Genomic DNA, 52,334 nt, shown 5'->3' with positions numbered 1-52,334 from the left:
CGATGCTTTCGGTGCATTTGTTTTGATGGTCGTAACATGAGCAATTTGTTGACCAGAGCTGGCTGACTCTGTTGATATCATAAAGTCGTAGGTTGATGACATCCTGTTGAAGTTCATTGCAGTTTTTTTAAATAATTTGAGTTCAGTGTTCCATCATTGGATTCCGAAATTCCGAACATGTGATATACAAGACGAAGTAATTTTTTTTCGCGTTCGTTCCTCTTTATTTCTTGGCACGCAAGACTTGCGTGTGCATCGATAAGGTTTCAATCATTAGCAAGGGTTGACTCTGGAGTTGCATCAATCCTTTCTGTCCACATGTTTATCGTGCGGAGTTTGAATGGAAGAAAGAGACCGGACTGGTGTTGCTCCTAATCTTTCTGCGTATGGTACCGTTCACCTTGTAGCTCAAGTCGAGGTTTTGTAGACTGTCGCAATGGGGCTACTCGTGTTTTGCGCACAAGGAAATTTACGGATTTGGAACGAGAATATTCCGCTATTCTTAACTCTGATGAATGCTCGTGCGGACAAAGAAGCATCATAATAGATCACAGCTTGTTCTCCTTGCAACCTATGGTGAAAAGCGTCGTCCATTTTTCACTGAATGTAGTTGACGTATATCATCAAGGTGGAAATTTTTCCCTATCCTGCTTGACCACAGGTTGGTCCCATCGATAAACTGACCGCCAGATTTTTAAGTTTGATTTCAGCTGTAATGAGGATTGGTGAAATCAGTCCGAGTGAATTGTAGAAACGAGAAGCCATTACAGAAACACGGAAAAGGAAAAGTAATTCATACCATGTCACCTAAGAGATCTGGTTCCGCTAGCAGTTTTTCATTCAGCTAGCGCTTCTAAACCGTACCTGAGCGTTGCTCATGCCTCTGATTTCATTCGGTTTTCGAATTCACAAGCCCGTATTGTGACATATACCATTTTCTATTGACTTCTTCATTATTTATTAACTTTCTGTGATAAAATTTTTGTAGATCTCTTTGTATGCCTTCATTGCGATTGCTGAACATTCTCGGATTTTTTAATACTAAAATTTTCGCAGACGTGTCCAAGCTAACAATTCGTTATTTGATAAAAATGAGTCTTCAGTTCATAGAAGTCCCATTTCATATCCTCTTTCTCGCTGGCTTGCTTGATTTTCACTGATTGAGACTTCTTTTTTCTCCTCAAACTTTTCAATTAGTCTTCTGATTGTGACAGAATGCAGATAAAACACAGCTAAAATAGTCTCCAACCCAGTCGATTTTTTGGCAGTTTCTTGGATTTTCTTTGCTGCGATTCCTACAAACTCCAGCTGTAATGGGTCAGAAGAAAAAACTATTTTTATTTCTGGTCCATTACCTTCCAAATTGTGTCCGAAATTTGAAGTAATTTGGCCCACTCTCGGTTTGGAACTTCCAAACTTGAAACCTTATGGATCGAGCTCTGTCCTAAATGACTCAACAAATCGGGTTATTCGAAGATTCGAACGCAACGATTTAGTTAATTTAATGCGTTCGAGCATTCTGACGACCGATGAAATCGACTTGCGAAGCAGGATCTAACATAGAAAAGAGGTTCTCCGCAGAAAAATTAACACAGTTCTGATGCTCACCGATTGCAATTAGAATTCTGTCGCCTAGACAACACAGATATTCATCGACCAGATTAAGGCTGGCGGATTTAAGTTTCTTTTTTTTCTGAAGCGACCACTCAGCACTTCCACGCCAACTCGGGATAGTTGAACCCGCAAGTGATCAAGCACTAAAATTGATTGTCCATTCCTGCCGTCGCAAACTGCGATTCCATGTTATCGGTCTTTAATCTTACCTCTCAACATTGACTGGGCCGTTTGCGCAAAATAGTACAGCAGCACTGTTTTGCCTGATCCTTTGGGTGCGTAAACCAACAGACAAAACCATTTCTGCAAATCGCTCTCCAAATACTCGTTACCCTTTTCGCTGAAAATCGAAAATGTGTTGCTTTGATCAACCGTCCAAAGTATCGAAAACTTTTTGCCGACTTAATACAACTCGAACTTTTTCCTCTGAATATGGTACCATTTGAACTCTATTGGAAATACCAGGTTTTTTGTTTTTATGAACTGAAACTCATCATTTACCATTTTTCTGTGCAAATCTGGAAAAGAGCGTTCAATCGAGGTCAAAATAATGAGATGATTTAGAAAACTGTCTAACTTTCTTCTCTTGTTTTTAGCCAAAGAATGAATTTTGTTTAAGACTTCTTGCAAATAAACATCGAAGTCTTGAGAAGGGTTCCAGATGTACTGTTTGTCGTCGGGGAAACTTCTCGAGAAACTCTTTTCCAAACAGATGAAAATTCGGCTCCGGTGTCATTTAGGTCTTGTTTTAGACATCATACAACGTCATTTAGAGGAAAAAATACGTCTGTTTTTTCGAAGTCACGAAGCGCTGTGAGGAATACTTTATGTTTCTTCATTTCTTTACAAAGTCTTCAGCCATAAGTCTTCAGCAATAGATGCGCATCATGTTTGAAGCAAGTCGTATCGGGTACTTGGGGTTGATGCACTGATTACTTATCTCAAAACGGAACTAAATGTAAAATCATTTAATTGTAAAATGGTAAGAAAATTAAGCTTCAACTAGCTATTTAGAAACAATCCTTTTAGAAACAATCCTGCTAACAAAATTATTTAATTTTCAAGATTGCTTATAATCGGAGGTTAGCAACAGGAGAACAACTCCTTTTGTAACATTCATAAAGTTTTGTTTTATTTAAAGTGGGTGTTTTTGTTTTTAAGTGTCTCAATCTGTTTTTAAGTAGTTTGTGACGTATTAGTCTTTTGGGAAGTATATGGACCAGTAGAACACGTTGAACAGCATGAACATGGCTGGGAATGCGACTCTGCAGAGTTCGTCAATGTGGCTGACACTGTTGAATTGTGTGGTTATGTGGTCCAGCTTGTATGTCTTGTACTGCACTGAGCCACATAGACACACCACGAATCGGATGAAGAATGAGTTCATGTCCTCGAACGGAGGCTCGTCCTCGTCCCTACTCATTTCTGCAGTACCACTGTTCCATCCCATTCCTTGCATCTGTGAAAAATAATATCAACCGAACTTTGTGACGACCATTTCCTGCGGTTGTTTTCTTAGTGTTCGTAGGATTGAAAAAAGTGTGGTTGAAATTGTTTCTTTTGAGCTCCCTTCCCTCCATTCAATTTGCAAAACGTTCCCCAAAGGATTTCCATTTGGTACTATTGTACGACAATTTTAACCGACAAACAGTAAAAATGTTCTCCTTAGCGCAAAAACTGCTTTCCTTTGAAGCAAAAACTGCTTGCTCTTTTGCAAGACAAAAACTCCCACGCATGATAAAAATTGTTATCTAAAATTAAATGTACAAAGTGTGACATTATAGTTTACCTGATTCCCGCCTCTCCCCTCCCCTTCTATTCCGTTCTGTCCCCCATACCCTGTGCCCCCCTGGCCTGGTCCCGACTCATGCTCCTGGTCGTAGTCTGCGTCCCGACAGTGCTCGGCCTCCACCGGGAAGTCGTGCTGTGAGTGGGGCGTGTACATAGTGCAGTTCCACCTGTCGCACTGATTGCTACTCAGTCGGGGCTTCTTTGCAGCCGGCGGAGATCCAACCTGAAGCAGAAAATGTCATCTTTAGTATTTTTATCCCATTAAATAATCCCCGAGGTCAACTGCTCTATTAGTCATACTTTGTCACTGAGAACTTGTGTGGAGCGTTCTACACAAGGCAAAAACAGCCGAAGATTGGATTTTTTTTTTCAGATTGGATCTCAGCCGTGTAATATTGCAAAGTAGTGAGGTAAAATATAGGACATCATACTAAAAACTTCGAGACTAAACACCACGTATTGCAACTTGAACAACGATTAAAAACAACTTCACAGGTCTTGTGGTTCTTTTGGTACTTATGGTACTGTTGGTGTTATGGTACCTTTTGTGCGGGCGGTGCTTTTCCGGCCTCACTTCTCTTCGTGAAGTAGTTGACAGCAGCGTACTCCACCAGAGCGAAGAAGACGAAGAAGTAGCACATGAGGACGAACCAGTCCATCGCAGAGGGGTAGGACACTTTGGGAATCTGCTGTCGACTGCTGATTGCAAAGGTCGTCATCGTCAGCACAGTTGTGATACCTGTAAAAAATAAACTGGCCGAAACTCTTCGTACACTCAGCTCCCATTCTTGGGTTAACCATACACTTAAAACAGTTTTTTAAACAATTTTTAAACAATTGTAATTAAACATTCAAGAACATCTTTTCTTGAATGTCCTTGAATGTTTATTTACATCCTTGAGTGTTTAAATGATTTCGTCCTAGGGGGATTTAGTCCTATAGGGGATTTAGTCCTGGAGGATTATATCCGGTGGGATGTTATCCTGGGGGATTTAGTCAGCGAGCGGCTTATTTGTAGTGTAGGTGCTTTTTTTTAATGGAAAACGTCCATCAACCTGCATGACTTTCTGAAAGTTCCTCTATTACAATGAAGTCGAAAATCTTTTTCTTCCGTCTTACCAAAACTGCACAAAAACCTAGAAAAACGTGCTAGTTTACTACAAAAGTTACTACTGATGGTCAGCTTAGATGTTGGTTGCCTGCTCATGGTTTTCAATTTTACGGCGATGATAATATTACAAAATTTCTATTTGATTTAATAGAATTTAAGTTTTTTTTTACCGAGTGAGATTCTGGCTGGTGCTGCTTCTCTGTTGATCCAGAATGCGACCCAGGACAACACCACAATCATCATACAGGGTAGGTATGTCTGCATTATGAAGTAGCCCACATTGCGTCGGAAGTTGAACTTGATGGTCAGCGTTGAGTAATTTCCTGCAAAAAATGATTCTTCTTCACAAAAATCGAGATACTCCACATGTTCCTAAAGCTACAAACTAAATATTTGTCCAACCTTCAAAAAAATTATACGGTTAGATTTTTTGTTTATTTGTTTTTTTTTTCACAAAAAATTATTAGTAAACTAGATAAAACTAGATCAATCTCCGTAAACTAGATAAAACGGCTCGGAAAATAATATTTAACTCGTATTCTCGGCAATACGGACATTCATCGTCAATAATTTATAAATAAGCCAAAAACTCCCATAACTCATGTTCATAATTTTAACAATTCACAGTTTTCAATAAACAAATTGGTGCAAGCTAGCCACAAGAACCGGTCGGTAATGTCCTTGAGACAAATTGCTCTTTTTGGCGGTCAGCCTTAATGAAGGCTGAACCGAATTAGAACCAAAAAACAGTAAAAAACGGTCAAATGGGGCTATAGCCCCTCGGGTCTACATGTTTTAAGGTCTGCATATGGGGGGACTCGAACCCGGTTGACCGGCGTGAGAGACTTGCCTCTAGGCCGCTCGGCCAACTGTGCTTGTTTTATATGCATTTATACTCTTGTTTTATATGCATCTATACTCTTGTTTTATATGCATCTATACTTCACATTTGCTTTGCAACATCCTCCCCCCTGAAGAAGGAAGAACCGGAGCGAGCTTAACGGTCGGCCGCGTGACTTCACGGGTTGCGGTCCTGACAAGGGCGGATCGGGCGCAACCGTCCTGTCCGTAGTTTAGCTTGACGATTCGGGCGAGAGGGTAGTACCCACGCGGACTATCGGGCTCAATCACCCACACGAGATCGTCTGTTTTAAGAGTGAAGTCAGAATGAGTGTGCCACTTGACACGCTTATTCAACGAGGGAACATATTCTCGAAGCCAACGAGACCAAATCGCGTTAGCATATGACTGCGCTCGCACGTACCTTTTCTTTTGATCGAAGTGCTCCCCGGGTAAAAGCGAAGGAAAGCTTGTGGCATGTTGTCCAAGCAAAAAATGGTTTGGCGTTAACGCTTCTAACTCACGTGAATCGGTACTAACGGGAGTGATTGGCCTCGAATTCAAAGCCTGCTCAACTAAGCAGAGTGTTGTTCCTAGCACCTCTTCAGTGACTCGCCTACTGCCTAGGATATCGTACAGCACGCGCTTCAGGCTTCGGATGAGGCGTTCCCAGGAGCCGCCATGATGGGGTGCGCCTGGTGGGTTAAATTTCCAAGTAACACCTTTGTGTGCAAAAATGGTCGGAGCCATACCATTCCAGCTCTTGATGCAGGCAAGCAATTCCTTTTCCGCACCAACAAAGTTCGTGCCGTTATCCGACCAGATTGTGCTTGGCGTACCACGGTGCGCAATGAATCGTTCAATGCCCATGACACAAGAACTGGTGTCCAGAGATGGTACAATCTCAAGGTGTACAGCCCTGGTGGTGAGGCAAGTAAAAAGAAATCCCCATCTTTTTTCAGTACTTCTGCGAACCGGAACGTAAAGCGGTCCAAAGTAATCCACACCCGTATGATTGAAGGGTGGTTGCTTATATTCGAGACGTTCGACAGGTAAATCGGACATAATAGGCTGGATGGTACTTGCTTTGCGTTTACGGCATGTTACACATTGATTCTCGATAGACCGAAGTAGTCGACGCAACCCAAGTATTGCATATTTCATATTTAATACGGAGCGCATGTAATCTAAACCTTGATGAAAATGCTTGTGGTGGAGGCTGCGGGCCAACAAACAAACTAGGGTATGTCGGGCGTCGAGTATTATTGGGTGCTTAGTATCAAACTCGGTATTCACTAAGCGCACAATCCGTCCGGTGGAACGAATGATTCCAGCGGGACCGATAAACGGCGAGTATGTGGCAATTTTACTACTATTCTTAATAGGTTTGCCAGCCGCGAGTGTTTTTAACTCAACGGGGAAGGATTCCATCTGAGCAAGATGAATCAGTTTGCTTTCTGCAATATCAAGTTCAGTGGGGTCGGTGATTCGTAAGTCCTTACCACAAAAATGCTTATGTGAAGGCAACATCCTCAACATAAAAGCGACTACTCGTTTATATCTTGTAAAGGAACTGAACCTTTCCCAATTGAACCCGTGTTCGGGATGTTTGATGGATGTGACATCGGTGACGAAGGAAGATGATGTCTCCAAGCAATTATCAACATCACAAGAAGGACCCTTCAAACGAAATTTATTGATTACACGTTTGTCGGGTATAAACGGCCAATCAGTAATCCTGAGAATGCTCGGACCAATAACCCAGCTGCTATCCTTGAGGGCTTCCGAAAAAATCCCCCGCGTACCGGTATCAGCTGGATTATCGACGCTCAGAATATGGTGCCACTCATCAATAGTGGTCGATTCGAGGATTTCGCCGACACGATTAGCGTTGAATACAGGTAATTTTTCAGTGGAGTTTAGCCACTCCAATCTGTTGTACTATCTGTCCACATGTAGACATGATTAATAGAGACGGTAAGGGCGGTCTGTATATCATCTTTTAGTCGTGTGGCGAGCAGAGCAGCTTGAAGCTCTAGCTTCGGTATAGATAGCCTTTTCATGGGCGCAACACGAGCTTTACCAAAGATGAAGGATATTTGAGTTTTATGCGAGCTCACGAGTCGCGCACGCAAAAATCCAACAACACAGAAAACGTCCTGCGAGCTATCACCGAACATGTGGAGCTCAATTTGATCAATAGGCTCTGTGAAGTAACAACGGGGAATAGTCAATTGCCCTAAGAGAGAGAGACCGGAGTGCCACTCGAGAAACTTATCTCTTATGTCTTCTGGCAATTCGTCGTCCCAACTTTGACCACTGATTTTCCAAATATCTTTCAGTAAAAGACGGGCCCTAACTGTGTATGGAGCTACTAACCCAACAGGGTCAAACACAGAAGAGACGAAACTCAAGACGGTTCGTTGAGTTATTGCTTTATCGAGAGGGCGATCCACGCCTCTGCTAACAACCAATGTGTCTTTCACATGGTCCCACTTAAGACCTAAGACGTGTGATGATTGTTCGGCACCGTTACATATTTCCTTGATGGGTGACGACGAGGTGTCGGATTCCTCGGGGTTCATTGCTGAAGTGATTTCATCAGCATTACTGACAAATTTAGTCAAATTAAATCCTCCCAATTCTTGTAATGAAACCAAATCGCGGTTAATTTTAATTGCATGGATTACGTTCTCGAATGAATCCAAGTAATCGACCATGTAAAATTTTTCATTTACGACTGAGGCGGCCTCTGGGTATGTGGACATAATATCAGTTGCTGTTTTTCGCAACGCGAAATTGGCGCACGTAGGTGAATCCCGTGCGCCGAATATATGGCGAGTGTACTGATGAACTACCACATCGGAAGTGGTATCCTCCCGCCACAAAAAACGGAGCGAAATTTGATCGCGGGCAAGGACTCCTACCTGGAGGAATATACCTTCTATATCCGCGGAGACGGCGTACTTGTGTTGACGGAATCGCAAAAGTACAAAAATTAAATTTTGGAGTAGGTCCGGACCCACCAATAAGGACTTATTTAAGGATATGCCGTGAAACTTAGAAGCCCCATTAAGGACTCGGCGCACCTTACCCGGCTTATTCGGATGTACGACGGTATGGTGCGGAAGGTACCACTCGCGATCGGAACGCTTACGTGGATCATGCGGTCCGACGGTAACGACATATCCTTTCCTAATGTCCTCTCTAAGTGTTTCTGCGTATCTTTCGCGCAGCTCAGGGTCTTTACTTAACCTTCTCTCCAATGTTTTAAATTGGGCGAGTGACGAGTAATAATTGTTTGGTAGACTGACATTATTATCAATCCAAAGCATAGGCACAATGTATCTTTCGCCATTGTGAACGGTTTCAGAATTTAGGATGGATAAAGCTTGTTTATCCGCGGCGGAACGGGCATCGACTTGCTTGAAAGCACCATAGGATTCCAACTCGTACCAGGATTTTATCTGGTCGGTCAGAGAAGAATCTTTAACAACACACTTGAAACACGAAGAAGTAGAATTAACGGACGGCGGCAACGGACCACTTATGACCCAACCTATCGGTAGGCGAACGGAACACGGTGAGTTTTTATCATCTCCCAAGATGAACTCAATGGGTCTAACGGCGTGGTAGTAGTCTTGTCCGATAATAACTTCAACGTCCTCATAAGTATATTGAGTGGGCTTAATAGGTGCTAATTGTGGATATTTATTCTGCAAATCAGCAATATTGATTAATTCGGAACCAATCCGAATATTGTCTTCAACATATGCACAGAGAGAAAATACGAATTCACTATTATTCGGCTCGGAGGAAACTGTAAACTTGACCCTCTGAGTCTCAACAATGGTGGTTGAATTGAAACCACTAATTGACAAGTTAACGGGCTCCCCTACTAAGCCGACACGGTTTACGAGTGACGAAGACACCCAGGAGTGAGTCGATGCACTATCACAAAGAACCAACGTCAGGAGACTGGTTACATCCGAGGATACACCAAGTTTTGCAATTGGCAACAACCCTTTAGAAGATTCAATGTCATGTACATCACTAACAGCGGCATGGGTGGAAGTGTTTGTATTCTCCTTAGATTTGTTTGTTCCAGCCTTATTCGAGACCTTTGAATTTTCCTTCCGAGGAAATATTCTTTCGGCTCCATGGAGCAAGACATTATGTGTGCTATCACACTCTGGCTTCGGGCACTTTTTCGCTCTAGAACATTGCCGGAAACTATGATTGCCATTGAGGCAAGCGAAGCAAAGTTTCTGTTCAGCTACGTATTTTGCTCGCTGAGTAGCATTCTTTTCCTTAAAAACAACACAATTCCACAATGCATGACTACCCTTACACAAAACGCACGGCGGAAACTTAGACTTATCCTGAGCCTTAGCTGGCTATTGGCTGCAAAAATTTTGGTTGTTTTTGGTTTAACTGGTTCCTCGTTTTTTGCCTTAGAGTTGAGTAAACGTAATCTTTCATGCCCCTCGGCCTTTTCTTTCATCCAGTTGTTAAAGTCTAAGAGTGTTGGTCGCTGCCAATTATGTCTAACAGTAAGCATTGACCAAGCATACTGAGGTCAGGCGGAAGTTTACTAACAGCTTGGTTTAACAGGTTAACACTCTTTAGATCATCGCTGAAAGACAATGATTTGAAAACTGCTACGAGGCCAGATATGGCAGAGGAGAAACTAATGACATTTTCCGAATTGTGCATCTTAAGTGGAGGAAAAGTATTCAGCTTATCAAGATGCGCACCAACAATGGCATGTGGTTGCCCAAACTTCCGTTGCAAGGTGGCCAGTGTATCCTTGTACAATTTCTGAATTTCAATCAAGAACCACCAAAACACTTCATCAATTATAATTCTGGCTGTAACTGTACGGCTGTAACTGTACCAGTTTTTTTAGAAAAAAATTTTTCCTCAAAAGAAGTGGTGGATGAGTTGGAAGCAGTTTGTTAATTTATAGTTCAGAGAGTTTGTTCGGGTAGAAATACTTGCCGGATGCATAAGAGATGTTGCGTGAGCTGTACTCGTGGTATCTGAACTGGAACTGAGACAGTCTCAAGTCATCTGCCTCGATAGTGATGGCCTTGTCACTCTGCTCCCGCCATCTGTACACTATCTGGCTGTTGTCATAACCAACTAAAAAAAACAAAGTTTTTGAAAGTCACATTAGTAGTCCAAGTATAATCGTCTATATTCGCCGTCCAATTTCTTGTTTTTTTTTTAAATTGACAGAATTGAAAGTAAAAATAGCGAGCAGAAAAAATGTCCTCTGAGAATCCATTTTTGACCAGAAAGGTCCTCGATGATATTACTTTTCAAAGATAGTTCGTGCAGAAATGGATTATAGTTGCAGAATTTTTGTGAACTCTTATAACTTACACTGTTTTCTGCGGATCAAAAAATTGTACTAGACTGTACTCACAGCTTCCAAATTCAACGATGCACTCTTGTTCGTCCATAGGGAAGTTGGAAAAGTCCATGGGACACCTGGCACTGATGGTCAGCCTGGAACAAAAAAGTAAAAGTTTCTATCAGTGATCATCTTTGACAAAATATATATTTGTACTTTCTTTATAGATATAGATGGTAGTTATTTTAAAAAAGGCTTCAAAACAAAACAAGACTGCTCGTATCAGGGCGAAGCCCTGAATGTTCCGACTGCCTTTGAACGTTTAAGGAGCAGTAATAACCTATAAAAATAAAATGTAATAAAATAAAATGAAAATTTTTTTTTCTAAAATTTGAATTTTTTTTTAAACAAAAATCATCCCCCCACACGCCATATAAAAGACAAAAGGATAGATTTCGCTCCTTGTAACAAATCAATTATGGCAAATAAGCTTCTTCCAACCAATTTGGAACGATTTCTAAGACGGATTAAATCTCCGCTTACGCGTTAATAGCGCGAAATATATCGCGCTTTAATTGTCCCAAATTGGCAATCTTTAAACCCCCATAACTTAACGAAAAATGATCACAGGTGAAATATCTTTTCAAATTTAAGCTCAGGACAACAATAAAATTCCATCAAAAATGGCTAGTTAAAAAGTCGAAATTTGTCTGAAGAAAAAAAAACCCACCCCGAGCACAAACATTCCGTTATTCAAGGAAAAATTTTGTGCGAAGGAAAATTAAACTTGACTTATCCAAAAATTAAAATCAATTGTCCACGAGGCGAAGGACCAAAAACGATCTGCCTCATCTGCCGGCAGCGAGCACGGGTGATGTTGTTCTTCAAGCCACGAATATTCATAAGGCGAGCCCATTAGTCATTCTATTTTGAATTGACACAAATTTATTGGTATTGGTTCAAGTAATACATAAACTATAAATTAACTATTGTTCCGACTTTCGATACGAAAGTAACGGAATATTTGTGCTCGGGGTGGGTTTTTTTTTCTTCAGACAAATTTCGACTTTTTAACTAGCCATTTTTAACTAACCATTTTTGACTTGTGATCATTTTTCGTAATGTTATGAGGCTTTAAAGATTGCCATTTTGGCCATTTTGATCAATTTGGGACAATTAACGCGCAATATAATTCGCGCTATTAACGCGTAAGCGAGATTTAATCCGTCCTTTAAATCGTTCCAAATTGGTTGAACGAAGCTTATTTGCCCTAATTGATTTGTTACAAGGCAGGAAATTTATCTTTTTGTACTTTATTTGGCGTGTGGGGGGATGATTTTCATAAAAATTTCAAATTTTAGAAAAAAAATTTCATTTTAATTTACTTCATTTAATTTTTTTTATGTATTACTGCTGCTCAATAAACCTTAAAAGGCAGTCGGAACATTCAGGGCTTCGTCCTGATACGAGCAGTCTTGTTTAAATTTTACAAGGCCCGAGGTCAAAAAACTATCAAAAAACATTCCAAAACATATTATGAAACAATGTTATAAATGTTGCAGTTGTCAACCTAAAGGGCAACCATACAAGACTGCTCGTATATCAGAGCAAAGACATGAATGTTCCAACTGTCCCTTAATTCATATCGAACAGTTTTTGGGAAAAGGAAATATTGAAAACCTGTAAAATTTGGACAAAATCAAAGTATACAATTTTGAGTCGTACGAAATTAATACGACCAATTAGATAGCCTCAATTCAATTTGGAGCGATTTTGTTGTGCGGGGTAATTCGCCACGCATTAATAATTCGCTTTACGCACTCAGCAAAATGAATAAATTCTTCAAAGCGCGCATAATTTAGTCCAGAACATGGCCAATTTGCTAATTTTCAAACATCCAGAACTTTTACAAAAAATGATTGGACGTAGAATATCTTTTTACATTCGAACGCAGGATTTCAATATCTTCAATGGGGTATAAGTTTGTTTTGTCGAACACTATCATTTTGATCGGCGAAAATCAATTGAATAAAAAAACCACACCGAGCATAAATATTCCGTTTTCTTTAAAAGTCGGAACAAAAACGAAGTCGAAGTTTTTAATCAAAAATGGATTCAAAATTGTCAAACTTTTTACCGTCGGATAAATGTATAGTACTGTCAAGTAAATATACGCTCTAAATTTGAACCTTCTCACTGTTCTTTTGATTTTTTGTCCCTGTGAAAGTGATCAAAAGGCAATATTCAGCCAATTTTGACTACCTCATAGAAAATTCGTACAGATTCAAATGTGGAATCTATAGGAGGCCCTACTAATTGTGTTTTTTTAAAATGTTTTTTGACTAAAATGGACGAAATTGATAAAAAAAATGACCTTCTTAATTTCATTTTTCAGTTGTTTGCATTATAATTACTCTTCTTCTGCATGTTTCATCTTATTTAATTGTCTTTTCTAGAAAACAATTAAATTCAAATTTTGACAACGTATTGCGATAAATTTATTTAAAAAGAGCTTATTTTATTAAATCTGTTTGGTTGGCTTGATCTGAGCTTTTTGCATAGCAATTGCTCAACTGATTTTGCTTAAAGACCTATCAGTCAAAAACAAAACCTTCCCTATCATATTAATATATTTAAAGTAGCCGTTTTTGCTTTTCATCTCAATGAGCACCTGGTGACTCTTACTGTTTGTCTAAGATTGCTCTCCCGAAATAGATATCTGCACTTATTGTTCTGACTTTCGTGCAAAATATCAAAAAATTTATACTTTGAGTGGTTTTTTACCCAGACCACTTTCGATCTTGATTAATTGTTTTTGACAGAGTCTTATACGACTTGGAAGATATCAATGCTTTGAGCTCATTTTTAAGTCGATTTGTTAATTCCAAAAATTTACTGTAAAGTTATGGGGGTTTGAAGGGCGAGAATATTTTGAGATCATTGGTGTGTGACTCTTTTATCTTAATGAAGCGTCCTACTAATTAGAAAAAACGTTACAAAGTACAGAAAAAGTTGCAGAAAACAACGTTTTATAATACGTTATAGACGCTAGGTATATCCCCGGGTTGACCTTCATACAAAAAAGAAACTTTTTTTATTTACTTTCACACAAAAAGTTAATCATCATTAATTTACATTCATAGTTCTTTGTAAAAACGGTTGTCCTACGATCCCCATTTAAGCAAATTGTATGAAAAGCAATTTTTCCACTAATTGTCTAACCGTTTTCAGACATCCATCCAAAAAAATTGTTCTGGTAAGTTTAAAAGAGCTTACATCGAGTTTTAATTGAATGCGAACAAATTGGACATCAATCGAATGAGAACAAACAACACTCTAAGTTTTTACTAAAAACTTATCATACAATTTCTAATCAAAAAATTTTCTTTGTATGCAAAAGCACAATTGTTCACAGAACTGAAAAAAGATCACACTGAAAACTAGCTGTGATGGCAGAATGTGTTCTTTGCAGGTTTTAAAAAAAAATAACTTAGATCTGTGGCAAAAACTGGTCACGACTTTCAATTTCTGAAATTTTTGAATGGAAAACCTGGAAGCCGTGAACAAAAAATTTCATTTTTTGGACGTTTTTTTTGCGAAATTCAATGTCTATCTTTCTTGACATCTATCAATACGTAGCTTAATCTGCAATTTTAGGGCCGTTTAATTTGTAGGCTTTTTTCATTTGATATTACTTTTGCTTTTTGTATTTCAGGGCGAAACACCAATACAAACGAAACATAAAAAAGTCATATGAAAAAAAATGCTTGTCTCACAATTGCATAGTCTGAAAAAAAGCTTGAATTTCGTACAGCTTTTTCAATATATGGAATTGACCCTCACTTTGTTGCCTGTAGGTCACTGGAAACCAGATAGCAGGCTTCCGAGATGTTCCAAATTGTAAATGGATTCCACCAACAAAATATCTGTGGATTCCGCAAACAAATACCTGTAATGTAAGTTTTGTCGGCACTCTAGTTGCGTCGCGGATTACACAAGAAGCGAACATATTTAGCTGTTCTCGGTTTTTGAAGCTTAATTCTCTGAAATTTATGACTTTAGATTATTTTTTATTGATACTCTGTCAACTTTAAGCTAGCAAGGTTAAACATTCGGGACCTAGTGAGTTGCTACCCCACTATCTTTTTATTGCAATCCTATGCTCATACTAGCTGAGCTACCTGGTCTACAATGAGAGTCATATACTGATTTCTCTAAACTAGAAAACTGAGATGTCTTACAACCTCTTATGGCTCCTAAGTGATCATAATTCAGTTTGATTAGAGTATAAGCAGAGCTTAGCGGATTCCCCAAACTGTAAGTGGATTCTGCATATGCAAGTGGATTCCGTAAAATTGTAGTGTATAATATAAAAGTGTTATTTAATTCCAGTAAATTAAATCAAAGTCTGGTCAGAGACTGGTATCAAAGTTTCCAGTAAATTTTCCAGCAAAACCCCGGTCGAATTTGTTTCGGTTAAAAAACAGACCCGTAAAATTCCAAAATTAAATTGTGGTTTTCCACCTTATCTAGTCAAGGTCTAAATCAAAATGACAATTAGTGAATCTTCTGCTGATTAAGTGAGAACAAAAAGCTTGCTGATGAGTCCAAACACAAACAAGGATAGCCGATTGCTGTGTAAGTAGCAATGAAAATTCTTTTTAAAATATTTTAAATTTTTTTCACCGTGGTGTGGTGGAAAGATTTGAACAAAAGACTAAATTTTGAGCATTTTTTCCCAATTAAAAATTGGCATATTGAAAATTAGTTTATTCCAAAACTGACAAAAAAATCAGAATGAAAATGAATTTTTTTTCAGCTGTTTATGCAAAAACTTTCTGGAATATTTGAAGAACTTTGTTCTCAACATGGCGGTAAAAACTCTTTGGCTAATTTACTACTTGTGGTTTTTTGTTTATAATCAGCCTGCATGGTCGCTCGCTTCACTCGCTCGAAATTAGACCAGAAATCAATTAATTCATACCAATTTTTCTCAACACTGAGAAAATTTTTTGGAAATTTTCAATTTCGTTCCAATCATGACGAAAAGAATTTTGATATGATATATCACTCAACACAGCCAGATGATTAATTATGGTACCCAAATTTGCGTGGAAAACAAAAAAAAATACAACCGAATGCAAAGTTCTTCCCCAAACTCAATGGTCGGAGGGAAAAGTTGACCCAAATATTGACATTAAAACAGTGAATACTCACATACTGATAGTAACAAAAATAACCGGTTGCTTTGGAAGTAGCCCAAATTTTTCCAAGTTTTCGGACCCTATTTTAAAAATGACAAAAAAATTTTTTCTTTTAAATTGCAGTGACGTTTGTTTGTCGTGATGAGAGAACCTGATAGAAAGCCTAAGTTTTTCATAGTAAAAATATTTAGTTAATTGACAACATTTTGTTTCACAATATTCAAGATAAAATTTTATAAAATCAAAAAAATTAAACAAGAAAAATCAAAAAAATTCAAAAAAAAACACATTTTCAAATTTTTTTCGCAGAAATTTTTTTTTTCGTTCTTTTTTTTTTTTCATTTATTTCCAAGAAGACGTCAAAAATTAGTAATTAACTTCAATTCAGTAAAACTAAAAGTTTGCTTGTTTTAAGAATTTAAAACAATTACTATAAACCTACTTGCTTGCTTTAATCGCTCTAAATAGGACAAAAAGAATCGAACCGGTTTTTCTCGACACATTGAAAATTTTTGTAAATTTTCAAAGTCTGTCGAATCAGGTCTGAAAGGGCTTTAATATTTTAAATCACTCGACCAGTTCCGATCCTTGTATGTGGCACCTGATATTGCGTGGAAAACAAAAAAAATGGTTATCCGGTTGCTGTGCAAGTAGCACAGAATGACCATGCACATAAAAAAACCTTAAATTTGGTTCACTTTTTTTCTCAATTTATTGTTGGTTTGTATGAATAGGGAGACTAATGGATCTCACAAAAACAAAAAAAAGGAATAATCAACAATTACAGTAAAAGGGGCTACTGGTGCAACGGTTTAAGTCGAAAAATGAAAGTAATAACAACAAAAGATTCTAAAAATATTTAAAATTTTTTTTTCAATTTTGTTTGCAGACTTTTTCTTCAAGTTCAAGTTTTCGATTTTTTTACTAGAGTTAAACTAAAGTTTTATGGCTAATCCTTCTATAATAAGCCTACTCGCCCGAAATTAGACCTTCAAAAACTCAAAAACTTCAAACCGGTTTCACGATTGAAAAAGCTTAACTTTTTTGTGGAAAATAAAAAAAAGAAAAAAAAGAAAAAGAAAAAAAAAGAAAAAGAAAAAAAAGAAGGTCTTTTCAACTCAACTTAGAGCAAAGAACTGATTTTATTCCATTGCACGGCTACCGGCAATTATGCCATTAAATAGACTTAATTTTTTTATGCCTCATTAAAGCTGCTAACAACCGTCTAACCTAAAAAAAATCAGAAATTCGCGACAAAATTTTTTTGAAAAAGTGAAAAAAGAGTTTATTCTATAACGCCCCTATGGCTGATTATTCTTGTTTGATAATAATAATCTATCCTTATGTGTGAACAGAACAATATGACGGCAATATATATTTTGATCATTAAAGACTGAACCTTGAAACTTAATCTAAATAGGCCATCAATTTTCTGCGTATAACATAAATTCCAGTTTTTATAGTTATCTTAAACAGTAGAGTATTTTTAAGCCGTCCAGGATACTAAGTTGTGACCAGTACTTAGTTGTGGTCAGATCAAATTCCAGTACTTTAAATTAGAAGTGCGGGATACTTAGTTGTGACCTGGTGCTGAAGTTGATCTCTCCCTTGCGGTTGAGTCTGAACAACTGGTTGGGTCTGGTGATGTCGTGTATGTAACTGTTCTGCCCATTGCCCCTGAAGAACGTATCCGGTTTCCACACCCGACTCAGCATGATACTGTTCAGCATCAGCGTCTCTATGGTCTCATTGCTCCCCACTCCACCATCCCCTAGCCCCCCACCACTGTCCCCCTGGTCCCCCACCAGTTGAGTCAGTCTGTCCTCGAAAGCCAGTCGCTTGTCACGCCAGAAGTGCCGGAAGAAACACTGGAACGTGAACTCCTGAAGCATACCAGGTTTAATTTAATCTTTCAACGTCTTCTATGCAGGTAGTGCGACTTATCAAATATTGATCAGCCGAAAGAGAAGTTACAAAACCATTTATAAAGTGTCCCTATTTCAACATCTGGTACAATAATAGCACAGAGTTATGAAATGAGATGAAGTTGCTGGAAAGACTAAAGAAGGTCATGTATGTGAGAAAAAACTTTTTAGTCAAGCTACGTTCGATTAAAATAAGTATTGACCAAAAGGTGAGCGTATTAGATCGGCTGTGAGTGAAATTAAATGAGTGTGAGCTCAAAAGTGGCCATTTGTTGATCATTATAATAGTGATTTGTGAGTCAATCTCAGAGGCAACTGGTCTGTTTTCTGCAACAACTGGAACGGGTAACTGCAATTTCGATGCAAAAAAGAAGCGTTTGGTGGAGTTGGACGTACGGGAATGACAGGGTAGCTGGAGGAGTCTCCCTTTCTGCCCCCTCCTCCCCCACTCACTTGGACGCCTGCCTCGGGGTCCACGGCTATGCGTCTGCCCCCGTCCTCCCCCTCCCCGCCGCCCGACTGGGCTTGCTAAAACCACACTCTCCATTTCACCCTAACCGCCACTCTGTTCTCAAATCTAAGCTTCGAACCCGCTGCCGGCGCCAATCTGTATGAAAACGTCTTTGATTTCCGCAAAAGAAGTTCGCAGCTGAAAAAAGTCGGTCTCAATTTATCTGTTATATAGCGACGGTAACGAAAAGCGTTAAATAGTCAATAAAATATCGGCTTTCAAATTTCGAACGAGTATCGCATTTTGATTTTTGATTTCATCTAACTAAGAGTATCATCTTTTTCAACTTTTGTTTACGGTGCACTGCTTTACATGGTTTTATACTAGAAAAATGTGGAAGATCTCGGAACATCCAAGTAACCAACTCATACAGATTGGCGTGGGATTAAACTGAATAAACGGATGAGTGAACTATGCTTCGCGGTAGCAGAAATAGTTAGTACAGGGTGAAATGATTATGACATTGTGAAGTAAGTGTGAAACAAGAATAACGGTCAAAACAGAAGGTTCCGACAACAACCTAGCAACCTAGTAGTAAGAAAGAGCAGATGCATTAGCCGCAACCTAAAACATCATGACACCTATCATTGTGGATATATGAGCCAATCGACGGAACTTCAAAGGTGAATTTCATTGCCCACTCAAACATTTTTTTTTGGTTTAAATGAGCTAAGTTTTCATGGTCAAAATTAAAAGCGTATATATAAGAAAACCCTAGATTTTTTTCGATGACAACTCCAATTGAAAGACCGCCGGATTGCTCTTAATTAAGACCAACAGCGTTTGACATGCAACTTAGAAGCCGGCTCGAAGTGAAACTTTATTTGAAACTAGAAGTGAAACTAGATAAAATTTTACAGAAATCCATGACGGCAAATTTGATTTATACACTCAGCCGATGAAAATTTCGTGATGTTCCCCATCAAAAAACAACTGTGGTCCAGCTATTGAGATTTTTTTTAACTTCCAAGTGAATCAGAAATATTTGGATCAAGTTTACATTCTCACCAAAAATGGTTTAGGGAAGATGGACGTGTGTCAGTCAACCATAGCATAGATTGAGCAGATTTTATTCGCGGAATCCAAATTAAATAGTTGGATGAGTGATTTCGGCATGGTCTGTTTGGTAGAGCGAATGATATAAACTTGATCCATGACTAAAACATTCCTTGCTATCGCTGATTTTAATTTACCGAGGGATGAAACTTTAGGACAGTCTTGTCTCCAAGCAAAACTAAATAATTCTCCTAAATCAGTGAGTTTATTCTTCTAGCTACAGCTGGGTTGTGAGGCTCGAGAACTTGAGAGGAAAATTAGAGACGAACTCATGGATTTGTAAGACAATCGTTACTTTGGACGGTATGAAATAGAACTCACATTAGAATGGCTACTCTTCCTTTTCCTAAATTTGGGCCTCTGCAATAGCAAAAAATAAACAAGGATAGCTGGTTACTGTGCAAGTAGCTCAGAATGTTTCGATAGTCTTATATCCATCGTCTTATAAAATACAACAACGTTTTTTCAAATTATTGTCATTTTTTTCCCGCGTGGTGCGATAAAAGTAGGTGAACAAAACGCTGAAGATTAGTTAAAATTGAGAGTCATAGTAAAATAGGCAAATTGAAAAACCAATTTTGTCGAAAAATTACTTGAAAAACGAAAAAAAAATCAACACACTTTTTTTTCAAATTAGAGTTTTTGCTGCGTGGTGTGTTGAAAGGATCTGAATTAGAACAATAATTTCGGTAAGTTCGCCAGTCATAGTAATATAAGCAAATTGGACAAAATTTTTGTGGAAAAGTGTCCAGAAATAGTTTCCAAAATGGCGCTAAAAACTCCAAAAGTAATTTTATTTGCTTAAAAATAAGCATTTAGGGCTCATAATAAGCATAATAAAGCTGTTATAAGCCTGCTTGCTCGTTTTATTCACTCAAAAATGAAATAAGACTCAAACGTTTTAAACCAGTTTTTCTCGATACTGCAAAAATTATTTGAAAGTTTTGAAATTTTGTTCAAATGGCGACTGAAAAGGCTTCAGTTTGGTATATCACTCGACCCATTCCGATAATTTTTAGTTGCGCGGAAAACAAAAATAAAAGAGAAACAACTGAATACAAAGTCCTTCAACATTTTTCAAATGGTCGGAACAGTATTTTCAAAATTTGTCGACAACGAAATAAACAAACATTTACTCATTAGGATAACAAAAAAAGTTCAGGGTCAAAACTTTTATTTTAAAAAACGGTGTCCGGAGCATCGGGTTGATGTACACAAACAAGTAGGGACAGTGCTCGATTTTGACAACACTTACCTTAAATGAAGTACAAAGTTCTCGGGTTCTAGATGTAAGAAAAAAAAGTTTTTTTTTGTTTCTTCCAGTTCTGTGTTAACTATTTTACTCTCATGTCGAAATTTTTGTAAATTATCCCAATTTGAGTAATTTTATGCACATGTTTATTCTAGCCGTTTTACGGAATTGAACTGAAAGGAAACGTAGAAGGCACCTGACGCCAGTTTTTGGCATTATGCAAATAAAACTAATTATTTTAAATCCTCTTGCAAACAAACAAACACGAATGCAATACGATAATTGCATAAAATTCAAAACTCGGCTTCAACACGACTTCTTTGATAAACTTTCATTTTGAACCTATTTTTTTTATCTTATCAGTTAACCCCTGGAAGTGAAACTAGCTGACACTTAAAAACTATTCTTTGATACTTTCAAGTTTTCAATCCCTTTTTTATGACAAAAAACTTGGTACCAAAAGTGACTCCCTCCGCTAATGCCGCTTGCAGTAACAGAAAGAAAATCGGGAGACTTTTATTCTGTAAAGAGAGTAAACATGCTTGATACTAAATCTAAATCCGCTATAGCTCAGTCTCAAAAATGAAACTGCTGCTCTTTATTTATTTGCATTTGACACCAATGATAAAATTAGCATCAAATTTGATATGAACCAGTTTCAAGTTAACTTCCAGAGTTAGTATCAAATTTGAAATGAACCAGTTTCAATTCAACTTCCAGAGTTTAACTTCCAAAAGCATTGAATGAATTTTCTAGTGGATTCAAAACTATTTCTTCTGAAAAAAGTTTAAATTTTTTCCCAAGCAGGAAATTGGTAGAAAAATCGCTATGTAATTTAAATAAAAGTTCGTTTCAAAAAATTTCATAGACCCAAATAAAAAACTTTGATGAATTTTTTTGCCTTTTAATTAACAGGTTTTTCAAAGCTGTTGTTTTTTCAGAGAGAAATGCTGTTGCAAGATGTTGACGACAGCCACATTTGCATGACATTATTTAAAAAAACTCCCGCGGAATGGCATTTTTTATGGCTGTTCTGATTTTTGTCTCATAAAAAGCGTGAGTCATTGAAATCCGACAGATTGTAACTGTTAAACCTCCGAATTTTGATGTGCGTTGTTTCAGCAAAACCATTTTTAGCTGCAACTACAGGTTAACTACTTGATAGTTTAAGGGTAAAATTTTGAAATATTCATGCGCTATATTGCACAATGATAAGACCGTTTGTATCAAGACATCAAACCGAGTGTTTCAACTATAATTTAACTTCGATGCAAAAGTTTAAAGTTCTTTCCGTTTTTAAAATTTCGCATGTGTAGATAAACAAGTTAAAAATTTTGCGTTCGGTAACGCTCTATTCAATTTTAAATACAGTAAGACTACTCGTATCAGGGCATAGCAGGGCAAATCAGGACTGCCTTTTAACGTCAAGGGATTTTTTTGGCTAGCAGAATTAATTTTAAAAACAACGATTTGATTTACACTGTACTTCTAGAGTGTATACCCACACACGCTGAGGAAGTACAAAAAAGATACTTTGTGTCTTCTTACATATTACCTTGAGCAAAATCCTTGCCTCAATAAATATAGAATGATTTAATCTGCCGCGTACGCTTCAATAGCACGAATTCATCGCGCATGAACTTTATCCCAATTTAAATTTATATAGTCAATTTAGTGCCATATTGAATCCCGATATTTTTTCGGAAAAAGCTCACATTTAAAAGAAGTTTTCCGACTTTCGAAGAATTATTTACTGACAGATTATTTGTGCTCGGGATGTTTTTTTTCAGACAAAATTCCACTGTAGCCATTTTTGACAGAAATGATTAGTATCAACCAAAAAGTATTGTTGTTTTGAGCTCAAATTCAAAAAAATATATTTCACTTGTGATAAGTTTGTGTGAAGTTATGAGGGCTTAAATATTACCATTTTGCCCAGTTTGGGTTAATCAACGCGCGATATATTTGTGCACGCGTGAGCGGAGATTTAATCCGTCTTAAAAATTGTTCCAAATTGAATTGACGCGTGCTATTTGATCTATGTATTACCTTGCTATACGCTAAATGTTTTATTTTGTACTTTACATGGCGTGAGGGGGATAATTTTTGAAAAAAAATCTGAAAAGAAAATTTGATTTTTTGAAAGTTTCATCGGTTTTGTAGGTTTTGTAAAGGGAACACTACTCCATAGATCTTACAGGGCAGTCAAATCATTCAGGGCTTCGCTCTCGCTCCCTGTTACGAGCAGTTTTGTTGTTTTTTTAAATTCGGGTCTTGAGATCAATACTCCTTTGATTATTTTAAAACTGCGTCCAAAATGGGTTGTAAAAAATCGAAATTTATCTGGAGAAGAAAATCATCCAGAGGACAAGTGTTTAAGCTTGGGGAGGGGGAGTTGGAAAAGCAGCCAAAAACTTCTTTATTCATTTTGTCAATCATCTGTCCGTATTCTGGTATCAATCATTCTTGCTTCAAAACAACTTTCGGTAAGAGTCATTCATATGCTAACTTTTTAAGAACGGTCCGTCAAACATTTACGTGAAAAAACAGTTCCGAAAAGGGCGTGGTGAAGGGTTCGAATCCTTATACAGAAAATGTCGATCCCTATTCCCCGTAAGTCCGCATCTTGGTTTTTTTCGATTTTGAATTTCTTCACCTTAGTAACTTGCTGCAATTATTGATACGATCTGAAAAATTTTGTTAAATCAAAAATAGGTTAGTAAATGCTTCTACACAAAAAAAAAGATTATGAAAAATTATTTGTATATGTAAATATGTTTGTATTTAGATGTTTCATACGTTTTTAATGCAGCGCTTAATTACTCAAAAATGGTGGCTACATTTTGTTGATTATCAAAACTGATTAAATTTCTCAAAATTTTCAGAAACAAAATCTGTTTTGACTAAATTTTGCTTTTTGCATTCAGTAAAAAAATCGGTTCTTGCGCGAGTTCTGATTATAAACTCAAAGACAACGTTGCTGAGCCAAAAGAGTACAAAATAAGAATAGATATTTTGGTCCAGTTAGGAAAGATTTATGTGATAAAGTGTCAGCGCAACGCATAGACAAGACGATGCCGCCTTAACTGGCGCAGTGAGTGCTTTAAACCCAGACGCAATTGGAAGGAGGCTCTCAATTGGTGCTTAGATTTTGAGCAGTGACCTAGAACTGCATCTTACCCACATATCTCCCTGTAAAATCATCACAGTAATTTATGACCAGAAGACAAAAAAACGCTTACAATTGACGAGCAATGGAACACACAATCTTTAAAGACTTTAGCGCGCTGGCATGCATTAACATCACAGGAACATATCATTTCAGATCTCTAAAATAACGTGCTCAAAATTTCCCGGTAATTTTAGAGGGACGTTTACAATCTAACTATTGTTTGTAAGACTTCAAAGTATATAAAAATTGCTATGTTATTTTACAGACTCTTTTAGTTTCACGTCACTTAGAATCACGTCACTGTTTATATAACAATGAGAATTCGAGAATTGAGAATTGAAATTAGATTGCACCAAAGACGAAACAACTGGCGTGGTCCAAAGATTTCAGCAGAGTATGGGGTTCTACTTCCAGAAAACGTCCCAACATCTGGCCAATTTTCATTTAACTAGGCCAAAAAAATGTCTCGAGTTTTTTAAGCAATTAACCAATCAAAGTTTGCTGCAGCTCAATCAAACTTCTTCAGCGTTTTTTTCGGATCTATTAAAAAAGACCCTTTAAAAGGATTTGTAGATTCGCACGCACTCTAAATGCCAATTTTCCATTCTCTATATCTTGCGAAAAGATCTCGCATCTAAAATATTTCTGCAGGTTTGAGCGCAGGTCATCTATATCCTATAGATGATACAAAAGTAAAGTTTCCATTGAAAAATTAAAAAAACACACCGAGCAGAAATATTTTGTCACTTTCTTCAAAAGTCGGAATAAAAAAACGGGACTGAAAATGTTCTGAGAAAGAGCATTCCTCACCCTAAACCCGCTACTTGTTTCAAAATTCCGAGGTAAACAAATAAACAAGCCCTGTAACCATTTACGTTACCTATTTTGATTTACTTGGCGCCATTGAACTAGCGCCACCTATAATAAAAAAAAACAAAATAGTGCAATCCAGGCAATTTTTGAAACTTCAAAAAGGCGATTTTTGACAGACGATTTTTGAATCTGTAAACTTTAAAAACTTTTAAGTTTGGAAATTTTAAAAAAGATTTTTGAAACAGGCGATATTTGAAAGGCTTAACTCAATTAGAAAAAAGACTGCTGGTATCATGGCGAAATCCTGATTGCTTCGAGTGTAATTTAATGTCAATGAAATGTATATTTTTATATTTTGAGAAACATTGGTAAAATTTAGTTCAGTTTTCAAAACCCTCATACAATATAACTAACATAACTAACTTTGAGGAGGGAGCGCGCCGAAAAAACGCATTTTTTGTCAATATTTTTTCAAAAAGTGCCCAAAAACGCCACTTTCGGCCTGTTTTTTTTCTACTTTGCCTGCGGAGCAGACAATTTTTGATAAAATAGGGTCTTCATAGTGTTTTCGGAGAGTTCGGAAAATCAAATTGGTCGACCTAAAAAGATCCGCAAACTTTAAAAAAAATTTTGAGGAACCGCCCCCTGATGCGCACGAATATGCATGTCTTAGGTCTTCCCCCACCATATTGTGATCCCTTAAAAACTTCTGCGCACCCCATTGCTCCTACGCTATGTAAAGTGATGTAATTGGAGTCTAGTAACGTAGTAATAAGTCCAAATAGCTGGCCTTCATTCTATTTGGTTTCCTTTTTGAGGCGTATGATTAAATAGCAGCTCGCGGGTGAATAGCATAGAGCAACAGGGGTGGAAAATTGCGGGTTAATTGTCCTTTTTGAGGCGTATGATTAAATAGCAGCTTGCGGGTGAATAGCATAAAACAACACGGATGAAAAATTGCGAAAAATACCCTCTTAATATTACGAAAAAAAATATCACAGACGGAATGGAAACTTTTTTTTATAGTGCGCTGAATAAATCGAAATTTTTCAGAGGTTAAAAAAACTCCTTTCAAAAGTGACTGAGAAAAACAACTAAACTTAGCACAATTTTTGTTTTTGAAAAACGGAGCAAAAGTTCGATTTAACAATACACAACAATCAAATAGCTACGCCTTAGCGGGTTTGAAAAACCAAAATGGAATGCTTGACGGATTTACATCGCAATGCATCCTGATGAAATTGTCCCGAACTTGGATTTTCAGAGGCACCGTTAACTGTCAGTTGCGCTGTTAGTTGTCAGCTTTTTAACTGTTAGTTGTACTAATAAACACAGAGTAAAGTTTGACTAAATCTGATTTTTCGACTTTTTAGTAACACTTCATTTTGCGGTCACGCCCAGACCCTATGCTACTTCTCCTTAAGTGGTCAAAACAGCAAAAAAACTCATTAATTCAAAACTATTTCTGCTTATGATTCCATAGTCGAACAATTTCGTGCTATAAAAACACCTAAGCTTCACTTTTTTTTTAAATTTGCTGCGTTTTGAAATAAGAGCGCTTGTTTTTGCTAACTGTTCCGACTTTCGTAACGAAAGTAACGGAATGTTTGTGCTCGGGGTGGGTTTTTTTTCTTCAGACAATTTTCGACTTTTTAACTAGCCATTTTTGACGAGTTTTTGTTATATCATTCGAAAGCTATTGTTTTCTTGAGCTTAAACTTGAAAAGATATTTCACCTGTGATCATTTTTAGTAAAGTTATGGGGCTTTAAAGATTGCCATTTTGGCCAATTTGGGACAATTAACGCGCGATATATTTCGCGCTATTAACGCGTGAGTGGAGATTTAATCCGTCTTAGAAATCGTTCCAAATTGGTTCAAGGAAGCCTATATGTTTAAATGTTTTGTTAATAGGAGCAAAATCTATCACTTTGTACTTGATATGGCTAGTGAGGGGATGTTTTTACAAAAATCTCATTTTTTAAATTTAATTTAATTTTATTACATTACAGTTATTACTGCTATATATACCTTAAAAGGCAGTCGGAACATTCAGGGCTTCGCCCTGATACGAGTAGTCTTGTTTGCTTTTGTTTCGACTCCTGAAAATTTTGGATCGATCTACTTAACAATCTCGCCCCCTATGGTACCTATTTAAGAATCTTCACCCCTATAAATAAATACAGTAAATTAGTACTGAGCTTTCTATTGAGTATTCTAATTTTGCTGCTTTCTGATTGGTCGAAAAGTCGACCAGTTTGATCTACTTAACAATCCCCCCTTTTCTTGAGAAGGGTGGAGATTGTCAAGTAGATCCAAACATTTCAATTCATATCTAGATTTTTACAATTTCGCTATTCGATAACAAAGGAACTTAACTGAACTTAAAAATGAATGAAAGTTCAACCGAGAACAAGTAAATTTGAGCCTGAGCAAATTTTAAGATTTTTCCTGAAACAAAATCATCACGATCTATATTAGAGTCTGAACTACGTTCATCGACTGTTAATTAAAAACATGAAGCAAAGAAACACGAAATTATACATCTCTTTCGTAAGAATTCATATTTTTCTATTAGCTCGGTAGGCAGTCCTACAATTCTAAAATTAATTAAGAAATTGCTCATGCATGAGGAGATCGTACAGTGACTTCGAAGTGTCTCGCTTGGTCGAAGCTGGTTAGAGAAAGCGGTGGTTAGAGAGAGTGTTGAATAATTCAAAGCGTTATTCAGTCATTGCTTGCAAAAAACCTCTAGATTTTCGCGAGATAGGGGGCTCTGATTTTCTTTTTTTTTTGATATTTTCGTTGGCTTTTTCAATCACTACCAAAACTGTGCAAGCATTTTGGTAATTTTTTGAAGGTTTCAGCTAAAAAAACATATTTTTTTTTCAGAGCGTGCTTGCCTTCCGAATCAGTTTATGCGCGCCGAAGGCACACTACGAAAAAAAACTTTAGGGTTGCTTGGCTGAAAGTGCAAGAAAACAGTATTCAAGGGTGACCTTCCAAATATGGATTCGGTCACTTTTCTGAGGAAGGAAGTCTTTAACCAACCCCTCATCGCCGACCCCCTCCCCCCATTCCCCACCGTAAATCAGATCCTGCTCTAATTGTTAATCAAAGCTGATTACCAGTTAGTAATTATTAATGGTTATTCCTCAATTTTACTTAATTTTACGCGCACTAACTTCACTTTGGTATGAGGCAGAGTTTGTTTCATCCGTGCTAACTGCAGGTTGTATCTGAAGAGGTCACAATACTTTTCTCCTCCATTCAAAATTATAACTATTACAACTTGTTATAACTAAGTACAACGCCACTACGATACGATGAGACCACCGAGGTTTTGAAATGACCGAGTCTGGACACAAGTCGACATGAACCGATTCATTTGTGGGTATATCAATTCTAAACATTAGTGTGAGCTTAAACATACTAATATATAGGGTGAACCAGATTAGGGCTGAACTCTTTTAAAGTTCACATATGATAGTTGAAAAGTTTATATACACGATCGCAGCCTATGTTTCTTCGTCTTTTTTTCTTTTTACCTATTTTCCTTCTTTTCCATTATCTTAGACTGACAGCAGCTAGAGAAAGATACCGAAAACATTCAACAGCTAGCTAAAGACACATAAACCGTAATCATCGAACACGATCCACTAAACTAAGTCTCTCTATGAAAGTTTCGTAGGTTGACTGTTCGCTAAACTGATTGAGTATAAAAGTAAACTAAAAAGAACATTGACGCGCTCATTGTGTGCTATGGTACATGACCACTGAGCCATAGATTACAATAATAGGCCCATTTATATAAAAAAATCTTTCTCGGGTTTCGAACCGCATACCGTCAACTTTTTTATTCGAAAAAAATAGCCCCCCAGTATCCACATGCGGCCGAAACAATTCACGCCATTGTTCAAATTTAGGTTTATTTTAATTTTTTGAGGTGGGCGGTGAGCTGTGCCTATTATTGTAACCTAAAACCGACGGTAGACCATGATTGGGACATAGCAGGACACTCTATGGCTCTATGGCCTCGTGAGAGAGCTAGTAACTGGACTGTACTGCACTGCTCTATATTTTAATGTAGAGTACTGGTTTGTCGCTTACCGTCGCGGTGTCTCCGCCGAACACCAAAAAAGTGCTCGTCTAGAAATAGATACACTGCTGCTGATTCAAGGTTAGATTTAACAACTACTTTTTGACGTTTTAATTAAATAGTTTCGTCAATTGTTCGACACAATTTGTAATTTACAACAAACAGATTTTAAATGGGTATGTGCTGCCAAACTTCCTAACTTTGCTGCAATTAATTTTTGATCTTAACTGATTGCGCTGATTTTCATATTGCCTAAGTTGAATAGACGCGCTAAGCTAATGCTATTAAAATTTTAAACATCATTCGAAATTATCAGGGTACATATTACCCAATTAAATAAGTTTTAGCAGCAAAAACAAACCCCAGTGTTATCAGGTAGTGTTACAAAGCTAAAAATAATTGGAAGAAAACAGCTTTTTCACGAAAACTATATGCTTGAAACAAGTTTTTTATCTACTCTAGAAGCACAAGTTAAGCTGCAATGCATTTCAAAGGTGCTCCCAATTTTTTGGACTCTAATTATGGCTTTATTGTACCAGATGTTGCATACACTGAAGTTATTATTCAGCACATTTAATTGACTTCTACTAATCAAAACATGTGCTACACCCACATGTGCTACACCCACATAATACGTTCAGACATGAAGTAAAGCAAAAAACATATTAACTTACGGCTTCGAAGTCGGAAAAGGGTCCCATGCTTGTCAGCACCATGTTAGACTCCACCAAAAGAGGCTCAGCTAAAACATCAAAATACCCATTATATCGAGAGGTCACAGGATCGAACCCCGTTGCAGGGGCGGATGTAGGTAGAGATTGCAGGAAGGGGGCGGAGGCCCCTTTTCAGGGGCTCGACCACTGCCGACCCAAAAGATTGCCCTTTGGTTTTGTTTTTCAAAATATATTTTTTTGGCTGATTGATCCAATTTTTTTTATAGAAGCACCTTTGGCGCTAATATATTTCAAATTTTGAGGAGGGAGCGCGGGCCGAAAAACAAAATTTTCATCAAAATTTTCTAACAAGTGCCATAAGTTGCACTTTTTGGCCTGTTTTTTCAAAAATTGTCGGCGGTGCAGAAAACTGGGTCAAAGTGCGGTCTAAATAGTGATTTGGAAGAGCGCAGAAAATCAATTTGATCGATCTAAAAAGTTTTTTTTTTAATTCAGCTGAAACTACTTGACTATATCTGATTTCGAAAGTTGGTCCAACGAAGTTCTTTGTTTAAAAAAAAACAGTTCGCCAAGCTATCCGTCATCTAAAAGATTGATTAAAGCAAAATGAAAGGTCTAAACTTCCCTAGTCGATTAAGGGAGGTTATCTAGCAAGATCTTGCAAGATTCTTGCAAAAGAGGGTTATCTTGTAAAATCTTGCAAGATGGAGGTTATCTTGCAAGATCTTGGAAGATAGAGGTTATCTTGCAAGAATCTTGGAAGTGGGAGGCTATATTGCAAGAATCTTGCAAGAATCTTGCAAGATAACCACCCCAAAATTTCTGTCGAAAAACACAAAAAAATAACAAAAACTAAGGCTAAGATCAAAAAAATTGATTCTAGAACGAGAATCCAAAACTTTTTCGAGTTGATCTGAAAAAAATATATATATAATTTTTCAAAATTGACAGTTTGAATCGTTAAAAATTGTGCAGAGAGTGCTCCAGATGAATCATATGGGTTCTGATTTGCAGTGATTCAAATTTTCTCAAGCTCAGAAAAAAAACTTCAAATAATTTTGATATTTGTTTTGTTTTTCCAATCGAAAAAAAATGATCAAGTTTTTATTTGTTTTTATTGAGCTTAAATTTTTGTCAGTTTAATAGTTTTTTAATTAAAAAAAATATATATTTTTTTCAAAAAAAAAAACTACGAGACCAAACTGTGTATTTTGTGAATTCTGAGCGGAACCCGCGACATAGACGGTCATTTTCTTCTCATATTGTTCATCTGCTGAAAGTTACGTAAAAAAGATCCTGGAAGTGGCGCAAAAACGTGAACGATTTCTAGTTTTGAAAGTGGAATTTACTTTTTAGATTTCCAGAGAATAGAAACTTTACTTATTGATCCAGTTTCCTCAAGTTGGATTCATGTTATCAAAAAAGCGCTCATCATAAATTGTTCTAGAAATTTAAAGAGCTTAAAGAGTATCTATTTTTTTCTTTGAGTTTTGAAAGTTGAGATTTTTCAACAACGGCAGTGTTATTTTTTAATGTTTACTTGCGTTCATTACTCCTTTGCAATCTTCGATTGGCTATGTTCTAGGAAAAAGAAGCTTTCATTACAAACGACTTCTTCTCAAATGCGTTTACTGAAGATTTCATGGAGAATCCATCAGCTCATCTTGATTGACGTAATTGTGTGAAAAAACTGAAATAAAAAAACCAAATTTTCATCTTGTGCTTAATCTTTGCCTGTATTTATTTCTTTAAATTTATGTTCTCAATTAATGTAAATTGTGTTTTTCTTATTTTGAGAGAGTAAGGTATAAGTAGTCGATCAAAACTTGATGATAGCCGCCTATCACAAAAAAAATAAAAAAAAGAAGCTTTCTGGGGGCAACCGCCTAGCGGGCTGTGTGTATGTATGCGTAGCTAAGATTGCTTCCTTCTTCCATGAACGCTACTTGGTTGTCTTCGCGGGTAAAGCTACTTTTGCCCAAAAAAATTGTATCTTTAAAGATCTTGCAAAAAAAGGTTATCTTTAAAGGAGGTTATCTTGCAAGATCTTGCAAGAATCTTGCAAGATCTTTTAAAGAGATGCATCCTCTTTAAAAGAATCTTGCAAGATTCTTGCAAGACCTTGCAAGATAACCTCCCTTGATCGACTAGGGTTATTTCTCCCCTCTTAATTTTAGTGGTTAGTACGCGTTGCACGACATTATGTATGAGATATTGGGGACGAAAGAGGAGAAGGTCGGAATTTTCGAAAAAGGGGGCGTAATGCGAAAAATGGGGCTAAACGGGTAAGATCCAATAATAAACCTCAGCTTAAAGACAAAGGGAAAAGGGATCTGCGCTGTCAGCATAGTTACTACATAAGACTTTTCGTCTTCTCATTTTTCGTTTCAGCTTTTTTATTAATGTTTTAATTTTTAATAGCTCTACTAATACCATAAAAGCGTTGGCAAAGCCTTCTGACAGCCATTGTTTGGCGCCGGAAGCATCAAGCAGCGGCGCAATAAATTTCCGACAGTTCCATTGTACCTAACAGAAGGCTACCTCCGCAGGTCGTTGAAAATGCCTTAAGACCTCTTACTGAAGCCATATTCCGGAAAACCAGAAAACCGACAGTTTTAGCGAATAAAAAAAGTGTAGTTCAGTCGAATCAAATTTTAAAATATCCCATTTTAAATAGAAGTAACTAAATTAATTTGAGAGATCAACATTGAGGCCGATTAAAGCTCTGCAATCGTGATTCGCTTTCAAAATCAAGCTATAGAAAATTTGTTTTAGCTGGGTCAAAATTTGAATGAAAATTAACATGCGCAGACTACAATTAACATTTCAAGTTTTTACCAATATTTATGCTATGATTTGAAAATTGGAATCTGCTCATGCTTGTTGCAGCGGAAAAATTTTTCAGAATGCGATATTTTTTATGCTAAGAACCAGTTGCAGAAAATGAACAGTGTAGAATGGTCTTTTTATTTTTTTATTTAATAAACTTTTTCTTTTCTAGAAACTAAGTGATTTCAAATCAATTAGTTAGTTGCTAATTGATACTTACTTAAATTACTTAGGCGTATTTTCCGATTCTCCATGTAGGCAGCTTGGTTGTAAGTCAATTGTTGGTTTTGGCACGTTACAAACGGCCTCGTTTTGAAGTAGAAAAAAGGGGTTAGGATGGTTCCTAAACATAAAACCTAGACACTGGCAATTCCTGAAAGAGGCTCAGCTGACATCAGTTGTGGCTGTGTCAGAGATCTATTGGCTATTATGGTTTCGTTGTGGGTTTTATTTTGTGGATGCTGCTTGTTGGATGATGCTGATGCATCTGCTAATCTAACTAGTAGTTGTTGTTGATTAATGGGTTGCTGCTGCTGTTAATTGTGGCTGAAGTTTGAATTCATGCATCTCTGGGCAAATGAGATTCATGTTTCTCCTTAAGTTATTGCAATAAATTTTCTAAAGTTCTGTTGTGTTTTATCCAAGTCTTTTTGTCTTATTGTTTTGTTTGTAGTTCGAACGAGCAATTGGTTTTTGAGAGTGTTTTTTTTGCGTTTTGTCGAGACGTTCTGTCCTGATGGCTTGATTTTAGTAAGTCGCTTGCTGATTGATTGTTTGATGAGGTTATTATCTCCTGGAAATTTTAGTTTCCCTCGGCGTTTTCGAATGCGTTGTTGTTTCTGAATCCGAAATCCTGAGTTGTTTTACCTCGAAAACTAGTAAAGAAAAAGGGATTTCCTCAAACAGGTTTTTGTCTCCGTGTTGAATGTTTTCGAAACACTTGCTAACAATTTTGCTGTTGGGGCTGTTTTTTTTGGGGTACAGCTGCTCTTCCATTCTTCTGTTGGGATCCAAATTGTTATTTCGACTGAGATCAGATTTGAGCGTGAAATTTGTAGTTGTTATTGATGCTGAAAATTGTCGTTGATGGGAGTTGCTTTCGTTGGCCAAAACTCTGGCCGTTTTCTTCTGCCGGGAATGATTCTGCAGGCAATGGTCATTGGTCTGTTGAGGCGTTTGATGATAAGTAAAACTTTTGTTTTCATTTGTTGCCAATTCAACTTCTCAAGTTTTTTCATCCTTCAGTGGGATGCTGTAGAGTATCGTCTGTGCTAGGAATTCTACAGAAATATTCAAAATGTAAGTTTTGAATGAAAACAATGTCTCTCTCTGCAGATGCTGGTTGAAGTTGTCTTGGCTGATTCATTCAAATTATTGATGCTAACGTGACTGTTGCTGTCGGTCTGTTTTCGTCATGGTTGATGAAAAAAGAATAGTTGAGCGTCCTGACCTTCTGAGAGTTTTTCCGTTGTTTCGCGTTTTTCTTTGTCAGTTCTTGTTGTTAAGTTGACTCATCTGTTTTTGGTTGCAGCAGCTGGTCTCGTTCCCTTACCTGCAGAGAATTTCAAAAGACGATGTTGGAGTCCGCGAGAAATGTTTGTGTTTCTTTCCTTATTGGGTTGCTGTAAAAGGACTGTGTTCAGATCTGCGGCTTTTTAATTTTCTTCTGCCTTAGTTAGAGTGCTGTTGTTTGAAAAAACTAATGATTATTTCAAACCCGTACAAAATATGTTTTTTTCTTTCTGTCAAAATTTGAAAATAAAATGGCTGGTTTGTCATGATTCTGTAACTGGTGCTGCTGATATCTGCTGATGGTTGTCTGTTTTTGGTCGGTTCAAACAAAATTGTTTATATTGCGTGATGTTCAGAAACTATTTTTTCTTCTTTGTTGTCTATCAAGTTTGGTTCTGCAAGTTTCCTTCCCAGAGATTCCACTCCGCGTGGATTTTTAGCTGATATTTTTTTTTTCATTTGTTGGTTAATAAGATACTGATGTTGCCGGTTTCTAGCTCGGTGCATATTGAGTTGATTACTTAAAATCCATTAGAATTTTAGTTTTTTCTGTCTGTCGTGCTGAAAAAGGAAGATAAATTAGCTGGTCTGTCAAGATTTTGTAACAGATGCTGCCGAAATTTGCCGTTAGTTGTCTCTTTTTGGTTAGTTTAGGTGAAATGGTTGCTATCACTTGATGTGCAGAAACTTTTTTCTTTTTTTGTTGTCTATCGAAAGTTGGTCTTGCAATTGGCCAACGCAGAGATGTTTTCACTGTGCGTGGAACCTTAGCTGATCCTTTATTAGCCATTTGGGGGTTAATTATATCGATGTTATCGGTTGCTAAGTGTCGGCGAGCTTGGGAAAAGCGATGAGATTTAAAGGGCCGTTTTTTCTACAGACTACAGGGGCTGTTGAGCTTATCGGTTTCCGCTGCTCTGACATTGATGTCAACCTTCAAAAAAAAATTTCGAACACCGAATGATATTGAAACATCAGTTGTTGTTAAATCAAAAAATCTTCCAACGAGGGTCGAGTTGCTGGATTTTGTTTCCTGTAGTTCTAAAAAACGTGATGTTGTCTGTGATATGTAGCTCTGTTGTCGTTGATTGTCGTGCGATGATGTAGAATGATGCTGGTTGCGTTTCAGCAAGTGTGATTTGATGGGCAATTTTCCACTCAGTGTTACTGACTGAGGCAGTTGTAACTAAAATTTTTGCCCACGGGTTTCTTTTTTTTCTTCGAAAAGCGAATGGCGATACTGGCTTCAGTATGCTGGTTGATTGTTCTGTCCGAAAAAGGCAAGTTTACTAATGTCTGCTGTGAAAGCTGGTTGGCTCAAGGTCGTAATCCGTTGGCGTGTCGAGGTCGTGTTGATGTCATTTTCTGTTGCTTGAATCAGACCGAATTACATGTTTCATTTAATTGGGTTTTCATCGAATGGTTTAATCTCGATCTTTGGTGGTCGCGTCATCTGGCTGCTGGAAACTTGTGACTTCATGTTTTTGTTTGATGGACTAAAAAAGCAATTTTTTCCTGTGTTGAATTCCGAGCGGCTATCTAACTGACGGCGTTGCATGTCAGCAAATGGCGTCCATGATGCAGAATGGCAGATTTCATGATTATGCGATTGATTCAATAAGAAAGTTGATCCTGGAGTAAAAATTCCTTACCATTGATATTCATGGGGGGTTGCATTGTCGTGTCTGTTGTAGCTGCGATATGTGATTACATTTGTAGAGGAAAGTAGCCGACCAAATCTATCAATTTCTGCATGACCTGTCCTCATTTTTGCATGACTTGTTGCTGCAGTAGCTTCGTATTCACCGGCGATGTTATCATTGGAGGTTGTCGTTTTGCTGTCGCGTGATCAAATGAGTGCTGCTGTTTGGCAAAATCAGCTATGCAAGGCGTGAAAAAAATTGTCTCAGTCGTTTTTCTCGTACCATATTTTTCTCGTGTCTGCAGTCATTATGATTTCGCCGTGTTCTTCTTGTATTTTGGTAAAGCGGTTGATGAGATCCTCTGTGGCGTCGGTTGTGTGGTCTACCAGGTAGTTTGTGGCTTCTCTCAGATTGCTGATTGTTTTCTTCATTAATATCTCTGAGTCAGCTTGCTAAAGTTCGTATTGATCTCACCGGTATTTGTCCTATTCTTCTGAACAGGAGAGCTAGTTGGGCGATGAGAAAATTGATCTGGAGAAAGTGATTTTGTTGGGCACTCGTTGACATTGCATTTGTCGTAGATGACGTATCCAGTGGTAGCTAAGACCTGTTTTTGTTAGCTCATATCTTAGATAGCTAGACTTGAACTTCAAAGAAGCGAAGCGAAGCGAAAAAAACAATGGTGCGGTAAGTATTTTTTCAATTAAGTATAACGATAAAAAAATAACCAAAAAACACAAATGCTTTTTAGTAGATTGTAAAACCAATTGTAATTTTTACGTCCTTGTATCATATTTATATTATGTTGGTCAAAAACTTGAGAAAGTTTTTTTTATTCAAGGCAACCTCAAAATGAGTGTATTTTGATTGGCACTGAAGAGGAAGGGTTAAGGCTAAGTGTGTTTTCTAGCAGTTTATTGAGTTCCATGTAAAAAAGGAAACTTGTAACAGGGTCACTCTATTCTTTTTTATACTATACTCTTACATTTTCTAGAATTTAAAAATTTGTATATCAGTTAGTTGGTTTCACGTGATAGTTACTTCAGTTTGTCATTTTTTGAGCTCAATTGATTCCTATTATTTAGGCGAGTTTTCAAATTTGCGAGTGCACAGATTAATTTTAAATCAATTGTTGCAATTGGTACGTTACATTGGAAGTTTCACCCACTTTTCTAAATGAGCCAAAGTAGTCTCAATTTGAAAACCTCATAAATGCGGGAAAGTTATTGCACGAAAAATATTGTTATAGTTTTGAGCTCAAATCTAAGTATCAAGAAAGTCTTAACTAACTTTGGGCAACGTTAAATAACCAAACTTACAGAACAGCTGGATGAGTCAAATTTTTTTACAGAACAGCTGGATGAGTCAAATTTTTTTACAGAACAGCTGGATGAGTCAAATTCGTTTGCTTCTAGATTATATAAGTGTTCTGACAAAGCTCCTCAAAGGTGTTTCGAAAGTCAAATTGTTACAATAAATGGAACTGTTTGTAAACGTATACAAATGTCGGCAAGGCTCAACGCAACTGTTGTGATTCAAAAAGAATCAAGCAACCTGATAAATCCTTGATTATGGAACTGTTGTTGTTTTGCGCGTTAACTATATTTCAATGTCCTGAAAAATTGTAGGCAAAATTTAGGCGTTTGGTTAGCTCAGCCCGTGAAAAGTTTTTCTGGCTTACCAGTTATTAGCGGTTTCAGATGAACATTGTCGGGGGTGGATCCAGGATTTTCTCGACGGGGGGAGTGGTGGATTTTCAAAAAAAAAAATTCTCGAAGTATTGTTGTTTTTTAGGTCAACCAAATTGATTTTCCGAGCTCGCTCAAAGCACTAAAAAGACCGTTTTGAAAAACCCGCAGGCAAAACTTTGAAAAACCGGCCAAAGTGTCTGTTTTTAGGCACTGTTTGGAATTTTTGACCAAAACATCGCTTTTTTCAGCGTGCGCTTTCCCATCGAAATTAGTCAATATTGGCGCCGAAGAAGCCTTTAGAAAAATTTTAGGGTCCGTAACCAAAAAAGGATATCTCAAAATAGTACAAAGGGGGGACCCTTTGGGTCGACAGGGGGTCGAATCCGTAAGGGGAGGCATCCGCTCCCCCCCCCCTCCCCCTAAATCCGCCCCTGACATGAATCAAAGTTTCAGTGATCCAAATTCTTCCGTGGAAGCAATTAAAAAACTGAAGTCGATAAATATAGAATGAATTCAAACAACCAAATAAACAAAGGTTGTAAGAATAAATCCAATGTGATGATAGGCTCATCAATTCACGAGACAGACTCATCCATTCTCACACATCTCGTGAGCAAACGGCGTTTTTAGGCACTTTTTGGAAAAATTTTGACCAAAAAATTGCGTTTTTTCGGCGCGCGCTCTCCCCTCAAAATTAGTATACATTGCCTTGAGAAAAATTTTAGGGTCCATCACCAAAATGGATATCTCAAAATAGTACAATGTGGGGACCCTTTGAGTCGGCAGGGGGTCGAATACCTGAAGGGAGAGGGCGTCCCCCCTATATCCGCTTCTGCCCATTGTAGTGAGGTCGTCTACCAAAACGTTTTAAAAGGTTGCTAGGAAAATACTGGACCACTCCGGCCCTTAAACGGTTACTCCAACCATGGAAGCTTGAGTGTTTTTCTGCTTAGGTCAGTTTTACTCATTGGTGTGCTGAAACTACTGCTGTGCCAAAAAAACTGCGTTGAGACTAGACTGTAAGCGAGGTCGTTCAAAAAAGTTTGGTATGTTTTTACAGGCTCCAATTCTGGTTGCTTGCTAAAAAGTCTGCTACTTGTCGCGTCAATTCTCGGATAGGGTTGCTTATTTTATTTGCTCTTGCAAGCGCTTGCGCGCGCCTTAAAAGTTTCACTGAAGTCTAAGATATCTTTTCTTTCAAAGGATCTTTCAATGACCGATTGGAATCATCATTTTCAAACAATGACCTGACATCCTAGCATTGCCGTTTTCATGATAAATTCAAACGCAGATCAATAAATTGATGGATCAACAATTGATTATAATGTATTAAAATGTATTATAATTGATTATAATTGGATCTCAAAAAAGAGATTAGAATCGATTATTAATTGATTAAAATTAACTTTTTTCTCACTTTTATTAAAAACTCATTACGAGGCCAAACTGTGCGCTGGATAGGCGGACAACCTTGTATCTGTATGTTTCTGGGTTCCAGAGACAATTCTTTTAACATATAAATTTTTTGTCGGTACGACTAAAGGAAATTGAGAAAAATTGAGAAAAAATTGATTTTAATTAAATCATAATCGGTTATAATCTCTTTTTTTTGAAATCAAATATAATCAATTATAATACACTATAATCGATTATAATAGATTATTTTTATCTAATTTTCTGTTTTATTTGTTTTGCAGAAAAATCCATTATAATCGATTGTAATTGATTATAATCCTTTTGTTTGCCCATTTTGTTGCCGAACTTCCACCGGAATTGCTTATATTTTATACTTTTTGAAGACTTTGGCTTAGGTGAAAAATGGGAAAATTGTTTCAACAGTTTTCAAATCAATTCAAATTTATAACATTCTTTTTTTTCCATTTCTTCTTGATTATAATTGTTTCATGATGCACATTTTAAGTTTGTTTTGACCACCAAAACATCAGCACACTATTTCAGTTTCATGATTTATATAGCAGAGTTATGTTTCGCCTACCGCGGGATTCTTTCAACTAATATAGAGGGATTTCTATCAAACTTTTGTTTCGTAGTAAAACTTTGTGTTCAGATAAACCAAAGACTGGCAAGGCATCTCATTTTTAGAGATTTTCGACAGAAAAAAGTATTAAAACCTATTATAATAGATTATAAAAAATTCTAAGTGATTATATGGTATTATAAGATTTTATAAGATAACATAAGAGATTATAAGTGATTTTCGGAAAAATAATTTATTACTATAGTTGATTATAAATTATTGTAATGTCACAAAAAAGGTTATCATTATAATGGATTACAATTAGTTTAAACATTTAAATTTGGCGCTGATAAAAAATTAGAATTATGATATAAAAAACAATTATAATTGTAATATAATCGATTATTTTCTCTTTTCACTGAGTGCGGGGTTGACATTTTTTGTGAATTGTCTGTTGTGGTGACAAAAACGAGTCAAGTTTCTGGATTTTGTTTTTCGTTTTTGCTTTTCTCGGGTTCAACCACAAAATGCATCGTGTTTGCGGCATTTATTACTATACTTCTTCGACATATACCAGCCACTCTGTTACAGTTTTTTTTTCTGCTGCTGGTATGCAGCTACGTATCGTTACGAATTATGCTCTCTTCTGGGCTGCAATTACTTTATTGAGGAGATCAAGTCGATATGTAAAATCAAAGTGTCGCCTTTTGGTACTCACCAATCAAAGTGTCGCCCTTTGGTGCTATTTTATGCCAACTGTCAACGATTTGCGGCCGAACAACCCTACAGTTTTTCTACAAGCGCAATCGGCGCTAATACATACTAATTTTAAAGGCGAGCGCGCGCCAAAAAAACGCGATGTTTTGATCAAAACTTTCCAACAAGTGTCCAAAAACTGGCCTACGAGTTTTTGTTCTGTTGCTTCAAAAACTTTTGAAAATCTTCCCCCTCGTAGATCCGTTCCTGGTTCAATAACAAAGCTCTTTATTGTTTCTGAGGTGAGAAGCAAAGTAAAACTCTAACTGTTTTTATTCCTCCCTCTTTATAAAATTAATAGTGATATTTTTTCAAAAAGATGCAAAAATGTTTTTTCTTCAATGTTTATAGGTTTTTTGTTAAAAAGGCCCAACAGTTTGGTTGAGTGGCTGTCTCTGGAAATGGTCTTATCTCCATGAAAAATCCAGAAAAGAAGCTGATTTTTTGTGAAACTACCATTGGTAATTTCATGTTCAATTGAAACCGCTATGTGAGTAAGAGTCGTAAGAATATATAAAATTCAGAAATAAAAAAATACATAAGCTTTTGAAACAAAAAACCTTACAAAAATAGGCTAAAAATTCATAAACTATTTTTTTTCATAACCCTATAATGATGGTGGCTCGGAATTATAAATTTGTTTGGACCGAAGCTCGTTCCTTTTTTATAATAAAATGAAAGGTTCTTGCTCGCATTGGAGTTTCTTGGATGATAGCCAATTATTTTGTCATTTTATAGTCTCTATACATGAAATTACAAAAGTAACCGTTTGAAACCATCAAGGATGGATTATACTCCGAATACTTTTTGTAACAATATAATCCATTATGATCAATTATAATCGATTATAATGGATTTTTTGAGAATTTATAGGTAAATTTTGCAAAACTTGCAAGTTAGCTCATTTCCGGTTTAGTGAAGTTACTACGGATTACATTTCATAAATTTTTTATTTTTCCCATATGATTTTACACTTTTCTCTAGTTTTTCAAATTGGCGGTTTAACATTTTATTTAACTGTTGATTTTATACCATCACCATAGTAAAAAAAATACCATTTGCCCACTACCCCCACCTACTGTCCCTCTCTCCGTGGATAGGGGAGGTGGTGGGGTAAAATGCGGAGGGATATTTTAGAAATTAGGGGTGGGGGTAGTTTTAGGGGAGACAAACTTTTTTGAGTTTTTGTAGTTTGGGTTTTAAGCTTGCCGAGCGTTGATTTTGTAATAATTAGGTGTCATTTTGATGTAATTTTGCAAATTTCTTATCCAAATATTTCAAGAATTTATTTACCTGTAAATAATAATCTGCAGAAAAAAATCAATTTTCATGGATTTTTGTGGCCTGAAAAATCCATTATGTTGTCAAAATAATTGATTATAACGCATTTTTAAGTATTAAAAACAATCATTTATACTCAGCTGAAAATTATTTCCAATGCGTCATGAGAAACGATTATATGGCCTACGTTTTTTGCCGATAAAGTCTACTATAATCGATTATTTCCCATGAAACATCAGTGCGGGTGGCTGGTTCATAAAACCAAAAAGTTAAATTTCTGTGTATTTTTATGGTTCATATAAGCAAAATTTGTGACTATCAAAAAAATCATAATTTACAAATATTTTTAAATGCTTTTTATGTACGAAAGTATTAAAAAACTTTTCCTTATAACTTTCAGTTTCTGTTCTTTTGATAAGTTTTATATCGTGAGTAAAACCAGCTCAAGTCAGTAGCTAATTGAATAATTCTAAGAAATAAGCTTTTTAAAAATAACCAGCTTTTAGCTCCCTGCTTCCCAACCAAAATAATTTTCTATTTCATGAAAATCTTTGATTGCACAGAATTTTCCGATTAGGGCTGTGAAAAACCTTTTCTTCTAAAAAATAATCAAAAGAAAAAATCTGTTTTTGGTTTATAATTCAAAAATCATTACAAACCAGTTTTTCTTGTCTCTGAAAAAAGTAACGATACTGTATTGGATAGGATTCAAACTTCCTGTAAGACAAAAAGACAATCAAAATCAAAATTGGTAAGAAAAAACACTTTAGGGCATAATTTTCTCCGAATGGTCAGAAAGACATTTAAAACCTTGCAAAAAACAGCTTTTAGAGGCTAAATCAGACAGTAAAATCTATCTTTAAAAAATTTACTTAGAAAATTGCCTGGTTTTTCACTACCAGGCGCAAGGAACCGGTTGTTTTTAGCCGTTATAAATTTGTGTACTTTTTTTCTTTTTTTTTAATTGGTTCCCATCAAATTAGCAAAGACTAGATTTCCGCTGCATACATGCATACAATCTTGGATAATTTGTTTTGTACGTTTCGAGCAACTGCTCTATGTTATAGACAAAAATATGTACAATTTTAAAATGCCTTTTTTCGAAAGTGTTTTTTTTTGTACAGATTTGATTTCGAGAACAAAAAATGGGAAAAAAAATTTGGGCACTTTCAAAATTTTACCGTCTAGATTTCTCAAAACGTTTTATGAGAATTGAATGACTAGCGTTTTTTCATAAGCTCCAAATTTGTAATTGTATGACTAGCATTTTCGGTGTTCGACGTTCACACCGGGTAATTTATTAGCCAAAGAGCTTGGCACATAGTTCGCTGAATTTAAAAAAGCTCTCTCTATGAAACAGCTCGGCAATCGAGCAAAGCGGTTTATATGATGTGCGACTTTTCAACTTTTTACGAACTTCTAGAACCCAGTTTGGCCTCTTAATGAATACATGAAAAGTATATATTACTCATAATTGAAGCAATTGGACGATGAATTCTATTTAAACTGAGGAATTGCACTTGTTTCTTACACTCTTGGAATCCGGGCCTGATGTACATGTCGTAGTTGTTGAAAATGCTGTCCAGCAGCTGAGTCATCACCAGACTCTTCCTTTTGCTCTCCTCCAACTCCTCCCTGGTCAGATGGGGTGCGTCCATCTCGTTCTCCTCGTCACCGTACCCTGCATATGACCCCATCGCATTCCTCCTCTCCCTCCTCACTCTCTCTCGCTCTTCGTCTATCTCCGCCCTCCGCAGCACCGCTTCGTCCATCACATCCTGCAAAGAAGGCACCTCACGTCGCACCAGAGTCCGAGGAGTCCTGGCGAACCTGAAAAAAGACAAGAAGGTGGGTGGATACTAGTGTTCAAAAACCTGACTGTAAAATCATTTCGCGGAATACTCCAGTTAATTGAAGTTTTAAAATTAGTTTCGATTTTGGCGCCTAACATTGATATCCAGCCAGAGTGGCCAGATTTAGAAAGTGTCATGTACTTCTAGTAAAACAAAAAACTGTTTTTATTTATTATAGGAACCTCGCTAGATTCAAAAATAATGTAAATTATGGACACATTTTAACATCAAACAAGATCAATTTGAGCGGTGTTATGATGTTTTCTGCCTACTATGAACTAAAGATGCAATCAAATACGTTGTTCGCGTTTTTAGAAATTACTTGAAAATATTTTTTGATGGTGAGAGCTTCTGTTTAAAGTCCTTTCGTAATACTAAAGGCAAAACTTTTTGTTTCAAGCAGAAAGCGCACTAACGAGCACAAATGCTTCTGAAGAATACTACTGACTGTGAAATCATTTTGCGTAATACTCCAGTTTATTGAAGTTTCAAAAATAGTTTCGCTTTTGGCGCCTAATTGAGGCACAAAACGACTGAAGATAATAGCATAATGAAAGTCACTTACCAACTGGAGAAAAAGGCATCCGTTGGTAGAATTACAATCAGTTCCAATTGCATAAGAATTGTGATCAAAAAAAACTGTGTCCTCATTTTTGATGGCCAAGAAATTCCTGTCTTTCGTCTGGATCAGATATCTATTTCAAAATAAACTAGATCACTGATAGTTAACTTTTATCAAATCTGTGTGAAAAAAATGCTAAGCCTGAATCAATTCAATTATTTTTTAAGTACATAAGCATACCATACCCATACGATTTAAACATGGTCTTCATTTTTCTTCATGGTGGGTTCATTTTAAAATAGGGGATGGAATATGAAATGAGTTGATCAAATTTTAATTATAAGCAACCACATCCCAAGGGGATTATGCCTAATTAATTCGAAAAATATGAGGTGAAGTACATACCTGTTATTTGTTCACATCAATATAGATACTAGAAGTTCGGATTTTAAAGCAGTTTTTTTGAGATGAAAAATTTGATTCCTTGTGAAAGAAACATGCGAAATGCGAAAAACTGTTGATCAAAAATATATATTTCGAGCTTTGCTTTATAAAGTCGGAACAATAAGCTTTTAAAGCTGAGTTATGCAAAAAAAATAGAAAAAAAAGGGAGGGGGTTGTTTTAATTAAAAATGAAAAAGAGATCTGCAGTCCAGTGCAAGAGAAGGCAATAACTATTGGGGCGAGCGAAACGAAGGTGGGAGAGGGGGAAGAAAGAGAGTACGACAAAGAAAGGAATAAATATGGGATAAATATCGGGCCATAAAGCGGTTGAATTGCCGTCTCAGTTGTGCATTTGTGGCAAAACTAACACCGGACACCAAGAGTAACGCAGGCTGCTATAACACGGGGACCAGTTGCACACCGCCGCGGCCGCAAACAAAACAAAATTGCGGCGAATCAAAAATTAGAAATAACAAAAATGGTCGGCCACAAAACTTCAATTAAAAGCGCCAAATAGCTCTAAACTGGATACTTTGCTGGTATAGCGGCACAAAATAGTAAGATAGACAAAAATAAAAAGGAGAGAAAGATAGAAACTAAATAGATGGTGGTTGTAGTAACTACACCATTTGTAACAGGATATGCGGTGGGGAAACAAGAAGATTTTTTGGAGCTGGGATTATTTTGAAAAACACTTCTAGTAGTAGAAGAGAGGCTTTTGCGCGCTGTAGGGACTCGCTCGGTCAGTGTAGCAAATGAAGAAAAGGTCGACACCACCACCACTCAAGGAGCTGCTCCTGTCGATTTGCGTTATTCGTCCAATCCCATCACAGCCATAAGCACCAAATATATCCCTTCAATCCTAATCCCAGTCAAAATATCGTTCCCTCTTTTCCTCAGCTGGCTCCAAAAGTTACACGACTTCTTTTGCGGACCAATCGAAAATTTCTGCTTATTAAATTCCAAATACTCAATTCCTAAATTCCAAGTTTTTTCTATCTTGTTGTTTTTCCCATTATTTTTGGATTGTGATGGCTGCTATTGAAATCTCAGAAGCTGACTGAAAAAGCTGTTCAGAAAGTTATCTCCTCGTTACAGGAAAACTGTCGCGTTCTTATTTACTTCCTGATTGGCCTTTGAGAAAATATGAAGAGAGGTTACAAAAATTTATTGCAAACCTAGTTGCGTTATAATTTGGACTAGAAAAGAATTTATTTGGACTATAACAGCAGTTAGTTATGACATGGATCACAGAGTGTGTTTGTATATGGAGTGTTGAGTTGAATCTCATTAGAAATACAGTCTCAGTTATTCGACATCATTAAGCGTGTTTTATGGCTGATGGTACACGATTAAGGTGTCGTATAAACTGCATCTGCATCTGATTGGGGCCGGAAAGGTGTTCCTTCATACATCATCTGCACCATCACAGCATCTACCATCAACATCATCACCAACCGACACCCACACACCATCTAGTCCATCATCCCTCCTCCTGACACCCCTCCGCCAACTCTTTTTTTAGTTACCCTTCTTATTCTATTATCATAACAAACACTAAATTTCCATCTATTTATATCTGATGTTTTGCGGTGGGTGTTAACGCCATAATGCAAAAAATCTCTCTGTTTTTGATGTCGCGGTTGATCGCGCGATAATGCAAAAAAAAAGAGTCAAGAGTCTGAGTCGTTAAAAGGCTGCGTCGATTACCGATTACAATTAACAGTCTTTCATTCATGTTCCGCCTTCATTTTTCATCAATTTTAGCAACGGTTATTTGAGTACCGATTTTAAACACTTATATACTAGGACAACGGACTCTTTAAAAAACATTCAGAACAAAAATTTCATATAGTTGTTGTTCCCCAAATTTTAAATTTCATTTGCCGAGTTATTACAGATTTATTCGCACTTTAAAAACAGTCGCATAAGTGATGAAAGAAAAGTGCTCTGGTCGAAATCTCGTCGACGAATGAGTAGTCGCAAGTATATCCGAGGACAGCTTGTATCCCGAGTCAGTGTTTGTGGTACTCTGAGCCTATAAGCCTAATATGCCCCTTCGAAGCTCGTCTTCTTTCTCTTCGCCAATCAAGTCAAGTGTCAGTACGAGCGATTCGAGTTTGTCTGCTTCTTACTGCCCATTCCTATTTTACCATGCTTTTGTTATTTCTCTACATCCTAATCGCAAATATCCCGTGAGTACAATTGTGTTTATGAGAAGGCGTAAGATAACCAATAGAAACCAAAGAACGACTTTAAAACCTCTTCCAAAAAAGTGTCAATCAAAATGTTGCTGCTTAACTTCTAAAAAAACTCAAGACATTTGAATAAAGTTTGGTCATTTTTTCCTAAAAATCTGCTACTTTTTGGTACCTTGATGGGATGAAATTAAGCTTCGAAAGATCATCAGGCATAATTTTTAAAACAATTTTTAAATTGACTTCGAAACCGTCATCGTCATCCAATCAATTAAATTCACATTTGAAACTGAAACCCAAAAAATTTGCAAAAATTTGGTAGAATTTGAAATTTTCAAATTCACCAGGTCTGGTTAAGAACTTTGCAAAATATCTGATAGGAACTCAAATGGCTACTGCATAAACTAAGGTAATTGGCCAAAATACCATAAGCACACAAAAAAAAGGTCACTGAAGAATTGTATTTAGTTTTGAGCTTATTGGAAATATTGGAAACAAATATTCAGTCACAACAAAAACTACCAAAAGGATTTTGGAATTAAACATTTCACGTCTATTACTGTTTTGCGTTGACCACATTCATACAAAATCATAGTTGACTTAATGAGAAGCTTCTACCAGTTTTGTTGGCAAATTTATTACATGCAGGAAAAAATTAAAAACATCGGTTTTTTAAATCATTTAGTTGAAGAGACAAAAAATGAGCCGCTTTTCTTGAACTAATCAAAAATTGTCTAACTAGGTAGTTAAGGTAAAATATCAATTAAACTGGTCATGAAAACTAGTCTGAAACCAATTTTAGAATTGAAACATCAGTCTAAATAAGACCACTTTCTCAGACCAGTTTTCTCAGGGGCAATTTTTTTGATTTTTCTTCAAAAGCAAATCGCTAAAAATAGGGCGTTGGAATGGCAGTTCACTTGACACCCCTAGATATTTCTTTCCTTGTCAAGAAGTGGTTCGAACCAAGGGTGGATCTAGAATTTTCTCGAGGGGGGCGAATTTTCAAAAAATTTTGTCAATTTTTCCAAGGTTGAGCAAATTGAGTTTTCGGGCGGGCCCAGAACACTATAAAGACCCTATTTGGACAAAAAACTTTGCGCCGCAGGCAATTTTTTGAAAAAACAGGTCACAAAAGCCGTTTTTGGGCACTTTTTGGAAAAATTTGACAAAAAAAATCACTTTTTTTTGGCGCGCGCTCCCCTTCAAAATTAGTATATATGGGCACCGAAGGCGTTTTTTGAAAAATTTCAGGCTCGATTAGTCAAAAATTGATTTTTTAAAAACTATCAAAGGGGGAGCTTTTGGGTCGGCAGGGGATCGAATCCCTGAGGGGGCGTACGCCCCTAAATCCGCACTGGTTGGAATCATAATCGACAGTTTGTGATGCTGTTTCTCAGCCGAATATTTTATTCATAAATGCGAAATATTAACAACGATGTCTCTAGAAAAACTTTTTTTTCGTCGTTTGGGAGTGCATCTTTTTGCCTTGAAGTTTTGAGGTAAAAATGGAATGCAGTACTCCCTAAGAAGACAAAATTAAGACAGAGTGCAAAAAAGCTAAGTAAGGACTCAAATCAACCAAACAACTGTCGAAAAATAAGTATATTTTACGTAATTTTCGACGTCGTATATGATGACATATGACAAAATAACAGCTTGAGTTTTACCAAAGCATACCTCAACTAAACAGCAAATTTCTCAGCAATTTTAAGTTCCTGCTCAGTCTTGTTTTTACCTGAAAACTTTAAAACCAACATTTTCTTTGACTTTTGCATATAAACGATATGGATACATTTTTGTGCTTGCGGGCATCAGTGATACCAATTAATGCACGTTTTTTGTAATTTTTTAATTATATCTACCACTTAATTCTTTTGATTCTAAAACTTCCATTTTAATTTGGCAGAAGCTGTTTTGTACAGAAAAATGCGATACAGGCTTATATTGTGCCTTATGAGATTTGATTTTTTCTGTGGGGTGAATGGAAACCACAGAAAAGATAGTTAAATGTTTTTTGAACGTTTAATTTTTAAAGAAAAAAATTTTTAAGACCAGCATTACGGGACCAAACTATGCGCTGAAAAGTCGCACAATTTTGTGTCTGTGTGTTCTTGGATTCCAGAAACAAGTCTTTAAACATGTTAAATTTTGTCGGAACGATCATAAGAAATGAAAGAACAAAAGAAGAACAAAGGGAGCGTCCTTGTTGCGGAATCCGCTTACAATACACAAAAAGCACAGTTTGGCCTCAAAATAAGTAAACCAGAAACATCAAAGAACCACAAATGTCGTATATGATGACATATGACAGAATTACAACTTGAGAACTACCAAAGCATACCTCAACAAAGCACCAATTTTCTCTGCAATTTTAAGTTCCTGATCAGTCTAGTTTTTGGCTGAAAACTTAAGAACGAGAGTTTTTTTGACATTTGCATACAACCGCTGCGGAAAAATCACGTTGATTTTTTGTGTGGTTTGAATGAGAATCACAAGCAAAAAATTTAAACGTTTTTTGGACGCTTAAATTTTTGAAGAAAATGATTTTTGAGACAAGTAATTCAGAAAAATCAAGGGTTAGTCTTGACGGTAGCAGCATTATTAGCTTTGTAAAAAAAGTTTTGAGGTCTTACCAGGTTTCACCAGTTTAATTATAGACCCAAAAATATAAATTTGCAAGACACTGCAGTTTTTTTTCAGAAACTTCCTCAGTGCATCAAAATCAAAAAGTTTTCAAAAACTTCATGTTGTTTTGAAACTTTGAGCAATTTATATCCATTTTTTTTATAAAACGCAAAAATTAGGCACAAAATATTTCAACATGGCGTTTTCACGCAGTCATACTAATGAGAATTTGGACCTCTTCAACAATATCCCCCTTTTGCGAAAGGGGGATATTCATTACTAGGTACCTCAGGGGGATATAGTTAAATAGTGAAATCAAATAAACTCTGGCTCTTAGCTTTGCTTTTCTATTATAGAAGAGGGATTATCGTTGGTACTTGATAATGATTGCTGAAATTTCAAAAAACAATTCAATATCACTTCAAAACTTTTGAGTTCTCATAAAAAAATTTCATGACTGACTTTTTTGATAGATTCAATTGATTCAAATTGATAAAACTGAATCATTAGGTTCAATTTTCAGTCGTCCTCACGTTTGCCTAATTAAACTTGATAAGAATTACAAAGGGAAATTGCGAAAAATCAACATCAGTTTACAAGACTTTGAGTGTGAAAATTTTGTAAAACTCCCCCCGCACCGAAGTTTCTCCAATTATTATCTATTATCTGGCGATTTTATGGTCGAACAAAAAATTGTTCTTTTAATAATCAATTATCTGGTGATTTTGTGGTCGCAGAGTAGAATAATCGATTACATGGAGAAAAAAATTCATTAGAAAATTTTAATTTTATGTCGATTATATTGGATTTATAATAGATTATAATAGATTCCCGCACCGAGCGCCCATGGATCATAATCGATTATTTTGTCATAATATGTTCCGCAATAAAATGACAAAATAATCGATTATAATCCAATAAAAATGGATTATAATCCTAATATTTTTTTGTCAATAAAATCTATTATAATCAATTTTAATCGATTATAATGGATTTTTTCGAGGGGTTATTCATGAAATTTACAATTTATTTAAACTATCTTATTTTCTGTTTAGTGCAGTTAAAAAACTTGAAGGGCTGAAGGGATGAGGTTGAGGCATTCCCGCAAAATTTGCAATATTTTGCAAAAATAATCAATTTTAGTCCTAAAAATGAAATGAATTATAATCAATTATAATAAATTATAATGGATTTTTATTTCATATGCTTTTACTGCAATTTTATGGCAATAGCAATAGTTTTTGTTGCAATTTTTTGGCAGTTTTATGGCGAATACAATAGATTTTTATTGCGATTTTATGGCGATTTCAGGGCGAAAAAAAAATATATTTTGTTGAGATTATGTGGAGATAAAAAACATTTTAGTGGAATTATAAGGCAATATATTCTTGATGAAAATAATCAATTTTTTTTTTCTATTATAATAGAAAGTGTTGCTTAAATTGGTTACACATAATCAATTATAATGGCAACTTTTTCCACAAGAATTTCTCAATATAATCTATTTTTATCCGAGAAACTTCAGTGCGGGCCTTGTCCTGAAAAATTTTTGGTCAATACCAAAATTTTTTTTAGCACTGTTGGTTTTTCTGAGCCCGCATTTTCTGTTACCTCTGTTACCTGGCATTAATTTAGGTAGTTCAGCACTCTGCAGACATTAATAGTATCAAAAAAATGAGAGCCTCAAATATTAAAAATAATATATATTTTTCTTAAAAGCATGATGTTTTGAAAACTACCAGTTTGGCATATCTGGGATAAATTGGAGCCCTATATTCCTGTTGAAACGCGTAAGAGGCGTGTAATCTGGTTCAACAACCAATTCACCTGAACTGAAGCAAATTAAATGTAGTTTTTAAATGAAATGTAAAAATTGTCCTTTAGTTCTTGGGGCGTTTCTGTTGCCAAAATAGTTTACTCTACAATGTTTTCTAAAGTTTCACGTAGCTTTCAAATTTTAAAATCACCTATTTTGAGTCATTGTACAAAATTATTCAAGGATTTCTTTCTTTTTTAAGCAAAGATTTGTAAGAGAATTTGCGTCATCAAGAAAAATTGGTATGCGATCTAATTAGTGTATTCCAAGCATCTTTGCTTTTCATATACTTTACCTTGTAAATTTACTCGTATACCATAAATTAGGTTGTTTCTTCGAGTTAGACCGAAGGAAAGCAGGGCGAAAGACCTTATTCAGAACCTATACTGTGCGACATGTAAGCAGTAAGCTGAAAAAAATGGAAAATGTAAGGCTAACATAGTTCAGATTTGACGTAAAAATAGACCGACCGCGGTGACAATTTCTCTGGTTCAGTAAGATAAAAGTGCAAGGACGGTTTTTGGTTAAATGCTAAAATTTTATTGAGAATTAGTCCAACTTGTAAATTAGTTTGGGGTTATTTGAAAAAAGTTTAACGTTTTATTGTATCATGACACATTTTACTGTAAAGTATGCCAGATTGATAACCTAGAAAATCCTTTTTGAACGACAGCTCTTTTTGATTAAGGTTTCTCCCAGTATGTGTCTGGGGGTCTTTTGAAGGCCTATTCTATGAAAATTTGTTGAACTGTTCAATTATATTGTTTTTGTTTTAGAAGTTTCAGAATTACATCGAGTGACGCTCAGCAAACAGTAACATATCAAACCCAGGACAATTCAGGTGCTGCTGGCAAAACGACTGCTCCTTCTCTGCCATTGATTAAAATGACATCATCCTCCTCCGATTCATCAGCAACAAGTGCGCCGACTTCGAAGGCTGAAAGTGTGGTGCCTCCAGCGACTAAGAGAACTAAGCCGGATCGGATGCCCTGGAACATCACAGATATCATCACAGAGGGATACGATGCACGACTCAGACCCAACTTTGGATCGGGTGAGTCATCTTCAATTGAAACCAGTTCAAAATTAGATAGTTCAGTTCCAACATTTGACAATCAATATCTGAAAAAACAGCGTGCCTCTTTGAATCGTGATCAGTGAACTCACTGAATTTATGAGGCTAAATGGGAATTTGCAACTCAGTTCCTTCAATTTTCAATAAATAAGTATATATTTGAGCAAATCAAAAAAATAAGATCAAACACGTGACGTCAACTTGCTCCCGGATTGCTAATAAATACTAGCTATAGGTGACTCATTATTAATAAGTGCGCATCCACCTCTGATGCGAAGCGATTGTCTGACATGTACGCTTCACTGATTTCCTAATTACTTTATTGTGGCATTCTCATCCTTAATAAACTTCAACCTATTCTTAGCTCTTGAAGTCACCAATACCAATTTGGCACAAAAGAGCCAATTTAGAACCCACTGAAACGCAAGAACAGCTGATTGCTGCACAAGTATCACAGAATTTTACGAACATCGTTACCGTATTTTTTTCTTCAATTTTTCATTTTTTCCCATCGTTTTGCGATTGGGGAACTATGATTTTACAACAACAATTCAATTTTGCCGTCCAAATTGAACTGTACGATTTTCCTTGTCACTAGCAAAAGTTCTTTGAACTTCTTAATTGAAGCTCGAATCACGAGTGACTGAG

General features: G+C 36.5%; 2 protein-coding genes across 6 annotated transcripts in view; one reads left to right on the top strand and one right to left on the bottom strand.

The window, feature by feature from the left end:
- Positions 1 to 2,500: 2,500 nt before the first annotated feature.
- On the bottom strand, positions 2,501 to 44,043 carry LOC134844659 (gamma-aminobutyric acid receptor subunit alpha-1-like). 4 transcript variants are annotated; one of them, XM_063861459.1, is made up of 13 exons: positions 43,931 to 44,043; positions 43,529 to 43,658; positions 42,642 to 42,940; positions 29,421 to 29,488; positions 28,758 to 28,796; positions 18,241 to 18,372; positions 17,504 to 17,802; positions 10,788 to 10,870; positions 10,358 to 10,501; positions 4,687 to 4,839; positions 3,948 to 4,144; positions 3,404 to 3,628; positions 2,501 to 3,073 (listed from the first exon to the last, which is right to left on the bottom strand). In XM_063861459.1, exons 2-13 carry the CDS (start codon positions 43,612 to 43,614, stop codon positions 2,810 to 2,812), a joined length of 1,989 nt encoding a protein of 662 aa, XP_063717529.1. In that variant the 5' UTR covers positions 43,615 to 43,658; positions 43,931 to 44,043; the 3' UTR covers positions 2,501 to 2,809. The 4 variants fall into 4 exon arrangements, with proteins under 4 accessions (XP_063717529.1, XP_063717530.1, XP_063717531.1 ...); XM_063861460.1 differs by lacking the exon at positions 28,758 to 28,796 and adding an exon at positions 19,733 to 19,771; XM_063861461.1 differs by lacking the exon at positions 28,758 to 28,796.
- A 2,018-nt stretch (positions 44,044 to 46,061) lies between these two features.
- Positions 46,062 to 52,334, top strand: part of LOC134844658 (gamma-aminobutyric acid receptor subunit alpha-4-like) — a 57,126-nt gene continuing 50,853 nt past the window's right edge. For both annotated transcript variants that reach the window (XM_063861457.1, XM_063861456.1), the window contains exons 1-2: positions 46,062 to 46,164; positions 51,388 to 51,665. In XM_063861457.1, coding sequence (XP_063717527.1) covers positions 46,124 to 46,164; positions 51,388 to 51,665 — 319 coding nt within the window. In that variant the 5' untranslated portion in view covers positions 46,062 to 46,123. The remainder of the gene's footprint in view (positions 46,165 to 51,387; positions 51,666 to 52,334) is intronic.

The sequence above is a fragment of the Symsagittifera roscoffensis genome, chromosome 4 (genome assembly GCF_963678635.1).
Source record: "Symsagittifera roscoffensis chromosome 4, txSymRosc1.1, whole genome shotgun sequence".
Classification (NCBI taxonomy): Eukaryota; Metazoa; Xenacoelomorpha; order Acoela; family Convolutidae; genus Symsagittifera; species Symsagittifera roscoffensis.
The sequence above is the reverse complement of the archived record's forward strand: the minus strand, read 5'-3'. Positions and strand labels throughout refer to the sequence as shown.

Bases quoted from the DNA above. Each gene is read 5' to 3' on its own strand.
- LOC134844659 (XM_063861459.1), bottom strand. From the start codon at position 43,614: ATGAGGACACAGTTTTTTTTGATCACAATTCTTATGCAATTGGAACTG. The intron at 29,489-42,641 runs GTAAGAAACAAG...TTGATGTTTTAG, and splicing joins CAGGCCCGGATTCCAAGAGT to CTGAGCCTCTTTTGGTGGAG. The intron at 17,803-18,240 runs GTACGTCCAACT...GGTATGCTTCAG, and splicing joins CCAGCTACCCTGTCATTCCC to GAGTTCACGTTCCAGTGTTT.